Genomic DNA, 72089 nt, shown 5'->3' on the forward strand with positions numbered 1-72089 from the left:
TTTTTTCCAGGCTAAGTGAAGATCTTCTAAATTAGTGAGACGCCATTTCCTCTCCAACTTACGGGTTATCAGCTTTAAGCTACGAGTTTGTGAGTTATACCACGGGAGTCAGACACTTCTGATTTAAAGCTCTCTTTTTCAGAGGAGCTACAGCATCCAAAGTTGTCTTCAATGAGGAGTTTACAGAGTTTAGGTAGCTACTCTGCTCTGTGTTGGTATATGGCATTAGAGAACATAAAGAAGGAATCATATCCTTAAACCTAGTTACAGCGCTTTCTGGAAAGACTTCTAGTGTAATGAAACCTATTCCCCACTGCTGGGTAGTCCATCAGAGTAAATGTAAATGTTATTAAGAAATGATCAGACAGAAGGGAGTTTTCAGGGAATACTGTTAAGTCTTCTATTTCCATACCATAAGTCAGAACAAGATCTAAGATATGATTAAAGTGGTGGGTGGACTCATTTACTTTTGAGCAAAGCCCAATAGAGTCTAATAATAGATTAAATGCAGTGTTGAGGCTGTCATTCTCAGCATCTGTGTGGATGTTAAAATCGCCCACTATAATTATCTTATCTGAGCTAAGCACTAAGTCAGACAAAAGGTCTGAAAATTCACAGAGAAACTCACAGTAACGACCAGGTAGACGATAGATAATAACAAATAAAACTGGTTTTTGGGACTTCCAATTTGGATGGACAAGACTAAGAGACAAGCTTTCAAATGAATTAAAGCTCTGTCTGGGTTTTTGATTAATTAATAAGCTGGAATGGAAGATTGCTGCTAATCCTCCGCCCCGGCCCGTGCTACGAGCATTCTGACAGTTAGTGTGACTCGGGGGTGTTGACTCATTTAAACTAACATATTGCTGTAACTAGCATCCTGCTGTAACCAGGTTTCTGTAAGGCAGAATAAATCAATATGTTGATCAATCATTATATCATTTACCAACAGGGACTTAGAAGAGAGAGACCTAATGTTTAATAGACCACATTTAACTGTTTTAGTCTGTGGTGCAGTTGAAGGTGCTATATATTTTTTTCTTTTTGAATTTTATGCTTAAATAGATTTTTGCTGGTTATTGGTGGTCTGGGAGCAGGCACCGTCTCTACGGGGATGGGGTAATGAGGGGATGGCAGGGGGAGAGAGAAGCTGCAGAGAGGTGTGTAAGACTACAACTCTGCTTCCTGGTCCCAACCCTGGATAGTCACGGTTTGGAGGATTTAAGAAAATTGGCCAGATTTCTAGAAATGAGAGCTGCTCCATCCAAAGTGGGATGGATGCCGTCTCTCCTAACAAGACCAGGTTTTCCCCAGAAGCTTTGCCAATTATCTATGAAGCCCACCTCATTTTTGGACACCACTCAGACAGCCAGCAATTCAAGGAGAACATGCGGCCTAACATGTCACTCCCGGTCTGATTGGGGAGGGGCCCAGAGAAAACTACAGAGTTCCGACATTGTTTTTGCAAAGTTACACACCGATTTAATGTTAATTTTAGTGACCTCCGATTGGCGTAACCGGGTGTCATTACTGCCGACGTGAATTACAATCTTACCAAATTTACGCTTAGCCTTAGCCAGCAGTTTCAAATTTCCTTCAATGTCGCCTGTTGGCCCCCGGAAGACAATTGACTATACCCAGCTTTATCTATCCATGAAGCCAGAGGACACACACCAATTAGCTAAACTGCAGGATTGTCTTACCGGACATAAAGACATGGATGACCTCTAATTTCCTGCTTTAAACTCAGATAAAACTGGAGTTGTTGTGCTTGGCCCCACAAATCTTAGAAACATGGGGTCTAACCAGATCCTTACTCTGGATGGCATTACCCTGACCTCTAGTAATACTGTGAGAAATCTTGGAGTCATTTTGATCAGGATATGTCATTCAAAGTGCATATTAAACAAATATGTAGGACTGCTTTTCTGCATTTCGCCAATATCTCTAAAATCAGAAAGGTCTTGTCTCAGAGTGATGCTGAAAAACAATAATCATGCATTTATTTCCTCTAGGCTGGACTATTGTAATTCATTATTATCAGGTTGTCCTAAAAGTTCCCTAAAAAGCCTTCAGTTAATTCAAAATGCTGCAGCTAGAGTACCTGACGGGGACTAGAAGGAGGAGAGCATATCTCACCCATATTGGCCTCTCTTCATTGGCTTCCTGTTTAATTCTAGAATAGAATTTAAAATTCTTCTTCTTACTTATAAGGTTTTGAATAATCAGGTCCCATCTTATCTTAGGGGACCTCGTAGTACCATATCACCCCCAATAGAGCGCTTCGCTCTCAGACTGCAGGCTTACTTGTAGTTCCTAGGGTTTGTAAGAGTAGAATGGGAGGCAGAGCCTTCACGTTCAGGCTCCTCTCTGTGGAACCAGCTCCAATTCAGATCAGGGAGACAGACACCCTCTCTCTACTTTTAAGATTAGGCTTAAAACTTTCCTTTTTGCTAAAGCTTATAGTTAGGGCTGGATCAGGTGACCCTGAACCATCCCTTAGTTATTGCTGCTATAGACGTAGACTGCTGGGGGGTTCCCATGATGCACTGTTTCTTTCTCTTTTGCTCTGTATGCACCACTCTGCATTTAATCATTAGTGATCGATCTCTGCTCCCCTCCACAGATGTCTTTTTCCTGGTTCTCTCCCTCAGCCCAACCAGTCCCAGCAGAAGACTGCCCCTCCCTGAGCCCGGTTCTGCTGGAGGTTTCTTCCGGTTAAAAGGGAGTTTTCCTTCCACTGTAGCCAAGTGCTTGCTCACAGGGGGTCGTTTGGACCGTTGGGGTTTTACATAATATTGTATGGCCTTGCCTTACAATATAAGCGCCTTGGGCAACTGTTTGTTGTGATTTGGCGCTATATAAAAAAATTGATTGATTGGTTGCTGGTGTCGCTACTTCACATTTCTCAAAACAGAGTCGCCAATAACCAGAGTTTGATCCTCGGCAGGTGTGTGCGTCGAGTGGGAAAAATGGTTAGGGATGTGAACGGGTTGGCGGTGTACACGGGGCTTCTGTTAGGGCTACGCTTCCTCCTCACAGTCACCCAGTCGGCCTGCTTTCCCGGCTGATCGGATCTGCCAGGGGGGAACTAACGGCGGCTTAAGCTACCTTGGTCCGCACCGACTACAGGGGCCTGGCTAGCTGTAGAATTTTCAACGGTGGCGGAGCCGAGTCTCCAATTCGCCCAGCCGTGGCCTCCAAAGCTACGAATAAGCTACACTTATTACAAGTACCGTTACTGCTAAAGGAGCCGAGGAATAACTAAACATTTCACACCCAGAGCAGAAAAGTGCGGGAGAGACAGGAGAAGCCGCCATGCTATATCGGCTAAGAGCTAGTAGCTACGCTAACCTAGGGGATTCCCTAAAAACACGCAAAGTGAATAATGTGTAAATAATTTAGAGGTGATTCAGCAGAAGGAGTGCTTTAGTTAAGGCACGTAAAGATTACACTGGGAAACAAATCGTACTCTAGATAACTAGATCAATCTACTGCGCAGATTTAAACAGCTAACAGATACAGAAAAACACTGCTGTGCTCCGGAACAGGAAGTGATACAATACAGCAGTGAGAGCCAACCACCAGTAGAGGCAAGCAAGAGGATCAATGAAATGAAATTTATCAATGAAATTCTACATTTTATTTCTTAGAGTGTACCATCTCTGGGGATAATAGGTGTGATGTACCAGCTATTAAACTACATAACTCAGTAAAGGTATACAATCCGTTTCTAGGTCTGTTACAATTTCCCCCTATGTTAAAAAACTTTCCATAAATTGTGGTTCAGTTTCTAAAAACTCACCTTCTCCTTCATCTTGGTGCTTCTGTCTTGCAGAGCAAAAAACAAACAACAAAAAACCAAAAACAGTAATAATAATAATAATAATAATAATAATAACGCTATTGATAGCATTTTGTATGTATGTATGTTTTGGCTTCATGTTATTCAAATGCATACAGGTGGCGGTCATGTCAATGGGTTATACATAGGGACAACAAATGAACTCTTGCAGTTTGAACTGCATCAAAGAAAATCCACTATCTAATCTGTTTTTTCCTCACAATTTCTCATTTTATTTTATTGTTATGTGATGATCACAATTTATTTATTTATTTATTTATTATTTATTTATTTATTGATTTACGCTTTACATGAAGCAGGCTGTGATGGACTTAGTAATTGAAATAAACTATGTTATGGATAAACAATGAGTGAAACCAAAAAATGCAGACAACAGCACAAATAACAAGGGGCTGATTGAGAAGTTCTGAGCCTGACCCAGAAAACGTATGGTGTGGTTCTCCATCTTTTGCATTCTAAGGAACCAGCATTTCGCAACATGTCACTCAGTGAGTCAAAACTTCACATATTCTTTAAAAATATGGTTTCTCACAATGTAAAAGATGGAGAACCACGCCCTACGTTTTTGGGTCAAGCTCAAAGCTTTGCAATCACCCCTCGTATTGCAAAATAAGATTGATTTTACTAGGAGTGGTGGATTAAGGCGAAACAGAAGGCTCCTGGGGGGGTGAGGGTGGGGTTGGTCACCATGAGTTTAACTAAAGCAGGAACAAACTAGCAACCCATTAAAGAAAACAAGGAACTTTTCCCTAGTCCACATATATATATATATATAATATATATATATTTTTTTTTTTTTTTTTTCCAGGCTTCTGATTTGCCAACAAGGCTATAATATAAACGCTGCATTCACATGCCGAATGTAGAAAACCGTCATTCCAGTCCTCATAGCAGCATTACCATTATCTGCAGCAGCAGACCAGTTCATGATGTGAGATGGGATCATTTTTCATTCAACAACCTGAACAACTAGGACTGCAAGCAGTCTATACGGGCCATTGTCCGCGCGACCGCCTACCGAGGCCAGTGGGTGCCATTGTGACCACATGTGGGCATGTGCATGCAGGGGTAACCACTCATCACACAGTTAAAATTTTAAACAAATCACACAATGCAAGAGACTTTTTTGTACATCTATGAAAGTCACACATGTGTACCAATTTCATCTCCCTACTCCAAAAAAAAACCCCTATGTGGAGGGTTTTTGAAAGTTTCAAGGGGGCGCTATTGAGGCATTTTGCCCGCCCATGGGCGACGCCCCTATGAATTGTAAGAGGTTGTCATGCTGACCTGTGTATCAATTTTTCATGATGATGTGACAAAATTAAAGCCGACAAAAGGAAGAACGTAATTTCATGGCTAATGGCAATATTCGGTACGCCGCCACACGGACGCCGTTACTCCGTAACTTCACGGCGTCATCGCCTACGTCACCAATTTGTTCTGCATGTTTTACAAGTGGAATGAAGTTGATTGGGTTAAGTATGTGACATCAGGACCTCTTAAAGTAAAAATAGGACGTTTCCCGCCACCACTGGGGGGCGCTATGGCACAGGTGGGAACTTAAGATATGTAGACGTTCAGGGCGGAGCCCTCATCATGTCCAGCAAGTTTGAAGGATCTACGACGATGTATGTGGGCGTGACAGCCGTTCGAAGTGAAATGGCGTGCTCCGAAAAGCTCGCCAAAGTTTGACGACCCCTAGCAGCCACGCCTTCTGACTTAATTAGAATCTTTTGATAACTTTTGATCACCATTGTGTTGTGATGATTTTGACCAAATTTGAAGACGATCGGATAAATCCCTAGGACGAGTTCATTCAAATGTAAGTAGTGGAAATGGCCAAAAATGGCAAAAATTTGCTCAAAATCGAAACTTAAAATCAAAATGGCCGACTTCCTGTCGATATTTCACCATGACAGTAAGAGACTTTTTTGTGCATCCTGGCATGGTAAATATGTGTACCGAATTTCGTGAGGCTATGACGAAAAAAGCCCAATGCGGAGGGGTTTTTGAAAATTTGTAGGGGGCGCTATTTCGCGATTTTTCTGTGACCATTTGCAATGCCCCCAAAATATCGAGTTTCTGATGCGGCGGACAACTTTGGAAAGTTTGGTGAGTTTTTGAGCATGGGAGGAGGCCGAAATTTCGATTTCAAAAGTGGCAATAATAATAATAATAATAACTAGGACTGCAAGCAGTCATATACGGGCCCTCGTTCCGCGCAAACCGCCTACCCAGGCAGTGGGTGCCCTTGTGACCACATGTGGGCATGTGCTATGCAGGGGCAACCACTCATCACACAGTTAAAAGTTTAAAACAAATCACACAATGCATCAAGGAGTTATGACATTGTGATTGTTCATCACTAGGGGGCGCTCAGTGTAGAAACAGAGGGGCTGGGTGTGTTCAGGGGCCAACCGTCATCATACATGTGAAGTTTCAAAGTCAATCAGGCAAAGCATGAAGGAGTTTATCATGACTTGATGTTCCATGGCAAAGGGTCAAAATGGCGGCACCATAGCGGCCACATCCTTCAACACAGAGAAAAGCTTTCGATAACTTTTGGTCAGTATCATCTTTGGATGCTGTCAAAGAAATTTGAAGTGCATTGGACAAAATCCCTGGGAGGAGTTCGTTCAAATACAACATGTGGAAATCACGCCAAACTGAGAAGAAAATTCAAAATGGCCGACTTTTTTGTTTGGAATAGACCCATGGTGCAAGAGACTTTTTTGCATGTCTATGCAAGTCACACGTGTACCAATTTTCATCTCCCTACTCCAAAAAAACCCCTATGGGGAGGGGTTTTTGAAAGTTTCAAGGGAGCGCTATTGAGGCATTTTGCCCCGCCCATGGGCGACGCCCCTATGAATTGTAAGAGGCTGTCGTGCTTGACCTGTGTTTTCAATTTTCATGATGATATGACAAAATTAAAGCCATCAAAAGGAAGAACGTAATTTCATGCGAATGGGCAATATTCGGTACGCCGCCACACGGGATGCCGTTACTCGTAACTTCACGGGCGATCATCCGCCATACATTCACGAAGTTGATCTGCAATGTTTTACAAGTGGAAGGAAGTTGATGGGGTTAAATATGTGACTTCAGTAACCTGTTTAAGTATATGTTCATATGGCGAAGGGTCAAAATGGTGGCACCCATAGTGGCCACACCCCTTCGACATACAGAAAGCTTTCAATAACTTTGGTCAGTAGCATCTCTGGGTGATCTGAAGAAATTTGAAGTGCATTGGACAAAATCCCTAGGAGGAGTTCGTTCAAATACAACGTGGAACTCACGCCAAAATGAGAAGAAAATCAAATGGCCGACTTCCTGTTTGGAGTAGACCCATGGTGCAAAGACTTTTTTGTACGTCTATGCAAGTCACATATGTGTACCAATTTCATCTCCCTACTTCCAAAAAATCCCCTAGGGGGAGGGGTTTTGAAAGTTTCAAGGGGGCGCTATTGAGGCATTTTGCCCCGCCCATGGGCGACGCCCCTATGAATTGTAAGAGGTTGTCATGCTCGACCTGTGGATCAATTTTCATGATGATGTGACAAAATTAAAGCCATCAAAAGGAAGAATGTAATTTCATGGCTAATGGGCAATATTCGGTACGCCGCCACACGGACGCCGTTACTCGTAACTTCACGGCGTTCATTGCCTATGTTCACCAATTTGTTCTGCATGTTTTAAAAGTGGAATGAAGTTGAATGGGTTAAGTATGTGACATCAGGACCTCTTAAGTAAAAATAGGACATTTCCCCCCACCACCGGGGGCGCTATAGCGCAGGTGGGAACTTAAGATATATAGACATTCAGGGCAGAGCCCTCATCATGTCCAGCAAGTTTGAAGGATCTACGATGAAGTATGTGGGCGTGACAGCCGTTCGAAGTGAAATGGCGTGCTCCGAAAAGGTCGCCAAAGTTTGACGACCCCTAGCAGCCACACCTTTTGACTTAATTAGAATCTTTGATAACTTTGATCACCATTGTGGTGTGATGATTTTGACCAAATTTGAAGACGATCAGATAAAATCCCTAGGACGAGTTCATTCAAATTAAGTAGTGGAAATGGCCAAAAATGACCATGTGCGACGCCCCCAAAATATCGAATTTCGGATCCGGCCAGACGACTTTGGAAAGTTTGGTGAGTTTTTGAGCATGGGAAGAGGCTGAAATTTTGATTTCAAGAGTGATAATAATAATAATAATAATAATAATATAATAATAAACAGCACAATTACAATAGGGTCCCGTAGGACGTTGCCTACTCGGGCCCTAATAATAATAATAATAATCATAATAATAATAAATAATAATAAACAGCGCAATTACAATAGGGTCCTCGTAGGACGTTGCCTACTCGGGCCCTAATAATAATAATATAATATAATAATAATAATAATAATAATAACAGCGCAATTACAATAGGGTCCTCGTAGGACGTTGCCTACTCGGGCCCTAATAATTACTCATTGAAAGATACAACGAGTTTCAACATTTTGCACAGTGTTTTATTAAAACATTAAACCCAGGCTCTGATGGTAGCTTAAAAAGTTAACTTTTTGTGAGGTTATGTGAACACAGTATCACCACCTGTTGTTTTGTCGTGCTCTTGACTGCGCTTTACAGTGTGCTTTGTGTTTTCATGTGGGCGGAGAACCTTTATAAAATTGAAAATACCCCTATAGATGTGGCCTAGGCGTTAAATACTGTGAGGTGATGAACAAACTGAAGGCAGGTGACACAATCAACTTAATAAAGGCCAGGTGTGCAACACAACCACCACACAGGGAAAAGTGCAGTCCCACCAATGGCCACCAGAGGGAGGCAGTGAAATCTAACTGAACAAAACAAAGAAGAAACACTCAAAAAGAGGATGACCAGACCAGCGAGCAAACACAAAAACAGCGCTTAGTCACAACTAAAATCTAAAATAAAGGAACAGTGTGCCCCAAAACACAAACTAAATCCACAAACATCTAACAAAAAGAATTCAAGCAGTAAGGACAGAAGGCGAGGAAGCTTTCTGTGTGCCAAAACATCATCGCTGAACTTGAGAATGTTTAAACTAATTTTCTGTCAGTTGGTTCAAAATAAACGACTTCTTTATCACATGTTCAGGAGAAATAAAGCCTTTAACTTTGGTTATGTCATTTGAATGACTCTCATTGATCATAAAGGCCCAAAATCTCATAAATAAGTTGAATTATAGCAGCAAATCTGCAGTAGAAAACTCATAATGGAACATTTTCCATTCACGATTCAGGAACTATAATTAAAGAGCAAACTGCAGGGATTGCATTTATGCATCAAACCTTTTCCTCGACCCATGTTTACCCTCTTATTTAGAGTTAACAGTTAATCTCATCTCTTGTGGAGAGTAATGAACTATTTGTGCATAATAAGGGCTGTCAGGTCCTGAAGGTGATCATGACCCTATAAAGGCGCAGCCAGCCCCACGATCTCAGCCTGCAGGTTTGCCAGAGCAGATCCATCATCATTTACGCCGTGCTGAGCGCTGTTTGTCTCAGCAGCTCACCTCCCACTAAAGGTCAGCACATAAGAGACTGTTTAGTGGCTCTAAGCTTCCTATGAAAGGCCAGCCTATAGAGCCTCGGCGGCAGCGGAGCATTGGTGCAAGAGGAAATGAGCGTGAAATGAATGTCACGTTGAAATCAAAGGCCGGGAAGATACATGATAGAGGTGGCTGCAAATCACCTGGACAGGGAGCGCTAGATGGATGAAAGGAAGAAAGAAGGGAACAGGGGAGGGAGGAGTAATTATTAGTGATTGAGCAGCTTCCCCCTGGTGTGTTTCATTAGGACCGGACTGTTCACACACAGTCCGTCCTCTGTTGGGCCGGCCCCGTGAACTCGGGTTTATTTGACCATCTGAAATCTTAACAGTTAATACCTGTATATTTCCAGCATAATATTGTCTCTGGCAGAGATTGCCAGAAAATGTATCCCCAAGAAAATAAACGAGTGCGTTCACATGCCAGTTAATAGATGGGGTATATGTGCTTTAAGGAGGGGGGGGGGGGGGGGAAGAAGGGGGGGGGGTCAGACAGGTGAGGTTAAAATTAAAAAAAAAAAAAGGAAAAATAATGACAAAGATACAAGCAGGCGCACAGAAGCTGATGTGTGGTGCAAGAACCCAAAAACTAAAAAGTGGAGTATTTATGTACAAAATGTAAAGTATCCAGCAAACAAACGCACTACACAGAGTACCATCTCTCTCTCTCTTTTTACTTTGACCTATGACATGACTTGTGTTGTGAGAGCATTGTCCACTGACTTTATCCATCAAACTTGGATTGAAATTGCTCTTTGCATTTTGAAGAAACACTGCAGAGGGCATGACTGCTGATTTAACTTTGACCTTTGACCTATGACCTTGACATGACCTGTGTTGTAAGATGACAGTCCACTGAGTTTATCTACCAAGTTGGATTGAAATTGCTCTTTGCGTTTTGAAGAAAACACTGCAGACAGCATACAAGTATTATGACTGCTGATTTAACTTTGACCTTTGACCTATGACCTTGACATGACCTGTGTTATAAGATGACAGTCCACTGAGTTTATCCACCAAGTTGGATTGAAATTGTTCTTTGCATTTTCAAGATATCACTGCAGACAGATAGTGACCTCTGATTTTACTTTGATCTTTGACCCACAGGTCATGACCTGTGTTGATAGAGGATGATCCACTGACTTTATCCACCAAAGTTGGATTGAAATTGCTTGTTGCATTTGGAAGATATTACTGTGGACAGCAGATGATAACCTCCGATTTGGCCTTGAACTTTGATCTATGACCTTGACATGACCTGTGATGCGAGAGGATGGTCCAAAGAATTTATCCATCACAGTTAGAATTAAATTGCACCTAGACAGTAGACAATGACCTCTGATTTGACCATAACCTTTGACCTTTGACCTTGCGATCACCACCAATGCAAAAAGACCTCAGCTCCATCCTTTGGTCGAGTAGTGGGACAGCTCTCCAGTCACAGAAACCAGTGTGAACTGGAATGGTGACCATTCAAGGCCCTCGATGTTCACTCAGCACTTTTTGTGACCTGAGCGAAGCGTAGCGGTCTTCTTCACATCTCAGATCTGCTGTGTGCTCCACCCACCTCTCTCTCACTTGACTTTCTGTCAAAGCAGCGAAACACCTGCAGGCGTGTCACAGAGGTTCCTGCCTGCGGCGCCAAAAGACATGGAAGGTCATAGGCTAAAATCATCATCATCATCATCACACGTGCATGTGTGCACATATGTGTTTGCGCATACAGAGTTTATCGGGAGCAGCGTTTGGGCTCGGGCTGGCACAGAGCTAAAAGTCAACATTTCCAGGTTGGACCTAAATGATGGAGCTGCAGCCGCTCCAAACCACAGGCACGCTAAGCAAACACCTGCGGAGAAGGAGCTCATTCTCTCACCATCAACACTCTCAGCACACGGCTGCTCCACTCCGGCTCAGCTTTTCATCTGATTGCCGTCCTTAATCCATCGGTTGTCAAAGTGAGGACAAAATGAGACGTCTCACGAAAGTTCATCATTACAAACTGGCAATGCTAGTTAGATTTTTTTTAAAGCAGAAGTCAATGTGCATTTTTCCTCCACGTGTCAAAAAAAGTCATCAAAATGCAGTATAAATATCTACATGTTTGTTCCCCTCTTATGTGGGTGACGGGTGCCCAGGGATTTGCCCTTGTTACAGCAAAGGTCAAGGTTGTTGAGCCAAAGGTCAAAATTTTGTTTTGTCTTGTGTTTGCACTCCTACTTGCACTTCTCCCAAGTCATTTTGAAGATTTCTTACACATGTGGTATGTGAGGATGAACCCCAAAATTACCCAGAAGGGTGTTTTTGTTTTGTTTTTGCAAAACCCAAGGTCATTGATGTCAAAGGTTATTTTAATTATATATAATTTATAATTATATATAATATTTATATTAATTTATTTATTTATTTATTTATTTTTATTCTGATGTCCACCAAATTTGGCACATATACAGAGGTGGATTCTGGAATTGCCCAGCCAAGATCAAATTGACCAAATGTCAATCACAGGGTCAAGGTCATTGGGATCAAAGGTCAATTTATTATTATTATTGTTGTTGTTGTTTCACTCTGATATCCTCCAAATTTGGCACACATACAGAGGTGGATTCTGTAATTGCCCAGCCAAGATCAAACTGACCAAAGATCAATCATAGAGACCAAGGTCAGTGGGGTCAAAAATCTGAATTTTGGTTTGTTTCTCTGTTTGTTCCCCTACTGCTAGATCCTTTGGTGGATCGCCACTAAATTTAGTATGTGGATTATGGTCAACTCCAAAATTTCTCCGAAATGTTTTTTTTTTTTTTTTATCATAAAGGGGAGTAGCAAATCTCAAGGTAATTGGTGTCAAAGGTCGGCCTTTTAAGTTTCACTCTGATGTCCACCAAATTTTGCACACACACCCAGAGGTGGATTGTGACATTGCTTGGGTAATATCAAATTTAAATTGACAAAAGGTCAAACTTTTGGGTCAATGCCAGCTTGCACTCGACCGAGACGGACGCACTTTTCTCTTCTCCCTCCCTCCTTATCTTTCCTGCTTTTGTGGCGTGTTGTCTGTGAGGCTGCAGCGTTGCTCTTCTGGAAACAACAAAAATGGATCTGTTTAAAGTGGTCTCTGAACGCAATTGACACTATTTTTTTCTACAAGATCTTCGGGAGCGGAGGACCGACCTGTCCTGCTGGGACGCATGTGATGGGTTACGTGATGGACTCGTGGAGGAGATGGCAGGTCATGTGCCTTACATGCTTTCTGTGGAGGGACGTGAAGAGTGTACATATTCGGCTTGGTAGTGACCGGCTTTCTGATGTGTGGAGCGGGGCACTTGCTGGGTTACCGGAAAATCAAGAAAGTGGAAGCAGCTTTGATTGGTCGTTCCAAAGCTGCCCTATATGATTGATTCGATTGGGAAGGCAGTGGCCTGCGCAGTCGGCGGGGGTTAACCGCGCATTGGATGACATCTCTGGAAGATTGCAGCCCTGGAAACCCGCTTTGACCGTCTGTGAAGACCACATTCTACATTTCAGATGCATTGGGAGCCACTCTGTTCTCAGAACTGTGGAATCTTTCAGGCGTCTGTTAATCTGGCTATCATTTGGCTTCCCCATACAGCTGCACTTCAAGGTCGCTGGTGATAAGATACCTCCTCAGAAGAACAACACTCTATGCCTCGCTCCCTGGTCTTCCCCCCTCTCCTCAGCTTCTCCAGCCCTGACGTGAACTGTGGCTGTCCAGGACTTTCCTCAGCCTGCGCAGGGCTGTTCCCTTCCCCCCCCCCAGACTGTCGAACAAGGCCGTCGACGGCGCCGAAACTGGCTGCCTTCCGGAGTGTTCTGATAAACTGGTCCTTTCAAATCTCGGTTGTCGTCCTGTGTCCTTGTTTTGTCTCTGTGATTATGGTTTTTTGTGCTGATGGGATTTTTTTTCCTCATTGCCGCGGTGTGCCAACATCCTCGTGCTAATATCTACTAAACTTGGTATGTCAGTGACAATTGACCCTATAACTGGCCTTAGAGAATTCACTTTGTAAAAGTACAAGCTCAAGGAATTTGATTTTCAACCCAATTGGACCACATATGGCATGCGCACAGGGTGGATTCCAATCTTGCCCTGGCAAGGTCACAGCCAGCCAATCAAGTACTAAAAGACACCTGAATGAGTTAATCAGTTTGTGGCAGAGCAGAGCGAGATGGAAAATGTGTAAGACAGGGCTATAAGACTGCTGGTGTCTACTTGGTGATACCATAAAGAAATAAACTCCCTTTGACACAGTATAACCACACACATATTCCATGAAACAAGTCCAGCACAATGTAAAGAGAACAATAAACAGTCCCTCAGAGTGTCGCAGAAAATCCACTGACGTGAATGCGGTTGTGCTGATTGTACGTTTGTTCCTCCTCCTGTGTTTTAACCCAAACCTCTTTTTTTCCAAGGAGGAGACGAGCTGCTTGAGAAATGACACTGTGCTCGCTCTGAAGATCACCACAGAGGCTTTACAGTTCACCTCCCATGTTCAGGCTGGTCACAGTTTCCATGTAAGACCCACAGTAATTCCCTCTCTGTGTGTCAGAGGAGTCCCTGGCCCTGAAGTACAGTTTCTGCGAGCGATGAAAAAACCCAATAAACAGGCTTCAGCAGTGATCCATGTCACATTGTTTGGTCCACCTGTAACTTGTAAACTCCTCGCTGTGGACTGGATGTTCTCAATTTGTTCCACGAGGAGGCCCTGGCTTATATTAGCCTAAAGGGGGCACTGGAAGAGCATCTTGTCAGAGCAGCACTCGCTCCAGGTTCAGGTTCAAAGCCAGTGGCCGAGTCCAAGAAACCACAAGACCGGGAACAGAATGTGTGTCACAGTCCAGGGCAAATTGGGACAAAAAGCTCATGTCGTATTCCCAAAGTGAGATGTAATAAGTGGAATAAATCAAGTGGAACGCATACGTCTGCTGAAACCATTCTGAATGTTTGTATTCAGATCTGCAGAACTGTTGCATGCTGGGAACTGAGTTTTATGAATGATACAGGAAAGTTGTGAACATCAATTCTTTGCTTGCGCATGTTTCACTGCAACACATCCAAACACTTTACACCAGATTTGTTTTGTCCATTACAAATGGACAAACTGATCAAAAAATAACTGAATGGTAAAATACCATCTGCCGTATGAGCATTTGCTCTTTATAATTTGCAGTTGTTTAATTAATTATTAAGATCCTATTGTCTTATGTACAATTGTACATGTTCAATAAAACCCCTCTATCAATGAGTTTTTGACAACAGCAGAAGTTGTGCAAATCAAAGAATATTTGTAGATCACCCTCTGTACTTTTCCAGGTATTAAGACAAATTTAACCCATAGCAAGTTAGCTTTGAGTTAGCGCGCATGCTAACATCCTCTAAATGTCTTATAAATCACTCCACAGGTGTTATTAGGTTCCAAAAACAGTGTTTTCAGTTTGAGAAGTGTTTATTTCTTGTTAGCTTTTACATAATATAAGGCAAAAGGTTATAGTTTATAGTTTAGCTAGGTTAGCATTTCAACCTAGCTAACAGCCTGTGACATCATCATGCCTTATTTCTTGCTAGCTTTTACATAATATAGGGCAAAAGGTTATCATTTTATAGTTTAGCTAGGTTAGTGTTTCAACCTAGCTAACAGCCTGTGACATCACCACACTTTATTTCTTGCTAGTTTTTACATATATGAGAAAAATGTATATAAACACACAAAATGAAGCGGTTTTGAAGAGACCAGTGACTGACGGTGTAGCTCTACTCTGATTGGCCATATTTGACAGACAGACGAAAAGCCTTCGCAATACCCGAGGCCATCAAATATGGCCTCGGGTATTGCGAAGGCTTTTCGTCTGTCCATCCATCCGTCAGTCTGTGCTCAGCATAAAACCAGGCCTATTACTGCCTGTCTTCAAATTCATAGAGAACAATCTTGGGACATAGAACTTGGACAAGATCAAAGATGGCTAACCTTGACATATTTTAAAATGTCACATTCTGTTCCTATTTTTATGATATGATCTCATGGACGTTAGCATGGTGACATCACTTCCTGGTGTTGCAAGCTGCTAACTTCACTTCGTTTTTAGTTAAATATAATGCCTTTGTCGTATATTATGTAACAGCTAGCGAGAAATAAACACTTCTAAAATTGAAACGATGTTTATGTAACCTGATAACATCTCTGGAATAGGCATGTGCAGATTAACCGATACGAATCGGTATCTAGATACAAACATGCGCGATGCAAGTGTATTGATTTATTCAGTGTGCATCGATTCGATTGAAGGGTGAAACCATGATTGCATCGCTCATTACATGCTTGCATCGATTTTTTTCCGAGGCACATTATATGCATATCCCAGCTTCGTGTTTTGTTTTGAACACGGGTGGAAGCCAGAAAGCACACTTCTACCACAACAAAATGGAAGTCCATGAGTGGTTGGAGATTTTTGATGCACCTAAAACATTTGAATAAGGCGTCTGGAGATACTTTGTCTGTTTTTAAAAAGATGGGGAAACTTCACAAGACGCAGGTCGTTTGTAAAGAATGCCTTGCTGCTAAACCATACGGCCGCCGCTGCACCCCAAACTTGGATATTCCTCTGAGGCAGATCGTAAATCAAGCTCCAGCAAAACTCTGGTGAGAAAAGTATCTCAAATTACTTTTGTCAAGGCGGTACTCTGTCAATGAGTGACTCACTTTAAGTCACTCATTGAGAGTGATGCTGTCTTACTGTTTATTGTACTGTTTAAGTTCTGACAGTGTGATGAAATTGGTTCCAAATTTGATGGAATTGTTCCTTTTCCATAATGTTGAATCTGGTAAATTTGCTACTTATAAGGAGTTAAAACAAATCCTCTGCCCCTAGTAGAATCAGAAGAAGAAGAAGAATACCATAGTAGCATTCTGAATTGCAGCTTCTTATTTTCTATTTAAATTTTTGGTATAATTTCTTTGCATAATTTTGAATCGCATGATATCGCACCAAATCGCATCGTATCGCACTGTGAGGAATTGAATCGCCATCAAATACATATCAAATCGCATGGAATTGGAAACAGGGGTGAATCATATCGTCAGTATCGTCATGTACCGCTAATATGTATCGTATTCCTGGTAGTGGTAGTCTATCGAGGTGTCATTGTCAGTGATGAGATTCACATGCCTACTCTGGAAGGATTTACAAGACATTTTGCTGATGTCAGCATGCACGCTAGCTTCCGCTAACTCAACGCTATCTTCCGTTGTGTACATGAGCTTTTGACAAGCGCACACATGAGCCTGCCCTCCTGCAGAGGCCGTTAAAACGTAAATATTTTTATGACTGATTGATAGAGGGGCTTTATTGAACATGTACAAATTGTATGTAAGACAATAGGATCTTAGTAATTAATTAAATAACTGCAAATTATAAAGAAGACAGTGCTTATACGCCAGATGGTACGTATTTTTGCATTGCATTATTTTTGAGTTATCTTGTCCACACACACCCAAACACAGTCACACCAGTGAAAACAATACCCTGCTACCACCGCTTCACCGACACACAGGGTATTTAGTTACAGAAAACCCAATTTTGTATTCACCTTATTGACGTATCCCAAAATCCCTTGCGCGCCAGAGAGTCGCTGTAGTCAAACAACATAGAGAATCCACATGATGACAATTGTAAATGAATATTATACTACAAAAATGTAATTTTTTTAACAATTATAACAAATAATCCGTCTGCTACGTTTAATCTGCGTGGAATTTAATAAACGTAAACCGAATTTCAGACATATTATATACATTAGTCTGGAATAAAGAGGAAAAACAGTGATGTAAAGAACAATAATCAAGACGTTAAAGAGCAAACTTCACTTCCCCCAGAACGACATGATCAGGAAGCGAGCGTAGCTCACAGCAGCTCCTATTTAAAATAATGGAGAGACAGCCTGTGATTCTCGCATGTTTACATAAAACAAATGCAATAACAACGTCTATAAACCCAGAGAATATATTCGTGAAAGTTTTAGGCAAAATATAAAAAAGTTATATGTTGCGATGTTAAAGTGCACCCCAATCAGAGCGTCTTAATGCAGTTCTCAGTGTTACTGAGAACTGTGGCGACCTCTTCGAAGTTTTGCGGGATTTGAAACGTCAATAGGGCGAATGGCAGCAGAGGAATGGTTCTTGTATGAGGCCCACTGACTTACCCAGGACATACACACTCATCAAAATCTTACAAAACTGTCCTTCACCCAAAGACCTAATGCTCCACCAAATTTCACTGGAATCCGGCTCCCACTGACAACCAGGATGAAACCACTACCTCTTCGATTGGGGAAATTACAAGGAAGATTCAGTTTAGTTACATCTACTTTTAATGGCATTAAACAGCAGAATCTCCATCATTGCGCTAGTGGACAAGGTGATTGACCAATAATACAAAAATAGACATTATCACCTGCCATATACAGCCAAACCATCAATATTCTACATTTATGTCATTTAAACAAACGGTGTGATGTTTTATAAACACAGGAGCAGATTTCCACCCATCCTCAGCAACAACAGGATGTGTCTCCAAGCATTAAGTCAAACCTATGGAAGGAGGGTGACTGGGAACAAATTGACTCTTTATTTTACTGGTCTAACCTCACGGCAGACGCTGTCTCGCTGTGCGGTTTAGCAGCGTCATTCACCCCTGTCCGTCAAAATATGAGCAGTGCAGCAGTTTCCCTCGCTGAGTTATTATTGTCGTTTCACGGTGAAGACGGGGACGGATATGAGAGCACAGGGGTGCATTCAAACAACGGCTGCCTTAATATATGAAAAAAGAAGATTATTTCTAACTGTTCATAGCGAACAAAACTAACTGATGCCTGACCACCAAATCAGAGAACATGACTAATATAAGGCCCAGTAAGCAGATGATTTATAGGACGTTTTAATATTTCTGCCATGAACTGGGAGAAGCACAGCTAGCCTGAACATTTAGCTTCAGTTACTGCTAATCTGCTAACTGAAAGGCTAGCTGTGATAGCACGAAACTGATGAAGAAGAAAACTGATAAAGTCTTTAAAAGTGACCTGAAGCTACTGATAACCCATTATTTTGGCTGTAAAACCCTGAAAAACAGACCTAAAAAGCTGAAATTTTAATATGTTATAGCATAAACATCAAAAAAGAGCATGCTAAGATCAGATGATGATCAAGATGTGTAAGTATTTAAATGATTAAATGAAATCGAACTGTAGTTTCTATTCAACATAGTTTATTCACAGTGCAGACATTATGAAATGAAAAGGAAATATTAAGGAATTTAAAAACCTAGCTTGACCTTCTGTATATGTTGGAGGACAAGCAAATACTCCAACATGGCGGACGATGTAGAAAGAAGCATTGAAGAGAGAGAATATCAAGCAAATTTACGCACGGAGTTGTACCATTTTAATCCAACTTTGCATGTTCCCTGTTGCAGATATAAAATTTACAATTAGTGCCTCACTTTGGGAACTTGATGAGGTTTGTCTCCGATTGTTTTCTCTGGGCCCCTCCCCAATCAGACCGGGAGTGACATGTTTAGCCGCATGTTCTCCTTGAATTGCTGGCTGTCTGAGTGGTGTCCAAAAAATGAGGTGGGCTTCATTGATAATTGGCAAAGCTTCTGGGGAAAACCTGGTCTTGTTAGGAGAGACGGCATCCATCCCACTTTAGAGGGAGCAGCTCTCATTTCTAGAAATCTGGCCAATTTTTTGGGATCCTCCAAACTGTGACTGTCTAGCGTTGGGACCAGGAGGCAGAGCTGTGGTCTTATACACCTCTCTGCAGCTTCTCTCCCCCTGCCATCCCCCTATTACCCCATCCCCGTAGAGACGGTGCCTGCTCCCAGACCACCAATAACTAGCAAAAATCTATTTAAGCATAAAAATTCAAAAAGAAAAAATAATATAGCACCTTCAATTGCACCACAGACTAAAACAGTTAAATGTGGTCTATTAAACATTAGGTCTCTTTCTTCTAAGTCCCTGTTGGTAAATGATATAATAATTGATCAACGTATTGATTTATTCTGCCTAACAGAAACCTGGTTACAGCAGGATGAATATGTTAGTTTAAATGAGTCAATACCCCCGAGCAATCAATTAGCAGCAATCTTCCATTCCAGCTTATTAATTAATCAAAAACCTAGACAGAGCTTTAATTCATTTGAAAGCTTGTCTCTTAGTCTTGTCCATCCAAATTGGAAGTCCCAAAAACCAGTTTTATTTGTTATTATCTATCGTCCACCTGGTCGTTACTGTGAGTTCTCTGTGAATTTTCAGACCTTTTGTCTGACTTAGTGCTTAGCTCAGATAAGATAATTATAGTGGGCGATTTTAACATCCACACAGATGCTGAGAATGACAGCCTCAACACTGCATTTAATCTATTATTAGACTCTATCGGCTTTGCTCAAAAAGTAAATGAGTCCACCCACCACTTTAATCATATTTTAGATCTTGTTCTGACTTATGGTATGGAAATAGAAGACTTAACAGTATTCCCTGAAAACTCCCTTTTGTCTGATCATTTTTTAATAACATTTACATTTACCCTGATGGACTACCCAGCAGTGGGGAATAAGTTTCATTACACTAGAAGTCTTTCAGAAAGCGCTGTAACTAGGTTTAAGGATATGATTCCTTCTTTATGTTCTCTAATGTCATATACCAACACAGAGCAGAGTAGCTACCTAAACTCTGTAAGGGAGTTAGAGTATCTTGTCAATAGTTTTACATCCTCATTGAAGACAACTTTGGATGCAGTAGCTCCTCTGAAAAAGAGAGCTTTAAATCAGAAGTGTCTGACTCCGTGGTATAACTCACAAACTCGTAGCTTAAAGCTGATAACCCGTAAGTTGGAGAGGAAATGGCGTCTCACTAATTTAGAAGATCTTCACTTAGCCTGGAAAAAGAGTTTGTTGCTCTATAAGAAAGCCCTTCGTGAAGCTAGGACATCTTTCTACTCATCACTAATTGAAGAAAATAAGAACAACCCCAGGTTTCTTTTCAGCACTGTAGCCAGGCTGACAAAGAGTCAGAGCTCTATTGAGCTGAGTATTCCATTAACTTTAACTAGTAATGACTTCATGACTTTCTTTGCTAACAAAATTTTGACTATTAGAGAAAAAATTACTCATAACCATCCCAAAGATGTATCGTTATCTTTGGCTGCTTTCAGTGATGCCGGTATTTGGTTAGACTCTTTCTCTCCGATTGTTCTGTCTGAGTTATTTTCATTAGTTACTTCATCCAAACCATCAACATGCTTATTAGACCCCATTCCTGCCAGGCTGCTCAAGGAAGTCCTACCATTATTTAATGCTTCAATCTTAAATATGATCAATCTATCTTTGTTAGTTGGTTATGTACCACAGGCCTTTAAGGTGGCAGTAATTAAACCATTACTTAAAAAGCCATCACTTGACCCAGCTATCTTAGCTAATTATAGGCCAATCTCCAACCTTCCTTTTCTCTCAAAGATTCTTGAGAGGGTAGTTGTAAAACAGCTAACTGATCACCTGCAGAGGAATGGTCTATTTGAAGAGTTTCAGTCAGGTTTTAGAATTCATCATAGTACAGAAACAGCATTAGTGAAGGTTACAAATGATCTTCTTATGGCTTCGGACAGTGGACTTATCTCTGTGCTTGTTCTGTTGGACCTCAGTGCTGCTTTTGATACTGTTGACCATAAAATTTTATTACAGAGATTAGAGCATGTCATAGGTATTAAAGGCATTGCGCTGCGGTGGTTTGAATCATATTTGTCTAATAGATTACAGTTTGTTCATGTAAATGGGGAATCTTCTTCACAGACTAAAGTTAATTATGGAGTTCCACAAGGTTCTGTGCTAGGACCAATTTTATTCACTTTATACATGCTTCCCTTGGGCAGTATTATTAGACGGTATTGCTTAAATTTTCATTGTTACGCAGATGATACCCAGCTTTATCTATCCATGAAGCCAGAGGATACGCACCAATTAGCTAAACTGCAGGATTGTCTTACAGACATAAAGACATGGATGACCTCTAATTACCTGCTTTTAAACTCAGATAAAACTGAAGTTATTGTACTTGGCCCCACAAATCTTAGAAGCATGGTGTCTAACCAGATCGTTACTCTGGATGGCATTTCCCTGATCTCTAGTAATACTGTGAGAAATCTTGGAGTTATTTTTGATCAGGATATGTCATTCAAAGTGCATATTAAACAAATATGTAGGACTGCCTTTTTGCATTTACGCAATATCTCTAAAATCAGAAAGGTCTTGTCTCAGAGTGATGCTGAAAAACTAATTCATGCATTTATTTCCTCTAGGCTGGACTATTGTAATTCATTATTATCAGGTTGTCCTAAAAGTTCCCTAAAAAGCCTTCAGTTGGTTCAGAATGCTGCAGCTAGAGTACTGACGGGGACTAGCAGGAGAGAGCATATCTCACCCGTGTTGGCCTCCCTTCATTGGCTTCCTGTTAATGCTAGAATAGAATTTAAAATTCTTCTTCTTACTTATAAGGTTTTGAATAATCAGGTCCCATCTTATCTTAGGGACCTCGTAGTACCATATTACCCCATTAGAGCGCTTCGCTCTCAGACTGCGGGCTTACTTGTAGTTCCTAGGGTTTGTAAGAGTAGAATGGGAGGCAGAGCCTTCAGCTTTCAGGCTCCTCTCCTGTGGAACCAGCTCCCAATTCAGATCAGGGAGACAGACACCCTCTCTACTTTTAAGATTAGGCTTAAAACTTTCCTTTTCGCTAAGGCTTATAGTTAGGGCTGGATCGGGTGACCCTGGACCATCCCTTGGTTATGTTGCTTTAGACGTAGACTGTGTTTCATAATTATTGTATGGCCTTGCCTTGCAATGTGGAGCGCCTTGGGGCAACTGTTTGTTGTGATTTGGCGCTATACAAGAAAAAAGTTGATTGATTGATTGATTGATTTTTTAGCCCATGCAAGACTTCACTGTCACAACCAAATTTATCCTTAATGCAGAAAATTATTTTAAAGAGATTGCAACTCCAGAAAATGATCAGTATTAAAATATCAACCGATATATTTTATTTAAAGAAACAAGGAGAGTTTTCTAAACTTCCTTTTTTCTTGGTGACATGATTCACACAGTTGCAATCTCTCCAAAAATCTGGCATTTCCCCAAAGTACACCTTGGAGCACCCCAATTCTGGTCGACTGCCTTTTATTTTAAGGACAAGACATCTGCATGACTTGTACAGGGTGTTACACAAGTCATGACAACAAGGTACCTGGATCATGTAGTCCCATTAAATTGAGTCTGTTGTAAAAGGTTTTACACAATGGACACAAGTGAAAGATGCTGGAAAATGGAAGGAAAATATTTTTCATTCATCCAGGACACAAAAGGAGTAGGACACTATTTCTGCAATATTTGAGCAGGACAGAAGGGAATGATTTGGAGAAGGGGAAGCTGATTAATTAGAATTACTGTAATCCAGGTAATATTTGCGGCAGGAAATGTTTGCAGATTTGTGGAAACTGCTTAAAAATTCTTTATTTTGTGCTTTATAATTTCGCAGTTCCAATGTATTTCTTTAGTAAAGTCAATTAAAATTTCATTATTTGCGCAGATTAATTTTACAGATTGTAGACTCCCACAAAATCAGCAAAATTAAAATGCCTGCAAAGATTTCCTGGTTTACAGTACTAGTGTAAAATAATAAAAAATGCATGATTCATTTACAACTTCATTTATTTCACAATTTAATAACTGAACAATAGATGGAGACACATTTGATAATAAACAGACAGCAAACGAGTACAGTTCTGTCAAGAAGAACCAGTCCCTCACTACCTATTTCAAATTGAATCAAACTGAACAACAGATGGAGACAAATTTGTCAGTGCACACTAAACAACTGCAGTTTTGTCAAGAAGGGTCCAATCCTCATTTTCCTCTCTAGTCACCAGATCGATTGCTATAGGACCATTTAGAATAGTATATGAGGTCTGTCCATAAAGTATCATACATTTTTATTTTTTTTTAAACTATATGGATTTGATTCATATGTTTTCACGTCAGACATGCTTGAACCCTTGTGTGCATGCGTGAGTTTTTCCACGCCTGTCGGTGATGTCATTCGCCTGTGAGCACGCCTTGGGAAGGAGTGGTCCCGCCCCGTTGTTGGATTTTCATTGTCTGGAAATGGCGGAATGAAAAGGACTTTTTTTCCATCAGAATTTTTTCAGAAGCTGTTAGAGACTGGCACCTGGAAACTATTCAAAAAATTTATCTGGCTTTCGGTGAAAATTTTACGGGCTTCACAGAGAATAAGGTCTGTTAGTACAGCTTTAAGGACCACTTTAAGGACACTCAGCACGCCGTACTCCGAGCTGCGACGACACGACACAAGCCACCGGACCATTTCTGAGCTGATGGCTCTGTGGATATGAGACCGTCATGTGCCGTTTCTCTGGTTATCACAAGAGCTGGACATCAGCCATTTTCCGGCAGATTTCACTTTTAACAAGAGATTTTGTCATAGAAAGCCGCGTGGAGGCTTTGCGCGTCACGACCGATTCACTTTGGAAGCGAGACAAAGGAACACCTCCGTTTTGGCGTGTCAGAGGACAAGTTTGGACATGTCCAGCTCTCCACAATTTCACTGATACTTACTGGACTGGTAAGCATTGAATCAATCAATAAAATATCAATAAAAACCTCAAAACAGTCTATTATGACTGCCACTTTCTTTCCTAAGTTAACTTGAAAACACATAGGCATGGCTTTTCTCAGTTCCTCTCTTGATGGCCATTTAACACGAAACCAAAGTCTAGCATGCATAACATCAATTACAAATCTGAATGTCCTTGTAAATCTGTAGGCCAGATCTTGAGTGCTCAAATTCAGTCTTAGTCTCATTAATGTGAGCATGACCTGTTGGAATTTTGTCAGAGCACTTCTTCCTGTATAGTTAATGAATGGGCTTACAAAGTTGAAAACATGCATCAATAAAACATAGCTCTGCAAACCAGTGTAAAATGTTACACGATTATCATCAGTTTTAAAGCACTCCTCATTCAGTTCATAACTGTTACATTTTTCTTTTAGACTCTGGTTCTCATCCAAAAGTCGATTTATTTCAGCTTGCATGCCTACAATGGCATCCCCAGACAAGTCTGTTTGGGTTCCCTTTTCACTCAGCAACTGTACTTCATCAATTTCCATCGTGTCTTCGAACAGCTGTAGCTCCAATAGTGCTGAGGCAGCTTCCACTTCACGCTTTTTTTGAGCACGCTCTAGCCTCCTTTCATGACGTGGTGTGGCTCCATTAGTACACTTTATTTTATCGTGGCTGAGATTTAAGGACGGGGCCCAATCTGGGTTGCTTTCATCATACAGCGCTGCTGGCTTTCCTGAAAGGATAAAATGAAAAGAAAAATAACTATTTCTTTTTGGTAGGAGGAAGAGGGACATTCAAGTGGCTCAGGTTCCGCTAGCTGTCTGCCCTGATGATCTTCTTAGTTGCAACCTAAATATAAAAAAAAGAAGGGTTAGGGTCTGGATGAATAGGTGCGGCTAGAGGGACAGGAAATGGGAAAGAAATTACATATAAATATAGCAAGTGTAAAATGAAAAGTGCTTGGAATGTAATTTTACACTGGATTCTTGTACTCACCTAACTTTCAAAATTCATTTACTGATAAGCATGAACTGTGCATGTGCTTGTATGTTTGTGTGTACATGTAGCTACAGCATGTACAGTGCTGTGTGTGTGGTTACTCAACTGCATGTAGATTTTATGACAATTTGACATAATATATGTATACACATTAATAAATGTATACATATTACATTTTATACTGTATATACATACTACTTTGTACATAAAACACACTAGTTAAACAGGGAGACTGACCTTTAATGAAATGATCCGAACAGATCCATAGATTGGCCAAACTGGACTCGGATGTAAGGTCACTTCTAGCTATCCGTGCTAGCCAGATTGCTCGCCTCTTTGAAGACAGTTCTCGCGTATTTTCTCCTTAATGCTCGATAATTGCCGGTAACCTGAAGAAACTGAGTAGTTTCCCTGTTCTTACGATTACTACAGCCGATTATACCACAAAAACTCGGTATTTTATCGCATAAATCTTCAGATTTGCGTCCACTTGTGTGTACACAGCTAGCTGTACTGTGTGCGTCGTTTTGCTTGTCCCCCAACATGGTGGAACGGAAGTTTCGTGATGTCATTTGCACGGACCCTATATGTAGTGTTGCCACCTGTCCCCATTTTTCCTGATTGTCCCGGATTTTCATGGTCTGTCCCAGAAAAAAAAAAAAATCCGTGACACTGAATGTCCCGGATTTTTGTACATGTTGGGCAAAATGTGTATTTCAGTTTAATTGTAGCGTGCCTACGTCCATAAACTTGTACACAGCCTTATTGGCTCTAGAAAAATGACGTAGCATACTGTGTGGTGGGGCTGGTGGGCAGTGGCGGGCTGGCGGCTCATTCGGAATGGTGAGGTGGAGATGGAGAGTGTATGGTACAAGGAGAGACAACGAAAGGAAAGGATCCAGTGACTAAAATCAGTAAAGTTTTAACGTGAAAATGGGTGGAGAGACCGATGACGAGGGTGCTACAGGAGGCAATGGCAGTGACAGGCCAGTAAAGAAAAAATGTAAAAGGTCGACATGATTTAACAGTGAGTGGTTAAAACAGGAGAAATATGCTATGTGGCTAAGACCATGTCCAGGCGATCCATTTTATGCTAGCTGCTCCCTGTGCCCAGCGAAAATTCTCCTGAAACAGTCACATGGAGGACGCTTGGACTGATAAAAGAAACAGACTCTCTGTTGCAGTGGTGAAGGGTGAACTTCAAGTCAGGCTAAACTTTCAGTTGTCCTTACTGAGTTCAAGATATTCATTGAAAATCAGCCAGGACTCATAGCATCAGCAAAGAAAAATACCAAATACAAATGGAAGATTAGGTAAGGTTTTGGTGAATTAAATGAAATCCAAATAGTCTTATCTGCCTACTCCTGTATGTGCCCAGTTATATCAGTTACATGTCCTCCTATGTATTTGTTTAGCCAAGAGCAGCAAGCAGCAGAGGAACAGGCAAGCACAAGCAAAGCACACACCACACTCTAAGCAATCAGGTAAGGTGTTTGACACTACACCTTACATTGCTACATTCAGGTTTTCTTACAGACGGTGAAAAATTACATTATTTGTTTTTATTCCACATAAGCAAACAAACAGAACTTAATTATTTATTCCCCTTTTACCTGTGCCCACTACTGCCCCCAGGTGTCCACAACTAAAAACTGTTGGAAATAAACCAAAATAATAAAGACCTGCTATTATGTAAAGCAATTAACTAAACAAATAACTAGCAAAAGTGTCACTTTTACTAATTAGAGCAATACAATTTCAGCATAGAAGGGCGATTTTTGCCTTGGGTTGGATGTGCGAAGGGCGGCGTTGCTTACAAACAAAAAGGTCGGTTCGATGGTCAAAATGTCCAGGATTTTTGTCAGACACAGGTGACAACCCTACTAATATGCCACTTGTTCTATAGTAGCTATAAGATTTATTTTGATTTGATTTGATCATTTATTTAGTCCCCATGGGGGCAATTCAGGTGCAGTCAGCAGTAAAAATTACATTACATTCATAAAACCACATCATACAAATTCATAAAAAACATAAAAACACAGCAGAATAAATATATAAAACAAGAGCCCAGAAATAAGGTGCGAGTCAGTATAGACTTAAGTGCAACAGTGAGTCCTTAGGTGTTATTTAGGAGAGCAATGGCTGTGGGAATAAAAGAGTTTTTTAGTCTGTTGGTTCTGCATCTGGGCATTACCAGGCGTCTGCCCGAAGGCAGAAACTTAAATTGTGGGTGCAGAGGGTGTGCAGAATCGGCCATAATTTTCCTGGCTTTTGACACAACCCTTGATTTAAAAAGTGTTGTTTTTTTAACCACTGTATCAATCAATCAATTCAATCAATTTTATTTATATAGCGCCAAATCACAACAAACAGTTGCCCCAAGGCGCTTTATATTGTAAGGCAAGGCCATACAATAATTATGTAAAAACCCCAATGGTCAAAACGACCCCCTGTGAGCAAGCACTTGGCGACAGTGGGAAGGAAAAACTCCCTTTTAACAGGAAGAAACCTCCAGCAGAACCAGGCTCAGGGAGGGGCAGTCTTCTGCTGGGACTGGTTGGGGCTGAGGGAGAGAACCAGGAAAAAGACATGCTGTGGAGGGGAGCAGAGATCAATCACTAATGATTAAATGCAGAGTGGTGCATACAGAGCAAAAAGAGAAAGAAACACTCAGTGCATTATGGGAACCCCCCAGCAGTCTAAGTCTATAGCAGCATAACTAAGGGATGGTTCAGGGTCACCTGATCCAGCCCTAACTATAAGCTTTAGCAAAAAGGAAAGTTTTAAGCCTAATTTTAAAAGTAGAGAGGGTGTCTGTCTCCCTGATCCGAATTGGGAGCTGGTTCCACAGGAGAGGAGCCTGAAAGCTGAAGGCTCTGCCTCCCATTCTACTCTTACAAACCCTAGGAACTACAAGTAAGCCTGCAGTCTGAGAGCGAAGCGCTCTATTGGGGTGATATGGTACTACGAGGTCCCTAAGATAAGATGGGACCTGATTATTCAAAACCTTATAAGTAAGAAGAAGAATTTTAAATTCTATTCTAGAATTAACAGGAAGCCAATGAAGAGAGGCCAATATGGGTGAGATATGCTCTCTCCTTGTAGTCCCTGTCAGTACTCTAGCTGCAGCATTTTGAATTAACTGAAGGCTTTTCAGGGAACTTTTAGGACAACCTGATAATAATGAATTACAATAGTCCAGCCTAGAGGAAACAAATGCATGAATTAGTTTTTCAGCATCACTCTGAGACCTTTCTAATTTTAGAGATATTGTGTAAATGCAAAAAAGCAGTCTTACATATTTGTTTAATATGCGCTTTGAATGACATATCCTGATCAAAAATGACTCCAAGATTTCTCACAGTATTACTAGAGGTCAGGGTAATGCCATCCAGAGTAAGGATCTGGTTAGACACCATGTTTCTAAGATTTGTGGGGCCAAGTACAATAACTTCAGTTTTATCTGAGTTTAAAAGCAGGAAATTAGAGGTCATCCATGTCCTTATGTAGACTTTATTACACGATAGAAACATAAATTTAACCATGTCAAAATTATTACCATCTTTCAGAGTTGAAAGAAGGCATTTTAATTTAAGTATTTTTAGTGTCTTTGGTGTTCTCTGGTAAGCGAGGATTATTTGCTTCCCCTCAGCGATCTTTGTGTCACTTTTTGCTGTGGGAACGCATCACATTTTGGCCTGGAATAATCTTCCACAGTCTTAATATCTGATTGTTTGTGGTGGATTGGTCACAGGCTAATGTGTGTAGAGTGGCCGACGTCATGTTGTGTGGGCCGCTGAAGAGGAGGTACTGCTGGCCCACCACCACCAGAGGGCGCCCTGCCTGGAGTGCGGGCTCCAGGCACCAGAGGGCGCTGCCGCCGACGAAGGCTGTCAGGATGACAGCTGGCACCCATTACTGGACACAGCTGACTGCACTCAGGACGGAGTATATCAGCAGGACAGCGTCTCCACCTCAGTGCCGAGATATCGCCTTGAGCCTAAGGTAACCTTCTCTGCAGCTTATTTAAGTAAAATATTATAATACGTGTTAAACCTTTCAGGACAGCTGACTACCGAAAGCCGAGTGATCGGATAAGTACTCACCTTCCTGCTTATTGTGACAAGAGGTGGAGGCGGCTTGCCCCTCTCATCTACTGGGTGCGGTCGCATCCCAACCTGTGTGTTTGTGTTCTTTCCCGCCAGCAGTACCGGATCCGACGAGCGAAGGCAGTGGCCACCTGGGAATTCGGGACTTGGCGGTTCCAGTACTTCTGGGTTTCGGTGGCAGAGGAAATCTGGGTGGTTCCGGTTCGACTAGGACGGACGTCTCCTACCTTCGGGCCTGCCCACAGGACACCAGCAGATTTCGGCTTACACCTCCAAATTGTGAATTATTGTATCAGTTGTGCTGATTTCACAACAGTAAAACTTGTTATTCACCTTTCTCCATTGTCCGTTCATTGCGCCCCCTGTTGTGGGTCCGTGTACCTACACTTTCACAACACGTCAGGCTGTTAGCATGGATTTGTTAAAGGTAGGAGGACTATTACTTTCCAGGTGCAAAACCACACGCTTGAATCTTGATCTTCCACTACAGCGCACCGAGAGCCCATTCAGACTGGGGGTGGTGCTATTCGGATTGGTGGAATGAACCAGATTTGAGCGGGATTCGGCGAGGTCTAGACGCAAATATGGGTGGAATCCGGCAAGCTTGTGGATCACTTTCTCATTACGTACATGTGCCCACAGCGTAGCTGCAACAACAAGGATGACAACCTTCTTTCTCTTCGGCACCTTCTTGCCAATAAAAATATGCAGGATGCGTTCCCTTCCACGAATCACACACACACACACGCACACACGCATGCACTCTGACGTCCAGATCCACAAAAACTAGAAAGCAATCCAGATTGAATTTGGCTCGAGCTGGTTTGCCAACCCCAGTCTGAACAAGGTCTGATATGCAGGTTCCAAGTCCCAGTAGTTGAAACAGGCTGGTGAGAGTTTCAATAGTTGGATTGTCTTCCTCAGTCATGATGCTCTGCCTTTGGGGCCTATTTAGATTCAGCAGAGCCCCTTCCTGTTAGAAGTTTCATTTTCACAGTTCTCACTTGGCCTTCATGGTTACCACAGCAGCCTGGGGTGCAGAAGACCCCTCTGTACTTCACCCAAATCAGCGATCTTCTACTTGGACCACTGCCCAACACCCAATATGAGTAATAAAGGAGAAATAACCTTCCAACTCCAACACTGTGGAGTTTCTGCATTGTTTATTCTTATGTAGAGTTTTGTGAGTTGTTGCCTTTGTTTCCCCCCTTCCATTTTCTTTAAGACAGCCACATTATTTTGTCGATAATTCACACAGTACCACAGGTCAGGCCAGGTTGGGTCTGAGAGCAGGGATTAGTGCCACATGTTGCCACATCCACCACGCCAGGGACCTGCCTGATTTTGTGGGTCCTGGATGTCAACCTCCAAATCAGACAACCACCCCATCTCCACCACTTGGAAGTAACCATCTATCTGCTGCAACCAGGTGAAACCTGGGTGCGTCATTGGTCTTCTCCAGTCCCTGCTGTCCTCAACACTGAGGTACCTCTGTGGTGTGTCATGCATAGAGAAACATACTACATGGACAAAATGTTGTAGATGTTCCCTCACTGTGCAAATAAGCCTCCATATCTTCGTCTCTCTAAGTAATCATTTATTTGACATAACGTCATTCCACCCAAGGATCCTTCAAACAAAACTAGTTCCAAAGACAACTTCCAAGTTCCTTCTTTTCCATGCTGCCTCCTACACTCTGCAGACAAAAATATCAGGAAATTATCTTTCAGGAATAATCCAGAAATATGCAAATGGGAAACGTAGTGTTCCCCGGATCCTGCGTGCCACGGGTGCAAGACGTAGACCACGTTTCCACCCAACAGTTTTTGTTGCTCAGACACCGTGAAAAGTGAGCATACAGACCTAACAATCTGCTGCGTTCATCCTTTTCTATAACTGTGGTGGATCCAGTGTGGGCATCGGCTTGGAGCGTGCACGCCCACGTCTGGAGTGGATATTACACGCTCCCACTCAATCATAACACAAACAAAGACACACTCTGGAAGATCCTGAAATACAGGAAATGTACGGACACCAGCAGAGTGTATTAAAAGTCTTGGATCACCCTTCTGCATTTCTCTATTTTTACCTCAGAGGACCATGATGGATATCATTAGGAACTACGGCTGGCGTTGCACACCATCCCAAATTCTGAAGGTGTCACCAAACCAAAAATACCTTATTCTATACCAGAGTCTACACTTGTCCTCCACCGCATACAACTGATGTACACCAGCAACACATAAGAAAATTAAAATGGACACACAGAATGCCGGGACTTTTATCAAGACATTAGAGAGGGGTTTGAGTTAGTGGTGGCTCCAGGGTTGTTGGATTTTTTTCTTTGTAGTTGGCAGCATGATTGTGGTGACGTGGTGGCCCAATCTGCAGTAAATGGACAAATACGGTAGTTAGTGAACGCAACCTTCAGCCTTGTCCAACTTTCCCAAAGCAATCTTTTTCTTTCTTGTTTTCAAAAACAACAAATACAACAAACACAACAAACAACAAATACAACAGATGTGGCACTGTAACACATCCACAACAAATGGAGAAGAAGATGTGAGCATGCGCAAAATACACGTGTAAGGAGCTAATCAATGTAGCAGCGGGAGGGTAGAATGCTTCAAAGTGGCAGACTGAGTATATATATCGTCTTTCAATCTGACCTGTTGCATCCTTTCAGCCGTAATCAAAATCACATCTGAAAATTGTTCTCCATCCAGAAATACTTCATTGTCGAAATTGCTTTTGAATAAATGCAGCATTTTTAAAGAAGTCCATTGATATTTTTCAGCCTGAGAAAGGCTCCACTTTGTCCTGCTGCCAACAAGAATTATTTTAAAAGCTGAAAGTCCCTTCTGCAACAATTTCATCAGTGTCACAGCACTACGTTTATTCATGATCAGTATTCACCACAGTCATTCTACATCTCCAGCATTCTGGTCGCAATGAAAATAAATCCCATTAATGATCCACCAAGACAAAAAAAAAGTATGTTAAATTACATTGTTAACAACAACAATGTGTCATTCATTAGGAGCAGCTGATCTTAGAAAGGTGATGCTATGGCATCATCATTTAGAAATTTTTTTATTAAAAGTTTTTTTTACCAGATAGAAACCCATTGAGATCTAGACCCCTTTTGCAACGGTGACTTGACTTCAGACTTCAGACACCTTTATTGATCCCTAAAAGGGCAATTACATTTACACTCCAATTACCTCAGACAAGATACAGCAATTAATCCACAATTATTACTGTAATAATGGCACACATCAAAATTAAAGACAACACATATACATTTGACATTGTTTATGTGCTCTAGACTTGAAGCAGTCCGTCATCTGAATTGAGGCAAAGTGGGTGAAGGCCGCAGCAGGAGGGGCCCACGCGGCCTAGCTTGGGAGTTTGAAGGCTGCAGCAGTAAAAAAAAGAAAAAGTGCTGCCTTTGAGGTGGCAGGGAGGAAGCCAGGGTGAGGGGAGTGGAGACAGACGGGGGGTAATAGGGATGGAGGGGGGAGACATGCGTCATGTGCAGATGAGTTGCAGAGATAGAGAAGAAAGGCGGCAGCACACGTCATAACAGACAAGATAAATGACTACAATAACAAGACAACCATTAAAATACACAAAATACAAGCAATTAAGAAGTAAAACACAAAAGTTTCAGTCACAGTAACAATATACGAGTTTTTAAAAACTGACAGTTTATGATTTAAAACACAGGCACTGTTCAAAAGATTTCCATTGTCAGTTTCTTAAAATAGAATGGAACGCTTTCAGTGAAATCAGCCCTGACAGTTTCAGTTCAGATTGGAGGACATTCCAAGCAGAGGGGACAGAAAAACTGAAAGCTGTCTTTTCTGTTTCAGTTCGAGCACGAGGTACAAAAAAATACAACATATCATTTGAGTGTAGAGCATAATGATTTTCAGTTCTCCAAAGAAAACTGGATAAATAAGTAGGAACCAACCCAATAAGAGCCTTGTAAATCAGGATAAATCAGAAATATTTTTGTGTTGTTTGTCCACGCGAAGACGTGAATTCAGCATTTTCAGGTTTATTCACTCTGGGACCTGTTTTCAGCCACTGAAAATGCAGAGTCCATGTGGATGAAATGTCAATATCATACAAAACTTTTGCGGATATCCTTAAACCCATCTCCGTCTGGACATGGCCTTAGAAGGATGCAGCCCCTGAACTTAGTCTTGAGCTGGGATAATTGCAAGCCCAGACACTCCAATTCCTCACTCAGCTTCTCCCGTGCTGCAGAGCATCATGGGAAAAGGACAATGGCGACGCGGACCATGTGAAATCAAAGTGAGTGTAAAATATGTAAGTTCCCTGGTCAAAAGCAGCCAGATATTGTTTATTCCTAATGAGGGGCCAACAGCTCTGGTGCCACCTATGGACAAAACTGCACAACACAAAACGGAAAGAGAACTCCAGAAAACTAATTGAGCTTTGTGTGATTGGGAAAGCACAACAGATTTTAAAGGCTACAAACTTTAAATCAAGTTGTGTATTTAACACTTTGACATCTGCATACAGAGAGAGAGAAAAATGACCCGGGATGATGGTGATTTTACATTCAAGCTAAACATAAAGCAGCACAGAGCTGTTTGGCCGCCCAGCATTACTCACATCCTTTGGCCGTTTAGTCAAATTGACAGGATGAAGTTGATTTTCTGCGTGATCCACGACAGCCTCATATTATCCAATCACTTCTCTTCATCCATCATGCCCTCCTGCTTCCCATCGCAGCCAGCGGCATGGCTCCAGAAAAGAGTGTAAAAAGAGAGAGAGAGAAAAACATGGCACCAGAACACCAGGTCTTATTACAAACCACAGGAGACGCAGCTGCACCACGGCCAAAATCTCCAAATCTCAGTCCGAGCAGGCTGGCTACTAATTATCGCCTGAACATGCTCGAAAGTAAATTTATGACACTAAGCTGGCTCAGCTTGTGGCGTCACAAATTATCCTGGCAAAGCGTTTTAGAATCCAACAGGCCTGCATGTTTTCGAGCCGAAGCAAACGAGGAAATTATAGAGTGATGAGTGCAAACTCATATGTTTTCAGTTTTGACAGCTTTTTTTTAAAGCATGTTTTTATTTACGTATCATTTTGGTGCCTCTTTGTGTTTCAGTTTGTGCAGCTGAAACCTAAATGTTGCCAGTTCAGTTTTCTATCAGCATCGTAAGACCTCTGCCACAAGGAATTTGTAACAAGGTTTTTGTTTGGAAGTCGTCTCGAAAGGACAGAGCTGGAAATTTCTTTGACTCCTTGCAGTTACTGAATGACAGTGAAGCATATCTGACTGATTATAACTGATGTTTGATGTGGGAATCAGCCAATCCGTATGTAGTATTTGCAGAACAGGCCTAATTACTCCAGCAGCGAACACAGAGAAAGTGGTCCGTTGATACCCAAGAGTCTGCTGACACTAGGTGATTATTTGTATTGTGCCTGTGCATAATTAACCCCCAAAATCAAGTTCATTTGACTCATGTGAGTGCTGTGCCCACTTGAAAAGGTGGTCTCTGGCACGGTTCAGTTGTTCAAGGGCATGGGATGTGATCACTAACAGTACAGGAACATGGATTTTGGATACCAATAATGTGACTGTTGTATTTAAGAATTACAACTAATGTTATTATTACTACTTGGATAGTACAGTTTTTGACCTTTTTTAATTTGATAGTAGCTATAGCCATATTAGCAGGGGTGGTGGCCAAGTGGTTAATGCACTTGGGTTCAGTGCAGAAGGTTCTGGGTTCAAATCCCACCCCTGCCACATTTCTCCATGTAATGAGGAGTTGCGTCAGGAAGGGTATCTGGTGTAAAACCTGTGCCAGTTCAACATGCAGATCCACCTTGGATTTGCTGTGGCGAGCACGAGTGCAAACAAGGGAGCAGCCGAAGGGACTTACAGTAGCTATAGCCATATTGATAGTACAAAATGGCCAGCCCGGTCTCACATTCTTTTGTGCCCCTGTCATCAAAAGCGCCCGCATTTTGTGACACAGTTTTTTATTTTGCTATTTATAATCTTCCCCTTCTCCTAACTCTAAACATAACCATAGCATTAGTGTGTACCCACCCCCCAAATGTTAACCATGACCCCCCCAGACCCCCTCCCTTTCACCTCACCTTTGTTGACCCCATCACAAAATGAATTTGTGCCCCTATTACGATAAGCACCCCATTTTCATACCCCTATCATGAACCCATACATGAATGTACTTTTTGTAACCCTGTCCCACGAACTGCAGTGAGACTGGGTTGAAAATGGCATAGATAACTTCCAGCTATGGTGACCCATTGAAGAGCATCTGGTGCAATTGCTAATTTGTTAGACACAGTTAAAGGCCTTGGGTTCAAAACTCAGTCATGTCAAGTATAAAATGCATATATGATAATCATCATAACATAATTTTGAAACCAGAGAAATTTTTAAGATCGTCACCCCAAAATGTAATGTTGGCCCTACCTATGAATAGAAAACAAAAGATACGTAGCCTCATAATCACATGACCTAGACTGACCAATCACAAAATTGCATACAAATATAATTGTGTCTTAACATTATGGCTGTGTATGGATAACCACTGCCTTTCAATTACTCAAAAACATTGGGTTGAAAGTGGGTCAAGTTTGTCATGTTTTTGATCAAGATTAATCATGGTCAGTGTGCCGCCGAATCCTTCCTCATCATCAGCTGCCGCTGTAAAAAATCTTGTCATGCATACATCATGACTGACCATATTGTATAATGTATCAAGCTAGGATGTGAAAGATGGCCCTCCCCAATATTAAAACAATACTTCATGGTGTTGTTTGTATAACTTATACTGAAATGTATTTCCAGCATGAAAACATAAGGTTGAGTGTTCCGTTTAAAATAAGCAGTTGGACATAGGTTGTCAATCGTTTAAATAGTTTGATTGCGATACTGGAACTGTAACATGTATTTTTTTCCTGACTTAAGTGAAATATAGTTTAACAAAGAAAAAGAAAAAATAAGTTAACAATTTGTATGGCTATTTCTGTGTGGAATGGATGTAAATAAAGAAGTTAAAATAACTTAAATGAAGTAATTGGCTACCTAACAAATAACTTTTAATTTAGTTGGTTGAACTTAATTAACCCTATAGAGGACCACGGTGCCTTAGAGGTTAGCAAGTCAAGTATACTTAGTTTATTCGTGAAAAAAGGTTTAGTGTGGACAAGTAGTGGCTGAGTTGAAATGACTTAAAAAGATCAATGCAGAATGTTACCTTCAATTTTTTAATGTATTATTATTTTATTATTTTGTTTTATTTATTTATTGAGCAGTCCATTCGTTTTCAGAGTGTACAGGCTTATTTTAAGTTCATTTACAGGTGCGTTATTGACACAAAATTATTTTCTTTAGAGGAATATTTAGCAAACACTGTTTGTCCCATGTCACAAAGTTTTGCTCTGCCAGGTTTCCTTTGATTGCTTTATGACATCACAATTACCTGATGAGCTCCTCTGGCAAGAGAATGATGAGAGAATGCACCCTCAGGGTGAGTGCTCTTCTAGTTAGAGAGAGAGAGAGAGAGAGAGAGAGAGAGAGGAGAGAGAGGAGAGGAGAGAGAGAGAGAGAGAGGAAGAGAGAGAGAGAAAACCTTCTCACCTTTTGTTTAGCCAAACTTTGAAGAAAGTGGAAGCCTAGAAAAACTGCTCACTTCAAATGACATAATGCTTTTTCCTTTTCTTTTTTTTTAAGGGGGGGGGGGGGTATTTATGCCATTTTATGTTACAGCTCGTGTGAGTCATTGGTGGAAGATTTGAGAAGAAATATTGCTGTTAAATTAGTTTGGACAGCATGACATCACGGGGTAATTAAAACTGCTTTCTGGAATTCCGCTTCCAATTCCTGAGTTCAGGTTTGTTGGAGGATTTTTTTTTTCCTCGAGCACCTGCGGGTTGGTGTGTGAGTGAAATGTTTTCACTGGACGACGTTCAAACTTTGAAGGAAAAAAAACACGGAGGCTGCGGCATTACGCCATTCTTGCCTCTGTTGGAAAAAAGTGGGATTTAAAGAAGTTTCTTACATGATATGCGGCAGAATAGAAGCGCGCGGTGTTTAAAGCGGCTCCACTCTTCCTGCGCGCTCCAGCTGCGTTTTCGTGGATTTCTCTGAGGACGGACCTTTCCAGCACTATGGTTCTTGGAGATGATAAGTGGGAGAAAAGACGTGATTTCTTTTTTAATATCCAGTTATTTGCCGCACTTTGCACGCGTCTGTTGCCCACTTCAGACGGGAGAAGCGCCTTTTATTGATTCCTCCTCCCGCGGAGCGCACAGGATGTCTGCGCAAAACGGACGGCTGCATTTTCTCTCCTTCACCTAAAAGGTCACCTCGCTGTGGGCAGATAGTGATTGATTACAATGACGTCCTGGCCAAAGCTTAAAGGCTTTTAGGATGAAAGTTGTGAAGTGTCTTGCTCTCCTGCTGAGCTGCTGGACTCTCGTTCACTGCGTCCCGTCCTGGTTCGCTCAGCCGGACCAGACCCGCTGAGCTGCACCACCACCGGCTGCGAGAAGCAGGAGCCGGAGGAGGAGGAGATCAGTCCCACGGGGAGACTGCAGGAAGGCAAACGGTGGCCGCTCCGTGGAAATCCTCAGCGGCGACTCCAGCCAGGATCACGCGCATCCGCGCGGGTCCGCCGTTAATCAAGGGCGAGTCGACTGTCGTTAAAAGCACGTCTGCCGCGGCGACGTCTGCGTCCTCATCGCCGGCGCAGAGGGCGCAGCACCTGGACAGAGCGGTGATCTTAGGGCGCAAAGAGGCTGCGCGCTCCTGGCCCCCCGCCGGGGATGCACACGTCAAAGCGCACGCTCCTGCGGCTTTTAACGCGCATGCAGCTGGGAAAGGAGTCGGGGCGTTGCGTTTGGAGGCGGAGGAGGTGCCCTACCAGGGAGGAATCCTGGGAAACCTGCTTCCAGAGCGAACGCGGGGGCTCCCCAAAGAGCCGCCGGTGCGCAAAAGCAGCAGCAGCAGCAGCAGCACGCGGCTCCGGTGGAGCAGCGGGGCGCAAACTCCAAAAACCCGAAGGCGAGCGAGCGGGAGGCGCATCACAAGCAGCCGCTGGTGATTCCGCACGACTACATGCTGTCGCTTTACTGGTCTCTCTCCACCGGGGACGTGAACGGCAGCGCGCTGCAGGAAGCGGGTTTGGCCAACACCATCACAAGCTTCGTGGATAAAGGTCACGGTAAGCGCATCCTGAAGGGCGCACCTTTAACCTTCCTCTCTCCGGGCAGCCTTTCCACCTGTGGCGCAACACTGATCCACTTTCAGTCTCTGAAATCAATTTACTGGCTTACAAGAAGTGTGTATTAAGAATCAAATCCAAGTTGCACACCTCAAGAACTTTAATAACATTTTTAAAAAAAGGGTTTTTAACCTGATTTCTCTTTGAGAAAACAGTTTGCAGAGGTGGAATATATTTGATTCTGCTGTGGATAAATTAATTGAAAAAAGAAGGCAACACATCTAAAAAAAATCTCTTTAAATGTTAATATCAGTTACCACGCGCTCTTTCTAAGGTCTATAATTATATAAAGCTATTTTACACGAGCTTGTACTGCGTTTGAACTCATCAGCAGTAAAGGACAAGTGGACCAGTTTTCCATGTGGCATCCCTTTTATTTAGCCTTTCTTGATGTTTGTAGGCCCTTCATTTCCAGTATTGCAGTATTTGTAGCACTAGTATTAGGAGGTGCTGCATGCACATGAGCAGTGTGTCCTTCATATGGATGAGCTGATGCAGAACATCACTGACTGGAGAAAGAAGCAGTGCTGCAACTAAAATATTCATTGGGTAAAGCTTGGCAAATATTTTTCATTTCCTGGGTCATGTTTCACACAACGTCTTGGTTCCATCGTAAGTCTGTGGGCCTGAGATCATCTTCCGCATGAAAAGGACTCGGAGTCTTGCTGCTGAGTATCCTGTAGCACTTATGAATAATGTGACTATATTGAAAATAGTTGGCTGTGTGTCACTTCAGGCACGTCATTGGACAGCCTGTTCAGATTGGGGCAAAAGCTGCCATTATGACACCAGTAAGGAATAAAGTTAACCTTCTAAAAGCCGCTTCCATCTCAGCCTCCCCGCTCTTTCATATCAGAAGGATGGGAATCTTAATTTTCTCCTTCTGAGACTGCTTTCAATTTATGCATGCCATGGACTGTCACTGGAGTGTATCCAGCGACCTTTGCTATTCATGGGGCGTAATTTGAGGTCCGAGCAGTGTGCCGGGTGCAAAGGGGTTGCGTTTAGTCAATTAAACATGGGTGTGTTTTGGGCATAACATAAACCAATCAGATTGGCATCTGTCATTAGAGGTTTTCTGGTGAGGAAACAGGAAACCCTTCCAAACACGTCCAGCTGGCAGGAGGCCCGGGGAAGACCCAGGATCCACTGGAGGGATTATTCTCCCAGTTGGCTTGGGAATGCCTGGGGATCCCCCAGGAAGACTTCCACGACTTGGCAGAGGATAAGGAAGTGTGAAATGAGTGCTTATGGTAGGCTGCCCTCATAAGCGGCAGAAAATGGATGAATGCCAGAGTTATGAGTGATGTGTTGCCTTCCATAGGGTTGGCATGGCAGCCGAGCCGGCAGCTCTGTCAGTTACTGCTGATAACTCGACAATAACCGGTGAAGGAGGGTGTTGTAACGGGCCTCTCTGTCTGTCAAAAAGATACCTAAAAACATCTCTTCAGATTTTCACCAAACTTGGTGGAAATATTACTTGTGCAGATATCTTGAGATGATTACGTTTTAGAGAGGATTGAACAGAGAAAATACATTTTCTGCTATATCTCCGCATTCAGTAGTGCTAGAGAGATGATGTAAAGTTTATATTGATCAGTAAAATATTTTTGATAGATTGGTAACATGGATATATTGGAGTGTGCAGGGCATGCAGGGTTTGCAGCAGCCCTCTGGATACAAATGGGAACTAGAGCACCGCACTCATAGAGCGCATACCTCCGCCAACACTAGTTTCCAATTCCATAAATCTTTACCTTGGAAAAAATTTTCAAGGTTAAAGTGTTGTTAGAAGTGGCTTTTCAAAGTTAAAATCAAATATCTACTGAATCCAAAATACGGATCAGATGTGGATCAAACTAAGTCTGTTCATTGAGAGTGTCAGTTTGCACCTCAGTGATTGAGTCACTTTGATTGAGATATAATGCAAAATGTACACCAAATGGGCTTTTAATATTACATTCAAACGTCCACAAAATCCCAATTCAGATCAGATCTGGATCAAACATGTCAGGTGTCTGCACCTCACTTTCAAATGTGAGAGTGATTGGGGCACGTTTGATTAAGATAATGTAATATATATTAAATGGGGTTTTCAATGTTAAACTTAAATGGCCACAAAATGTGTAATCTGGATCAGATCTGGATCGATAGAGGACACCATCCTACACAAGGCTGTCAAATATGAAAGAAACTTGATCTTTTTTGACAGTTATGAATTTTTGAAATTCGTTCATTGTTAAAGATAGGATTTTTTTTCAATTTTCCAAGATTTTTCCTCACTTTGCCCTTTGACCTATGACCTTGAAAATGGAATCACTTCTTTCCTAGCAGGATATGACTATTCAGTAAACTTTAATGACGATACATGAAAATTGTGGACTCCAGACTGTTCACAAACAAACAAACAAACAGATTGGGAACATAACATTAAGATTTGTGGGGAAGCCCGTTCGTAACGTGATGGAGATCAAACTGCGGTCTTGAGGTCATCAGACGGCCATGCTGGTATCAGTAATATGGTTTGCATGTGACCGCGGTGACTAAGAGGAGTTAGTGTGGTGAGTGCATGGTGAGGGGAAGGAGAAGGTCATGGTGTCGTATCCGCAGCAGGAATGATGGGAAAACGAGCTGAGACTGTTCGTCCAACTGCTGGCACTGACTTCAAAGCCTGAAGCGTGATCTTAAATGTAACTTTAGTACGTGTTGAGCTCCCAGACTTCATCGTGCACGCACATGTGGATGTGCACGTGTGTTTCTTTAAGTGCTTTCAGCCGTGCGGTCGGTGCTGCCGGTTTTGGGTGATCTACGGCCTCGGGAGGGTAAATAAACACCGGTCGCAGCGCCCGGGCCTCCTGTGAAATGTTACTTTACGGCGGTAAAACTGTTTCAAACATTGTTTTAAACGTCCAGGGTTTAATATTTTCAAACCCGCTAAGGTTTACGTTTCAGCCACTTAATGTACTTTTCATTGGCCTTATTTGTTTAGTGTGTCCCAGCAAATCACCGCTGACCTCTCTGGATGGTCAACAAACGTTCACCTGATGCCTCCTTTCTTCCTTCAATTCTTACCTCCTTCTTTGCTTCCTACCCTCGTGTTGCTTCCTTCTGCCTTTCCTTTTTTGTTCTGTCCTTCGTTTTCTTATTTCCTGCTTCCCCTCCTTTGTCTTTCTCACTTTTCCTAACTGTTTCTACCCCCTTCTTTTTTCATTCCTTAATTGCATTATTTTATCTTCCCTTCATTTTCTCTCTCCCTTGTTTGGTTTCTTTCTTGAGTACTATCATTCCTTCTTGATTTCTTCTGTTTGCTTTCTTATTCCCCTTTATTCCTTTCTTCTTGATTGGTTTCATCATCCTTCATTTTTCCTTTTCCTTTCATTCTTTTTTAATTTCTTCATTCTATTCCTAACTTCTGTTTTCTTTCCTTCCTTTCCTTTCCCACATTTCTTTCTCTTCCTTCCTTCCTTTCATGCTTTATTTATTTTTAATTTCTTAATTCTTTTTCCTGAATTCTGTGTTTTTCTTTCCTTCCTTTCCTTTCCCACATTTTCTTTCTCATCCTTCCTTCCCTCCTTCCTTCCTTCCTTCCTTCCATCTTTTATTTCTTTTTTTTCTTCTTTCTTTTCCTAACTTCTGTTTTTCTTTACTTCATTTCCGTTTTCCCCCACTTTTCTTTCTCTTCCTTCCTTCCTTCCTTCTTTTATTTCTTTTTTAATTTCTTAATTATTTTCCCAACTTCTCTGTTTTTCTTTCCTTCCTTTCCTTTTGCCACTTTTTCTTTCTCTTCCTTCCTTAATTCCTTCCTTCCTTCTTTTACTTCTTTTTTAATTTCTTCATTCCTTTCCTAACTTCTGTTTTTCCTTTCTTCCTCCCTTCCTTCCTTCCTTCCTTCCTTCCTTCCTTCCTGTGTTGTTATATATGTGTATTTATATATGTCACAGATTGGATCTTATTTCACTTCACATTATCTCAGTATAAACACAAATGTTTCATTCATACATGAGTTTTTGAAATTCTTCATCCTGAAGTGTTGCTCAAAGGAAAGAGGCATTCGGTGAAAGGTCAAGGGGTCACCAAATTCTTTAAGACACTTAACAAGTTTAACACAACAGAATGGATATATGACGTGCATGTGAGACACACACTCTCTCACACACTCATGCGTTTCCATCTGTGTGTGTTCCTCTCGTACCTGAAGCTCTGTCTGCTGAAGCCACATACACAGTTTGTTGTATGTGGAGTCTCTTGAATCACAGCCAATTGAACTGTAGCTCTTTCAGGTGATTTGGTGGTTTCCCTCAGTAGATTTAGTGCAGTGAGCCATCCCCTTCACAGCGCAGTGGCTTAGTGGTTAGCACTGCTGCCTCACAGTGCAAAGGTTGCAGGTTCTCTTCCGACATGGTCCTTTTTAGGTGGGCTCCCTCCGGGTGCTCCAGGCCTTCCTCCTGAAACTGAGTGAGTGACAGTGTGAATGTGTTTGTCTGTATGTGTCGGCCCTCTGATAGACTGCTGTCCTGTCCAGGGTCAGCCCCGCCTCTCGTCCAGTGACTGCTGGGATAAGCTCCGCCTCCTCCCCCTGACCCTTAACTGCGATTAGCAGGTTTAGCAATTCAATGGGCGGATGATTGAACTGACATCCGTGGCTTAGTCAGTAATTTGTCACTGTTTTTGTCCCCTGATGTGTCTAAAGTCAACAGGATGTAGAAGTTCTTCTCATTTAGTTGTTGTTCATTGTTGAAATATGGATTAAGGTTAGATCATCTTGTTGAGATCTGTTTTCTGTTTGAGAATAAATAGAATTCTTGTATAAAGAATGTTGTTTGTGTGTGTGTGTGTGTGTGTTGATTTTATGTCATAAACAATAAAACAGCACTTTTTCTTGCTCTATACTGTATAAATGGACTGCATTTATATAGCACTTTTCCATCTGTATCAGACGCTCAAAGTGCTTTACAATAATGCCTCACATTCACCCCGATGTCAGGGTGCTGCCATACAAGGCGCTCACTACACACCGGGAGCAATAGGGGATTAAAGGCCTTGCCCAAGGGCCCTTAGTGATTTTCCAGTCAGGTGGGGATTTGAACCCATGATCTTCTGGACTCAAGCCCAACACCTTAACCACTAGACCATCACCTCCCCCTTCCTGTATAGAAATTGATTTCCTGTATAGATATCGATACCATGGCAGCACAAGAGGTTAGCAACTTTTCTGCCCAACAACAAGGTCGCGGGGTCGAGTCCACACGTGCGTCATTCTTCATGTACATCTGGAGTTGTGTCAGGAAGGGAATCTGCCAAATCAATGTTTGGATCCGTACAGCACTGACCTGAGCACAAAAGCAAAACGGAAAAAAAGGGGGAAGTCAAAATAATTTACAGAATGTCATAAAAATGCTGCAAATGGAGAAAAGTAAAATATTCTTCACAATGGAGTGAAAGTCAGAAGTGTAAAAACTGAATATACTGTATTATGGTACTAATTCTTAAAAGCTGTAATTAAATGCTTTACTTGAAAAACAGTTCTTAAATGCTGAAATTGAACTGTGGTTATTATTACATGACACCTGAATAGATCCTTGTCATTTGATTGGTCGATTTTATGTCACGTGACATCACTCGTATGCATTTTTGGTGCTATCGGTGCATTTTTCTCCTATCTGTTTTTACACGTCTCCACGACTGTAAACTCACATAGACTGCATGTCTCCATTAGCTTCAGTGATACGAGGAAGCTAAATCCAACAGCCTCCGTGTTCGCGGAGACATCTTTAGCAGCTATTGAAGTCCTGTCAGATTAAGAATTGGACAAGTTCTGGTCATGTTGTATTGCTCGATTGAAGACCGCCAGGTGTGTGTTTGTACACACACCACTGACCTGTCAGCTGAAGTCAGCGAGTCCGGCAGGGCAGAGTGAACCGCTGGGTCCCGTTGCCCTCTGCTTTCTAGTCTGAGAAGAAACACCTGTCTTATTTTAATTAAAATACCAAATGGCATGAATGTTTTTAGGTGTCATACAAAACAAATAATGAATGTTTGTGAGTGCAATGGTAAGAATATTTGCATGAGTTGAAAGATGGAATACACCATTCCACTCAGCTGTGTCCTGTGGAATGGTGTATTCCATTTTTCAACTCGTAGAATATTCTTACCACTGCACTCACAGTCATTATTCGTATACTGGAATCACTGCATGGATTTTAATGACTCTGAATTTTATAATGATATTCTCTGAGTGCATTTTGATGACATTATTACATTTGTGTTGCACTGTGCTGAAAGTACAGCCACACCGCTCCGTGTGCACCTGTGACCATCCCGTCAGATCTCAGAAGTTAAGCAGCGTACTGTAGGTCTTGATTAGGACTTGGCTGGGAGACCAGCAGAAAACATCAGGAGCTGCACATGTGACTCTCGAAATAGAACAGGAGTTACGTCAGGAAGGTCATCCAGTGTAAAACCTGCACCAAATGCCCATGTGGATCTCAACCAGCTCCGCTGTGGCAACACCAAGCAACTGGGGGCAGCCAAAAGCAAAAACAAAATACAACAAAATAAAGTTACACTGTGCCGAAACCGAAGACAACAAAGACATGAAGAAGACAACAGCTGCTCCTAACGAGGTAGACTTAAACTCTTGACACCGGCCCATTTTCCAGATTGTCTCATCATCGCTGTGTTAAAATTTATGTGAACTCTTGTAACATCAAATTCCTCTTACTTTGATCCTTAATCAGATTTTCCAAAATAAAATGCCAGGAAATGTGTGCGCTGTGGATGGCTTCATTCCTCCACAGCAGATGCTGATGGAGCGATGAACGGCTGTGAAGAAGTTCAGGCTCATAATAATAGGCCTGTTTACACTCCAATGTGGTCTCCCAGTCTGGTTTTAATGTACTTTTCAATGCATGCTGAAGTCCTGAATGGGTAGGAGGGGGAATGACGTGAGACGGAGAGATCAGAACAAGAGCTTTGCTGGATTCCATTTGGACATGGAAGCTCGCTGGTTTCCTTCACTGACAAGCAAAGAAAACATTGCACACCACAACATCCACTTCATGCCTCCTGATGTTTTTCTGAGTCTGTGTTTGTGTGTCCCCTGCAGACGAACGAGGGGCCCAGCTGAGGCGGCAGCGGTATCACTTTAACATCAGCTCTCTGGAGCGAGATGGGCTACTGGGGGCCGAGCTACGCATCCTGAGGAAACGCCCGTCTGACCCTCGCAAGGCCTCAGCAGCGGCAATGGGATATACGACTGACGGAGGGGGAGGCGTCTTTCCGCCATGTCTGAAGCTGTATACTTGTGCTTCAGGTAAGCAAAAGGCCGTTCTGCTCCAGACGAGGCCCATTGAGGATCTGGTTGGCGGAGGCGGATTTGGAGGCAAATGGGAAGTGTTTGACATATGGAAAGTCTTCAAGAGTTTTCGAAATCAGCCAAACCAGCATTCCCAGCAGCTGTGCTTTGAACTGGAGGCTCTGGAGCACAGAGACGGTCGGTCTATAGATCTGCGAACTCTGGGATTCGCCCGAACTGGGAGAACCAACAAGGAAAAAGCTTTCTTCTTGGCATTTGGCAAAAGCAAGAAGCGTGATCTTTTCTACAATGAGATCAAGGCACGGTCAGGCCATGACAACAAAACTGTCTACGAATATCTCTTCACTCAGCGACGGATGCGGCGAGCCCCTGCTACAAGGGGGTCCAAAAAACCTCAGCTGCAGGCGCTTCCCCAACACCAGGCAGCGAAGACGCAGGCGAGACTGAGGTGTAACCGCAGACGGCTCCATGTGAACTTCAAGGAGATGGGCTGGGATGACTGGATTATTGCGCCGCAGGAGTACGAGGCCTTCCACTGCGGCGGAGTCTGTGACTTCCCCATCCGCTCCCACCTCGAGCCAACCAACCACGCCATCATACAGACCCTCATGAATTCCATGGACCCGGAATCTACGCCACCCACATGCTGCGTCCCGACACAACTCAGCCCGATCAGCATCCTTTATATTGACTCGTCCAATAATGTCGTGTACAAGCAGTACGAGGACATGGTGGTGGAGTCGTGTGGTTGTAGGTAGCAAAGAAAGGCGCGGGAGGGAAAAGATCAAAGCTAAAGATGCACGATAGATGCTGAACCTTTTGTGGACAAACTCTAAGGGATGAATGTTCAGTGTCGTGCAACAGAGCTCAGTCTTCAAACTCAAGTGGACTAAGAAAGACAGACTGTTTAAGACTAAATGCAGAAAGATAAACTCGAAGGTGATCATCTTTAACGCCCGCTCATTAAAACGTCTGTGTAATGTTGATGTTGGTGGTGATGAGCAAGATCCATTGTTCTCTCTTCAACCGCAAGAAGCCAAAAAAACAAAAAACAAAAAAAAAAACAGACTGAAGGATAACAGACACTTTTTAAAAAATAAAAAAAAATCAGATTAACAAAGTCTGCTCTCATGTTAGTATTAAAGTGTTGTTGTTTTTATTAACTGCTTATTATATGTTGCTTTTCCTATTCAGAATTGTATCTATTTCTAGAATGGTGTAAAAAATCTGCATATGATAGAAATGTTGTACTCAAAGATGCCCTTTTTCAGCACTTATTTGCCACATTGTGCCTTTTCCCATTCCGATGGAGGATGAGGAGTCTTTTGTATGCCTTATCCCAGACTGACCTTTTTTTTTTTTTTTTTTTTTTACAAAGCATGTGAAGAATTTCTGATGTATAAATACAAGCCAGTGATGAAGTGCTAATCTGACCTGCTCCAAATGTGGGAAAGTTGCGTAAACGTCTCTTCAATAAAAAATGTCTAATTGACTGAACTCCAAATTCCTATCAGGGCGATCCACTGCACTCTCAATCTCTTCAGACTAAACTATTGGAGGAATCTGAATCATTTTAAGATGCTAAGTCACATTTAACCCAATAGTGTCTGATATGAAACTGTACATCACCTTATGTTATGCCAGGGCCGTCTAAGTGAGGCTGGTCTGCAATTCTAAAAGGCTAATTATAGCTAGTTAGGTTGTACAGTAAGTAAGTAAGTAAGCCCTGTGTGGTTGTCCCCTTATTCTGCTGTGTTAAGTGGATGAGAGTCGACAATTTCCCTTGCACAAGATGCCAGTCCAGTGAAGGTTACTTCTCCAGAAAAAGCTGGTACCTTCAAGGTGACAAAAATAAACCAGAACCCATAAAAATTGTAATAAATCCTACAAAGACCCAGCAAATTTCAGCCAAGACATGTTGGGGAAATCAATCGGAACAATCGTTTTGACCAAGACATGTTGGGGAAAACGATTGTTCCAATTGACTTCCCCAACATGTCTTGGCTGAAATTTGCTGGGTCTGCTTGGGTCTGGGTTTGCTTGGTCAACCAAGGAAAACATATTTTGCCTGGGGGCCTATTTCGCCAACAAATCATAACATTTGGAGCATAATTTCAAAAGAACATGACTGTTATGCAAAGCGACCAAAATAGCTGAAACTTTGGGGAATGATCATACACAGACTGAAGTTTAAGTCCAGCCAATTTCAAGAAATTTGTTGGACCTTTGTAGGATTTATTACAATTTTTATGGGTTTTGGGTTTTTGGGGGGGGGGGGGGTGTCACCCTACTAGGTGGACTGAGACTTTGGAGGTTCCTTGGATACCACTGGAATGACTTTGTGCCACACGAACGGGTGCTTGTTAAGACTAAGATGAGGAGTATCACTTGCATTGTGAGGGAACAACAACTTCCACATTTGGCCATATGGTGTGTTTCTCTATGCATGATCCAGAACATAGGTACCTGAGTGTGACCCAAGTGGCTCGAGAAGGTCAAGGGGACACCTGCTTTTCATCTGGCTGTGGGAGACAGATGGTTATTTTGGAGAGGTGGGGATGTGCTGGTTGTCTGCCAGGGTGGTTGCTATCTTGGACTTAGTGTAGTTTTGTGGTGTCAAGGGTGTAGAAAAGCACGGGACTAGCACATGCTCCCAGACTAGCCTGACTTGCTGGGACATTGAAGATGAAGAGTCATCCTGGACACAGACAAATAATATATTGGTAAAAATGTATATCAGAGGGTGCATGTCCTCTTTGCAATCATCCACTCCACCAGCTGATTCCACTGATTATCTGATTCCATCTGCTCAAAGTGATGTTGATCAGTGAAATCACCTGGTGGAGTGGGTGGTTGCAAAGAAAACCTGCACCCTCTTGGCCCATTCTGGAACAAGTTGAATACCCCTGATCTACATATTGATAGACCAGCTCCAAACCCACTGAGCTACCTGCTGTACAGGTTGTATATTCAGGCCATGTCAAGGCAGCCCAGAGAGACACACCATGAAACACACTACCATGAAACACACCTTAGAACTGGAATATATTATAGAAGACATACCTTACTGAATTTTCATGTGGTCATAATGTCATGGCTGATATCCCCACACATTGATGCTCCTCATCTTAGTCTCCCAATATAACCATTCATTTCATGTAGATTCATTCCAGTGGTATCCAGGCCAGGGAGGGATTGACCACTGCACAGGAGTGCCCAAGTCCAAACAGGAGGTGGCTCATGTAAGACATCTAGAACGTCCTTCTCCTGAGACTGTATGTTGATGATATGAAAATGACCTTAATTTTATTCTACATCTGACAATTGTAATTATACCCAACATGGCTTATATATAATTCCCCATAAATAAATAAATAAAGCTTTTTTATGAAGTCATATTTCAACCCTGCAAGGAGTGAAAGTTTGAAATTCATGATGTAATTCCAGCTTGATTATCTCGTTAAAGCTTCAGAAGGCAGAGCACGAAAGCTTCCAAGCTCTACATGGCAATGACATTTTAAGTGTTTGAAAACTATGTGGACTTGCATAACATGATGTCTGCAAACTATCTGGAGCACGCTCATGTTTACCAACCCAGATGGTGAATGAAGATCAAAAACAATAAGTCTGCAGTGCCTCACCTAACCCCGTCTCTTACATAACTTGTAATTCAAACAGGTACAACATGAAATGAAGTGCAGATTTAAGTGTCTGTCCTCCACAGAGTCTGGAACATTGTGAATGTTTGTGTTGGTTAATAAATACAAGTAGTGAGTCTGATGGCAGGACAAATTACACCTTAACGGGTCATCACACGACTAAAGGCCCCTTCACACAGTGTGAATATGTACAACTCCAGAGCGACAACCATCAGAGCAGCTGGTATGTGTACACCACAAAACATTGCGCCAACGGGCAGGCGTGCACGATGCTGGTGCGACGGTTCAAGCACGCGGGAACACAGTGCCACCAGCTGCACGATGTGGTTACACATGGGATTCGAACCCGCACCTTCCAAAAGCTCTGATTGCAGTCAGAAACTTTACCAAATGAGCTGCCATCGCTGTCCTGTAAAAGGTGCTGAAGACTGTCTTATATCAGGAAGCACATGGATGTATTTAAAACATAAAAATAAAAATGATGCACCATATAAAAACATTGCATTGTATTAAATCTCTCTCATCAAGTGGGCAAAACAAATATGATCCGTCTGTTCCACTGTAGATAATCCATGGTCACTGATGTACAGTCATGAAACCACACGAATGAGAAGCAGTTCACTCATCTCATTCATGTTCACATCTGCTGGCGTGTGTCCTGCTGGCCCGCACGCATCTTGCTATATGTCTTGTGAGTGGCGCGCCGCAGCACACTGCATCATGTGGAACAGCGCTCACATGGGTGATGTGACAGATCGCCCATTGTGTGTTATGATCTGACGGTCCGTTTCAACCTGGGGGCAACCTGTCCATGTACGCGCTTGCTGCAGCCCATCGCCACAGTGTTTTTATTTTTGTCCACTTGATGACAGCAAACAGACACACACGCATCACAGTGGTCAGTTGTTAGTCCATGTCTGTCAGCAGTACTGTCCAGCTGGGATGTCCAGACTGACAGATCTCTGCTTCTGTCATAGCCACACCTCCTGTCAGTTCAGCGCACACACCAAAGCCACACTCGTGGGGCACTTAGACAAATTTCACTGCGAGTACGACAGTGAATGTTTGCAGACAGTTGTTGTGCCAAGAGTGTAACTGGCTACACATTTTCTAAGTGCCATGCGAGCAGTGTTAGATGTTTGTGCATGTCACCTGGAATTTGTCCGACACCTGCCGCGAGAGGGTTCGATGGGTTCGGACAGCGCACACTCTGTCTTTCAGCCGCTGGTGTGCGCAAATAGTTGTAGAAACAGGTGTACAAGGTACTGGAAGCAACCACGAAATTACACGGTTTGCATACGATTCGTTGCACTTAATACACAATTCAACCAAATTCACTCTATGTGTGAAGGGGCCCTAACAAGTGAAGAATACTACATCAAATTATGGTTGTTTCTGAGATTTAGCCTCTGTTTGCTGTTGACTGATTTATTTACTATGAATACAGTGAAACAATCTGAGCAGGTAATCAAGCAAACAAAACAAATAATGATCAGTAATTAGTACCCCCACAAACTAACAGAAGAGGGGTGTTGATCTTGGGTTCTTTGGTTTTAGGTAGCTTGTATTGTAAGTCCCTTCGGCTGCTGCCTTGTTTTTTCACTCGGGGTTGCGTCGCTACAGCAGATCCAAGGTGGATCTGCATGTTGATTTGGCACAAGTTTTACACTGGATGCTCTTCCTGATACAACTTCACATTACACGTAGAAATGTGGCAGGGGTGGGGTTTGAACCGGGAACCTTCCGCACTGAAACCAAGCGCACTAACCACTTTTCTACTAGACCTTTGTGATATCATAAGGCCAGGTCTTCTTCTATTGGAGACAAAAAAAGACTAGCTAAAACCTCAATATTTAATCTACAGAATTTCATCAGATCTCATCCCGAACAATTCTGACCCTCATACCTTTAATTTTACTATTTCTAATCCCCCCTTCTCCTAAAGCTAACCATAACCATAACGTAAATGTCTTCCTTCCCCTAACCATAACCATAACACCCCACCCTGTCACCCTGCATTTCGTGCCCCGTCATGAAATTAATTTGTTCCCCTGCCACAAAAAGTCTATGGGTTTGTGACAATATCAGGAACTCATAGATTAACTGACTTTTTGTAATGCCATTGCGAACTGCCATGAGACTGGTTTGTCTAAAGCATATGGTCAAGCCAGTCTTTCAAAAATGGGCCAATTTTTGTGACATGGGAACGATTTCATTTTGTGACGAGGGCACAAAATCTGGGGTGATGAGGGGTGTGGGGGGGTTATGGTTAGGGCTAGGGGAGGGTATAGACAATAATGCTATGGTTATGGTTAGAGTTAGGAGATGGGGAAGACTATAAATAGCAAAATGAAAAAAACGCTTCATGAAAATCGGGCGCTTTTCGTGGAGGGAGCATGAAAAAAATGTGAGACTGGGTTATCTAAAGCATATAGTACAAGTGCATTTGGGTAGTGCCCAACTCCACTTTACATGGAGTGCATTCTGAGCAGAAAGTAAAGTGCACTGTGCAAAAGGGTTGTGCTTAGTTCATTAATTATGGTTATATTTTGGGGGCATGCTAGCTGCCTGTCAACATCCAATAAACCTTTTGGACTGATAACTAACCTGAAGAAAACAGGAGTGATGCTTCAGCCTGCACCAGGGCTCGTACTACCAGCCCCTCACATTGTGATTCAGGGCACAGAGCTCAACAACATAGAGAGCTTTACCTACCTGGGAAGCACACTGACCTCATCTTGCAGCATGGACAAAGAGGTGTCGAACAGGATTAAAAACACAGGGTCCTCCTTTGGCAGGCTCTAGACATAGTTGAGGGGGGAACGTGGCATCAAACTTAATAAAACTGGCAGTATACAAGGCAGTCATCGTAACGACCCTACTTTACGGCTGTGAAACATGGACACTGTACCAAAAACAGCTAATAGCGTTGGGCCAATTTCACCTCCGTTGCTCTGCGCAAGATCATTGGCATCTCCTGGACAGACAGGGTTCCCAACACAGAAGTGCTCCTACAAGCAAACATGGCCGGCCTTGTAAGCACTCATTGTGAAAGCTCAAACTAAGATGGGCTGGACATGTGGTACGCAGTGGTGTCAAAGTACACACATTTGTTACTTAAGTAGAAGTATAGATACTGCAGTTTAAAATCACTCTGGTAAAAGTTGAAGTATCAACTTGACCTCTTTACTCAAGTAAAAGTGAAAAGTATGTGCTCCAAAACCTACTTAAAGTATAAAAGTATAAAGTAACCTTAAAAAAAAAAAAAAAAAAAAAAAAAGTAGATGCCACTATATGAATTGAAAGCTTAATTTAAAAACCTGATTCGTTCTACATGTGGCCCAAAACCCAAATTACCCCCCAACACCACCTGCACGAAAATGTTTCAATTCTAGAAGCTCTGAAATGCAATCTGGGACTATTCCAGACAATAAACTGGAGTGAGTGCAGCATCCATTTAGTGAAGGAAACAAACAAAACAATTTTCCTTATTCAAATTCATTCAGGAGTATTCTACTAGGATGCAGCAGTTTTCTAGTTTGGCAGATAGTTCTGGAGGAAATAACTAAAGAATTAACACATTGAAAATATGGTTTGACCGAAACAAACTGTCATTAAATAAGACAGGGATGAAGTGGAGGTGTAAGAGTCACTAGGTGTCACAGGAAACATTTATTTATTATGTATGTATTGTTAGTTGCTTTTATATTTTCTGTTGTGTTTCTATTCAGGTTGTTTTTGCCTCTCTCTAAAATTGTATATAATAATCATTAGATTATTAATATATAAACAAAAATAAATTTAACAAATATTACAATTTGAAAACAAATGCACCCGAACGTGACGAGAGCTGCTTAATGCTAACTTTTAACATTGAAAATGCCATAGACATGCTAACGCGTTAGCGTCGCTCCCGTTTTTAAGTTATAAAATACATCTATCAACTGTTTCAGAAGACCATAACAGATCGGTTTAACATAGAAAAGGTAAATAATACTCACAGAAGTAGGCTCTTTAGGGTTTTAGCGGGGGGAAATTAAGCGAAAGAAAGAAAGAATAAACGAAGCAATAGGTCGAAGCATTGCTTCAATCTGCGAACCACTGCTTGGATTGGTTCACGGTTCAAAGCAAAGCCGCGCTGCAGAAAAGTTGATTACAGGCGCACATGACGTGAAATATATATATAAACATTAAACTGAAGCCAAGAGTAACGAGGCTGTTTGTTTTAAAAATGTAAGGAATAGAAAGTACAGATACTTGTGTGAAATGTAATGAGTAGAAGTCAGAAGTAGGCAGAAAATAAGTAAAGGAGTAAAGTATAGATACCTAAAAAGTGTACTAAGTACTTCGTTACTTGACACCTCTGGTGGTACGCATGGACGACACATGACTCCTGAAGACAGTATTCTACTGCAAGCTTGCTACCGGCATGAGGAAGTTTGGACGCCCCTGCAAGCGCTTCAAGGACTCTTTGAAGTCATCCCTTGCTGCATGCAGTATCTCTCATCATGAATGGCAGTCCATTGCCACTGACAGATGTGCCTGGTGCCATGCTGTTGATGAAGGAATAAAAACCTTTGAGGAGAACAGACGAGATGACTTGGATCACAAGTGGCAACCCAGAAAGGAAGAAGACCCCGATCCAGCACTACTGTTGGTATGCCCAGTGTGTGGACACATTTTGCACTTCAGCTTTTGGGCTGCGATCTCATCTAAGACACCACTGACATCATCATTGCCCTATACGATGGACATCCAAAGAAGAGGGGGTTTTGGGGGCACAGCACACATTACACCAGTCAACCGCATGTGTCATTCCCTCTCCTCTTGGTGTCCAATTCAGAAGAAAGAAGTGAAAGGTTTTCTGCAAAGAACAGATCTGTGTGCAAAGTGTCAAAGCACACAAGCAGATCATTTACAGGAGCGCCTCACGCTGGCAATAGTTCATCTTCCTCCATCTCTGTGCACTGTGGTCCCCCATTATAACATGCAGGACATCACCTTGCTGTTCTCTTGGTGCTCCTGGCTTTAGAGGAAGGAAACGGTGTAAAAACATGGTACAAACCAGAGTGTTTGACAGTTTTGTATTTTCTTATGAGATTTTCCTTTTATTTTTGTTTTAGTTCAGTTTGTAGAATGATGATGATGAGCGCTGATGCATTCCATCAGACATGCAGTCTTGAACCGTCATTTGTAAGGCGTATCTGACTAGTGTGTCGTGTACGTAGCTGAAAAACTCCCTTATACTTCATGACTCCATAAGCTCTTCCCAGGAAGACATGAATGTCACTGCGTATTTAAAGACCGTTGTAATGGCAAACAGATAGTAACTGTTCGATTGCAGCTTTTCACCATCAATAAACCTTCTTGGGTGTTGATTGCTGTGATTTACTGTCTGCCTAAGTACAAGGACAATTTTATTTCTGAATTGGGTGACTTTTTATATGCACCATTATGAGAGGATTCTGTTCGTAGGAGATTTTAATCTTCATATCTGTTGTGAGGAGAAGCTGCTGGCTAATTACCTTATAAACATTGTTGAGTCTTTTAACTGTACACAATCTGTGTCCCATCCAACACATCAATGTGGACATCTTGTTTTAGGTTATGGGTTGTCTGTTTCAGTGAGTGATATCAGTTTTAGGCCATTCACTGATTTTATTTGATATTTTAATCCCTAATTTATTAACCTTAGGTAGAGAAACAAGGACAATGAAGCTGTCCCGATATATCAGTCCTGGTGCATTAGAAGTTTTAAATTCGAGGTTGCCAGCCGTACTAAAACCTGTCTTTTGCCAGGAAGTCTCAGCGAGCTGTCTTACTGAGAATTTGCACAGTTCACCAAGGGTTCACTTGATTCAGTGGCCCCTGCAAAACACCATGAAGGGCCCAATAAGAGTCACACCCCCTGGCTAAATGAGGAACTGCCAACCCTCAGGAAAAGTTGAAGGAAACTTGGAAGTCAGTGGCATCACTCCAGGCTTGAGGTTTTCTATCAAGCTTGGAAAGACAGTTTGATTTCTTACCAGACATTGATGTCAACTGTGAAAGCAGTGTATTATTGCAACTTGATTATGAATAATAAGCAAAATTCGAAAATGCTGTTTGACACATTTTCTAGGCTTACACAGTCCAAACAGTCTGTTTGCAACACTGATTTGTCTCCACACAATTGAAGGACATCAGACCTCAAAATTACTGAATCCTCTTGTGTTGAGGTAGAGTATTTTGTTGCTAGGCCGTATATGAAAGGCACACTTTACATGACTTTGAACTTATTTCTCTGGCTGCCCTTACTAAAATCGTCATGGCATCTTATTTATTGGACCCTCTGCCATCTTGGGTTGTAAAAGACATATGGCCAACATTAGGGCCTTATAGACTGAACATTCTACACTCATCACTTTCTTTGGGAGTTTTCCCATGTTAAAGAAGTCAAGTTTTGGATACTGACTTCTTGACAAGCTATAGACCAGTATCAAACCTTACTTTCTTGTCAAAAAATGTTTGAGAAAGTGGTCTTAAATAAACTGGAGAAGTTTTTGTCAAGTAACAAACTTTTTGAACCACTTCAGTCTGCTTTTAGAGCAAGTCATTCCTCTGAAACAACTATAAGTAAGATGGTGAATGAACTCTGGCAGTGGAGTCAGAGTTATCTTCTGTTTTGTTATTATTACACCTTAGCATTGCATTTGATACTGTGGACCAAAAGATTTTGCTGGATAGACTGGAAAACTTCTTTGGCATTTCAGGCCAGGTCCTCGAGTGGTTAACTTCATACTTGTCAGACATCTTACTGTGTTCTGTTTAATAATCCTCTCTGAGTTGTGCATGGTCAAGTATGGGGTTCCACAGGGTTCTGTTTTAAATCCACTGTTGTTTTAATTGTATCTAGCACCACTGGGTCAAGATTCTACTTTCGTTTCAATTGGATTTCAATTGTTATTCTGATCATCGGCAATTGTATATACCGTTGGCTATGAATGATGGTTCTGAAACATATAAATTTGGGGCCAGTCTACTGCTGTTAAGAGCTGGTTATCAGCAAATTTTTCTGCTCCTTAACTCAGCCAAGACAGAAATGCTCATATTGGACCAGCAAGACAGAGTCACTTTTATGATACTTTTACTCTGTCTTTGGATGATTGTGTTAAAGTTAAAATCTTGTTGGTGTTTTTTTGCTAACACACTATCCTTTGATTCTTGTACTAAAGAGGTCACTAGAATCTCTTTTCCATTTGAGAAACATCGCTAAGGACCCCTTCACACACAGTGTGATGTTTGGTCAAATATGGTGAAACAGTTCAAATAGTGCACCACGAACATCGCACTGATGGGCAGGCGTGCACGATCCTGGTGCGAGAGTTCGTGCATCCGACAGTGTATTTTGAGCAGGAACAGTGCAAGGTGCACCACATCGTGCTGCTTATGTAGAATACAACCCCAATTCCAGTGAAGTTGGGACGTTGTGTAAAATGGAAGTAAAAACAGAATAAAATAATTTGCAAATCCTCTTCAACCTATATTCAATTGAATACACCATAAAGACAAATGTTCAAACTGATAAACTTTATTGTTTTTGTGCAAATATTTGCTCATTTTGAAATGGATGCCTGAAACACATTTCAAAAAAGCTGGGACAGTGGTATGTTTACCACTGTGTTACATCACCTTTCCTTCTAACAACACTCAATAAGCGTTTGGGAACTGAGGACACTAATTGTTGAAGCTTTGTAGGTGGAATTCTTTCCCATTCTTGCTTGATGTACACTTCAGTTGTTCAACAGTCTGAGGTCTCCGTTGTTGTATTCTGTGCTTCATAATGCTTCATAACACTTCAGAAAACCATTGTCAGTTAACACAGTTTGTCGCTACATCTACAAGTGCAAGTTAAATCTCTACCATGCAAAGCAAAAGGCAAACATCAACAACACCCAGAAACGCCGCCGCCTTCTCTGGGCCCGAGCTCATTTGAAATGGACAGATGCAAAGTGGAAAAGTGTGCTGTGGTCTGATGAGTCCAGGTTTCAAATAGTTTTTTCGAAATCATGGACGTCATGTTCTCCAGACAAAAGAGGAAAGAAACCATCCAGATTGTTTCCAGCGTAAAGTTCAAAAGCCAGCATCTGTGATGGTATGGGGGTGTGTTAGTGCCCATGGCATGGACAACTTGCACATCTGTGATGGTACCATCAATGCTGAAAGGTACATCCAGGTTTACAATACAATACAATATGATCTGTCTGTTCCTCTGTAGATGACCCATGGTCACAGACATACAGTCATGAAATGGACTGAATGAGAAACAGTGTGCTCTAATCATGTCCACATTACTGGTCCAGTGCGTCCAGTTGCCCCGCGCGCGTTTCTGCCTGACACGCTGACTCTTGACATCAGGCAGGCAGGTTCTGTTGATGTATTTAAGCCAAGTTGATGACCTGCTTATTTACTTCTACATATGAGTCAGGAGTTGTGGTGCTACAACTAAGATTATGCATCTCATTATATCTCTGATGTTTCTGACCTGCATTTTGATCTACTTTGTAATTTCTGTCAGAAATCCGAGCAGTTGTGTTTCTTGTTGAATTTAGCATTTATTACAAATAATGGAATATTATATTGATATTTATAATGAATACCTATGTTGATCCAATGTTGGGATTTTCTATTCTGATCCAATTTTAAATCCATCATATTTTATATGGTTGGTTCAATGCCAGAGTTCAACATGGATCAGTGTTGGATCCGTGTAATTTTGCCCCGCTGGGAAGGCAGCGCTAAATTCACCCAATCACCAACTTCACCAGCGAAAGACATTGCCATTGGAAAGGCTTGTTAGATAATATCTGTGCTAATTCTTTATTTTATGTTAGCTATCAAGTATTTGTGTTATTTGTTTGGAAGTTCTGAGAAATATGTTGTTTCACTTCCATCATATGTCCAAGTTTCAGACACAGTGAGATCTCCCCCTGTTGGTGAGAGCCAGTAACATTAGGAATGTGAGACTAAATTACACCCATTGTTATCACCCACATTGTATAAAAATGTTGTACAAGCTACATCGTGTGCCTTAACAAGATGGACAGTGTCAGTGAGGGACACAGGCCTGGTTTTTGTCATGACCTTTAATAAACTAAAAATGAGGAATACAGTGGTTTGGTTCTTGGTAAGGGGCAGTAAATTACATGAAAGAAGGGGGTAGAAATAACAAAATGGTGCAGCAACCGGCGTACGACGTGCTTTTATTGCAACCAACAAAGGCGTCTTGGTCATTGGGTAAGTAGGAAACCTGTTATAATCGAATTTCTGCAATACTGACTATTATAAAATTGATGTTGGTTGTTTAAATGTGTTGGTTTCCGTCTGAAATTTTTGTAGCTAACTTGAAGAGTTGTTGAAGGTCACGGTAAAAAAAAAAATCAAATAAATATAAATAAAAAATTCCTTTTATTCTAAAAGGTCCATCGAAAAAGTTTAGCATATTTTGATAATTTTCTGAGTTATCCAGAAGTGATGCAGCTGTGCACAGTAGTAAAACTCAGATTTTACAAGCAATCCTGAATGTATTAACTCTGTCAACCAAAAATATTTTGTTATAAATCAGTGTCTTTTAAGCACCTCATCTGTTTATAAATCACAAAACCCTTTAGGTTTTTTCTTTGTGTCAGATCATGTAGCCTGTATATAGATGTAGTTAAACTGAACTGTAAAAACAGTTGTAATAAAACTGGAAAAGTGGTCTACAAGAAAACAGATTTAGTTCTTCTGAAACCAGTGGAATTTTGTCATAAAGTTATGTAGCAGTGGTTCTACGTTAGCAAATCCTGGTTTGTGTTAGTGCCTCAATCCATGCTAGCTTCCCTCCCCTCCTTGCTAGTGTGGATGGTCCTCAGTGCAGGAGAAATATGAGACATGAGATGCTGAAAGTTTTTACATAGCTGTTGTTGAAACTGAGTCAGTAAAAATAATTTCCAAGCATTGTTAGGTGTCATCTGGAAGCAGAACAATTAGATACATTTCGGAAGAAAGTGATGTTTGAAAAACTTGCTTTCACTGTTAACCGTTGCAGAGCAGGTAGCTCAGTGGGGCAGTAGTTGGGTTATACCAATATTTAGACATGGGTTGATTAGTGGTCACACTACCTGTCTGTGTCCTTGGACAAGACACTTCATCTGCAATGTCCAAGTCTTTACAGCTGTAAAGTGGGTTGCCGGTCTTGACCGGGGAAGTAACCTGCGATGGAATGGTGTCTCATTTAAAGGGAAGTCATAGACTAGAGGCTAAAAATAAACACTGTGGGAACAGAATGTGACCAGATGACTCAGTCAACAAAGAAGAATAGTGTAAAGTTCTTTTTTTTTTTTGCACAAATAAAAAAAATGACTATTTTTACAAAAGCACATTTATTTGTAAACACCAACACGTTACATTGATCACTTGTGTTGGTTTTTTACATAGAATGAATGAATCAACCAATCAGTATGAGCGGAGGCTTAGTTACCCATAATCCCCTTTGGGGATCTGTGTGTTAACGTTCAAATCTTCAGAATTAGTGCATTATTTTAAAACTAACAGACATGTGTTATATCACTTTGTACATTTTAAGAGTTTACATTAATGTAGTTATTCTATCCAGAATAATTTTATTTTTAAAGCAAAACCATAATTCAAACCTCCTTTCAATTTCAAGACCTCTGCCTCATCACTGGACCACTGTATCCCGTCAGGGCAAATGATGCTTTCCTACAGCAGGGAGCAGAGCACACAAAGACAGAAGCGCTGGCTTATTGGCTATTTGGGTTATGATCGCCGTTGGTTTCTATCAGAAGCTTTGGTGGTGTTTAAACTCAAAATCAGCTTCTTAATAGCTGAAAGTGTATGGGAGGCAAAAATTTTAAGTTATCGGTTATTCTGTAGCTTCCGATATTTTTTTAGGCAGTTTATCGGTTTAGTGTTAAAAAAGATAACTTTTCAGTTAGGTGATTACAAGTTATCAAAGCTACTCTTTGGTTAGCTGTGCCCACCACTGTATATAGGACATACTGGGGTACGTCTACTGAGTTTGTCATGTTCCAGGGGAATAAGCCACTTCGGCTTCTCCCTTGTTTTCGTTCAGGGGTCGCCACAGCAGACGTTTACAAGGAGGGTGGGGGTGGGTTTGAACCAGGAACCTTCCCCACTGTAATCAAGCATACTAAACCGCTTGTCATCCTTGCCTAACCAGTATCTATGCAGTATTTGTCAAATTATCTTTGCATTCATTATGAGAACTCTACCGTTGCCTGTTGGAATTTTGCCTGAGTCTTGCTGCTGGCTCATGACCGTGCGTCTACTTTAACTGATCACTTTTCCTTTGAGTTATGAAGGACTAGGTTTTGCACACGCTATGATTTATGGTGATGTGGTTTGTGTTTTGGTTAACAATCAGCTCATTCTTTTCAAATGCAGGAAGGAACGTATTCAGCAAGACTTGACAGATGTAAATGCAGCTCTGTGCACCAAATGCCGGTTACATCTAAGTATTCAGAGGGTTATTTTTCCAAACGTGGGGTACATTTGACAAATTTAAACCCTATAACCGAGCTGAATATTTTTGTAAGCAGGGTTTTTCCCCCACTTCCCTGGTTATAGGACGCCTGTGCTCACTGCTCAACAGAAACTCAAGCATTTTCACAGGAGTTCCTAGATTTCCCACCACAAGTGTTCTTCAGTTCCTCTGGTGTCCCTGTATGAAGGAGCCACATTGTGCAAAACGGTCAGACTTTCATGTTCAACATCCTCAAAATCCCACAGTTTCATGTCTGCACACACACAAACTGCCATGCCATTAGCAAGATTTAGGCCTGAAAAAAGGCTTGTTTTATATTTCCATGACATAAAAACAGAAAATGGGCGTGGAGAACAGCAGCTCTTTTTCATTTAAAGCAACAGGCACAAAAAGGGGTTGTTTCTTACATACCTGAGCCCTGTTCTTTGCACGTGGCATAAAAAATCCAAGATACACTGGGGGTGATACAGGATGACATCAGAATGACACATCGGGCCACAGTCAGGAAGTACTGAGGTGCGGTCTGAAGACAAACGGACTGCAGTCTTTGAGCAGTCTATGTAGTTGGTCCCATTTGCTCAGCTGTCCCGAGTGTGTTGCACAGTTCAAAACATTCTGACAGCTGTCTATGAACAGTTTGTGCAGCATCTGATCACAATCTATATATTCTGACGGTGTCATAACAGCATTTTAAATGATCTGATCGTGGTTGATTGAGCTTTGAGATCGACTGGTCAGGACAAAGCCTGCCGGCATGTTGTACCACGTATGTCCATCTCCACTGGACCCTGGCCAGGGAGGGAAAAGGAAATGTTGATATGTAATAACATGTATGTGGCACACATTCATCATATACAGTGAATGTGAACAGTGCACAATCAAACTGAAAGCACATGTACCACTGCAGGTCAATGCGTCGCACAGTGCACGCTGTCGCAGATCTGAACAGGCTGTTATATCCATAACAGACATCACAGTACAGATATATTTCCATTCCATCCCATGGGTGACAGAAATAATGCAAGAGAGAAAACTTCGCACATCAGACTCCTCAAACGGGTGCGTAGGAGATAAGGGACAAGCCCAGCTAAACGTGAAAATGAAAAGGCCCCGCACTCTGTCTTACTTGCTGTAGAAAAATTTATTCAGGACTGTATCACCAACGTTTCGGCACTGTGGCCTTCATCGGGCAAATGAAGACTGAGCTCCAGGTAGCCATCTTAAAAAGGGTGGGGCTAGCACCCAAGGGTGCCAGTTAAATGCACAGTGCACCAAAATACAAATATCCATGAAAAAGTCAAAGTACAGAACAAGTACAGACATAATTATAAAATAAAAGAAAATGTTTGGATACATAATGATACTGTATATAAGTTACCAGGCTATATTTCTGTGTAGGCTCTCAGTTGTCCAGGTGGTTTTCCATAGTAGAGAAGCTTGAATCTTCGACTGGAAGATTCAAGCTTCTCTACTATTTCCAGGCTATAGAGTAAAACTGGTACACAAATATACACATCTCCATATAAATAACATTCAATAATAGCACATCACATCAGGACAAAGTTAATACTTTATTTACAGAAAAATACTCAAATTGAAATCATCATTTAGGCGTTTGGAGTCAAGGTTTGGAGGGTATGAATCCAAAATACCTCCCTCTGTTTGAGCAGTCGATCATGATCTCCTCCTCTTGGTGGAGGGGGCACCTGCTCAATGCCACAGAACCATAGGGCACTTATATCATGCCTGTGGTCACTGAAGTGCACCACTACAGGGTAGTCTCTGTCATTCCACCTGATGGAACTCTTGTGCTCACTGATTCTTTGTTTTAATTTTCTTGTGGTCTTGCCTACATAAGCTAGGCCACAAGGGCATCTAAGCAAGTAAATGACATGAGTAGATGCACATGTAATTATACTTCCAATTGGGAACTTTTTCCAGTGTGAGGATGTAAAAGTGATCAGTTTTGATAGTATTGTTACACTGAGCACAGTTCCCACAACGGTAATTTCCATTTGGAAGAGGATGAAGTAAAGTCTGAGAGGACATTTCAGATTTGGTTGTATAATTGGCTCGTATCAAATAATCTTTAAGATTTTTTCCATGTTTCTAAACAAAGAGTGGATGGTCCTTAAAGACTGATAAGATTTCTGGATCAGATTTTAAAATGTGCCAATGCTTTAAAAAATTGATTTAATAGTGTGTGCATGGGTAGAATATTGTGTGATGCAAGTTACAGAAAAGTTATTTTGTTTCTTGGTGCTTTTCTTTAATAGATCTACACAGGACTTATGTAGAGCCCGCTCATATGCATCATCAACCCAAGACACTGGATATCCACGTTGCAGAAATCTCTCCCTCATGTCAGTAGCTTGTTCAATAAAATCATCAGTGGAGTGACAGATTCTTCTGAGACAGTAGAATTGACTTATAGGTAAGCCTTTCTTAAGGGGAGTAGGGTGAAAACTGGTGGCAAGCACTAATGTATTTTTATCTGTTTCTTTGTGATATAGTGAGGTGATAATTGTATCTTTACCTTTTTTAACCCACATATCCAAAAAAACTTACTTGGTCAGGGCTATATTGTGCTGTAAACTTGAGGTTGGAGCTGAAACTGTTTAACAACTTAATAAAACTGTCCAGCTCCTCCACACTGCCCTGAAAAATACAAAAAATATCATCAATATACCTAAACCATTTGATTACTCTAGAGCCTGGTAACTTATATACAGTATCATTATGTATCCAAACATTTTTCTTTTTATTTTATAATTATGTCTGTACTTGTTCTGTACTTTGACTTTTTCATGGATATTTGTATTTTGGTGCACTGTGCATTTAACTGGCACCCTTGGGTGCTAGCCCCACACTTTTTAAGATGGCTACCTGGAGCTCAGTCTTCATTTGCCTGATGAAGGCCACAGTGCCAAAACGTTGGTGATACAGCCCTGAATAAATTTTTCTACAGCAAGTAAGACGGAGTGCGGGGCCTTTTGATTGACATAAATAATGTGAAATATTGTGCCCATCATACCTGTGATACCACGGGCAGGTACACCTCACCGTTGTCTCTTGCGCAGTAATGCATCAATGCACACGTCAGAGGCTCTGAGCTGAACGGATCTCACCGTTGTAAAATACATATTATTACTTGATCACATCTAACTCTGTAGGAGGTATGACATGGAACTATATCGCCAGGCCACGACAACATGATTAAACAAGAATCTCACCTCCATGCCAGAACCAGCTGTTTCACAGCGCAGGATGGACAAGAGCCAGGACCACAGCCTGTGGTGAAAAGCCAACCAGACATTGAGGTGTACAGAGTTGCGTTGTGCTGCTGAAGTGAGCAGAAAAAAAAAGTTTGCTGGATAGGCTGCGTCTGACGCATGTGTGCATGGGAAAGCTTGGCCCACTGCCAACTCCTTTAGCAGCAAAAGGTGTCCAGTGGCTGACAGCGGTACACATGTCTGCATGTTTTCCCCGAGCACACGCATAGCAGCTCATTCAGCCGTTACGAACACACAAACACACTGAATGATCATTTCAAAATTTCAGCACCTGTTCTATGCACATGAGATCAGTAGTGCTGGGAAGGAGAGGACAAGTGCAGATGTGATAGCATGATTGAGTGAGTGACCGCACCATGCTGGCTTGGCACGTATGGCATGAGTCTGGTCCATACGTTGGTTGTACTCTGATGTCGAATACCGGCAGGGAGTGTGCAAAGGAAGGAACACAGCGCTCCCTCCCATTCTGTCCCGTGTTTTCCATCCAGACGTTTGGACAGTCTTCAGCACCTTTTATGGCCATCTGATACTGGTCTGTGTTGTCTAATTGTTGTCTAAATATGCTATGGATGCAATCGTACAGATGTGGACGAGGTCGTCTGGACAGGATCCGCCCACAGTCTACACACCTCTTTTCCTCCCGACTGCATCCAGATTATGGCCATTTTTGCTGTGTCGGCCTGGTTCCTACACATTCTTGCTATTTGTGACAGGGGCTTAAATCTCAGACAGAATTACTTGAAGAACTCTTCATTTGGCTTCTTTATGTCTTCTTCTTCAGGACACACTTTTGTCCATCCTGTTCTTCAGGACTGCACATGTTCTATTTCTCACTGATCCACCCAGATAGGATTTGTCATGTCAGGTGTGTTCAGCTAATTGTGAGCTGGCTGAACAATGGAACACACCTAAGTTGGCCCATTCTGTGCAATTTAGAGCAATGAAAAGTGAAAAAAATGTGTCTCAAGAATGAAGATTGAGACATGACAGGAAGACTCAGTATTTGCCAGATTGATTTTGTAATGCTTGAAGAGGAACAAAAGGATGTACAGTGTATTTCAGCACTGACTTTTCTCTTTGATTCAATTAATTTCAATTTATTTTAGTTATATAGCCCCAAATCACAACATCAATCAATCAATTCAATCAATTTTATTTATATAGCGCCAAATCACAACAAACAGTTGCCCCAAGGCACTTTATATTGTAAGGCAAGGCCATACAATAATTACGTAAAAACCCTAACGGTCAAAACGACCCCCTGTGAGCAAGTACTTGGCGACAGTGGGAAGGAAAAACTCCCTTTTAACAGGAAGAAACCTCCAGCAGAACCAGGCTCAGGGAGGGGCAGTCTTCTGCTAGGACTGGTTGGGGCTGAGGGAGAGAACCAGGAAAAAGACATGCTGTGGAGGGGAGCAGAGATCAATCACTAATGATTAAATGCAGAGTGGTGCATACAGAGCAAAAAAAGAAAGAAACACTCAGTGCATCATGGGAACCCCCCAGCAGTCTAAGTCTATAGCAGCATAACTAAGGGATGGTTCAGGGTCACCTGATCCAGTCCTAACTATAAGCTTTAGCAAAAAGGAAAGTTTTAAGCCTAATCTTAAAAGTCTTAAAACATAAATCACACCAAGCCACTTCACAAAGGAAGGTCGACCTCACTTAACCCCAAGCACACTGGCATCAGTGCTAAAGAAAAACTTACTCAGGTGTATTTTGATTGTTGGAAGAAACCTCAAGCAGACCAAACTCAGAGGGGTGACCATCTGCTTTGGCCATATTTCCAATGACAAAAATCAAATAAAGTACAACAGATGCCAAACGTGGAACATGATGTGAATTACACCATGACTGCTGAAATGTACAGTGACCCATTTTACAATAAAAAATAGGTCAAAGCCAATGACCTTGAAAAGGCTTTTTCTTCACCCCACAGTGCACCATTGACATATTTCTAATGAACATTCCACAGTTTGATTGAGTGATAATGTGTTTGCATCATTACTGAACAACTTGAGCAATTTTCCCACAGAAAGAGTAAATCAACGTCACCAATCTTCAATAAGCTTCCGGTCCATCCTAAGGTGCATCACTGGTATCAAAATGATAAAGATCCAGTAGTCCATTGAATGAATAATGTGTTTAGGTCATCACAAGGACAAATAGACAGACAGGAGGCTGGACAACAAGAGCATGACAATACCCCCTCAACTGCCAAACAAGGACAAGAAAAACTCAACCCAGAGACACCACATTTGATCAAAGGAGGCAACAACGATATATCCATCTGTCCATTTTTCACAGTTTATCCCACATTAGTTCACACGTTTAGCTTTTTTTGGATGCTTATAGTCTAAGATGGCATCCATAAACCTCTTGAGGTTTACGGATGCCATCTTAGACTATAAGCATGCACTATTGACTACAAAATGGGCCTATTACTCTGATTTGATTAATAAAAATAGTAGTAGTATAGCTCAAAGTTTTTGTTCGACACGGTGGAAATACTTCTTCATGGACAGCCACCTGTAAGTCATTCTCCATTTTCATCACAGGAGTTCTTGGATTACTTGTAGGAGAAAATTGAAGACATTAGGTTAAACATATCCCAGCACGCACTAGTTCACCCACTGCACCCTGCTATTGAGGTGGGTGCCATTGCCGGGGTGCCACCTAGATTTACAGAGTTTGATGGTATCTCGCTAGATGTGCTGACGAAACTTGTAATGTCTACAAAAAGCACAACCTGTTTACTTGACCCCATCCCAACAAAACTGTTTAAGGACCTGTGGCCCACTTTTGGGCCGACTGTGCTGGAAATTGTTAATCTTTCATTAACTTCTGGATCTGTTCCTAAATGTTTTACATCTGTAGTGATTAAACCATTTCTTAAATAACCTAATCTTGACCCTAGTGAACTGAAAAATTATAGGCCGATATCAAATCTATCATTTTGCTCTAAAATTCTGGAAAAAGTGGTTTCACTGCAGCTTGTGGACCACCTTACTGAGAATAATCTTTTTGAGCCACTACATTCTGCTTTTAGAAAATGCCATCCACAGAGACAGCTCTTACTAAAGTGGTGAACGATTTTCTTCTTGCAATGGATTCAGGCACCACTTCAGTTTTGGTGCTGTTAGATCTTAGTGCTGCATTCGATATCGTGGATCATCATGTTTTACTTGACAGGCTGGAGCATTACTTTGGGATTACTGGAAGTGCCCTTGCATGGTTGACGTCATATCTATCCAGTCGCTCTCTTTGTGTTTTATACGATAACCTTAGTGATATGAAGTTTGGGGTTCCACAGGGATCTGTCCTGGGCCCCCTACTTTTCTCCCTTTATGTACCACCCCTTGGGCATATACTGTGGTGTTTTGAGATTGTCTTTCATTGCTATGCTGATGATACTCAATTGTATATGCCGATAACTGCTGGTAATCTCAATTCTACAAAAACACTAGAGGATTGCCTTACATCAGTGAGAGGCTGGATGTCTAATAACTTCCTACTTGTAAATTCTGATAAGACTGAAATTCTGGTTATTGGTCCAGCAAGATATCGGCATCAATTTGATCAGCAAGTGCTTGGCTTAGGTTCGTGTGTTGTGCATCACATGGACAGGGTGAGGAACCTCAGGGAGATTTTGGACCTTTGGTCTACACATTAGGGATGTTATCAGTCAATCAATTTTTTTATATAGTGCCAAATCACAACAAACAGTTGCCCCAAGGCGCTTTATATTGTAAGGCAAGGCCATACAATAATTATGTAAAACCCCAACGGTCAAAATGACCCCCTGTGAGCAAGCACTTGGCGACAGTGGGAAGGAAAAACTCCCTTTTAACAGGAAGAAACCTCCAGCAGAACCAGGCTCAGGGAGGGGCAGTCTTCTGCTGGGACTTGTTGGGGCTGAGGGAGAGAACCAGGAAAAAGACATGCTGTGGAGGGGAGCAGAGATCGATCACTAATGATTAAATGCAGAGTGGTGCATACAGAGCAAAAAGAGAAAGAAACAGTGCATCATGGGAACCCCCCAGCAGTCTACGTCTATAGCAGCATAACTAAGGGATGGTTCAGGGTCACCTGATCCAGCCCTAACTATAAGCTTTAGCAAAAAGGAAAGTTTTAAGCCTAATCTTAAAAGTAGAGAGGGTGTCTGTCTCCCTGATCTGAATTGGGAGCTGGTTCCACAGGAGAGGAGCCTCTGCCATCCAGAGTAAGGATCTGGTTAGACACCATGTTTCTAAGATTTGTGGGGCCAAGTACAATAACTTCAGTTTTATCTGAGTTTAAAAGCAGGAAATTAGAGGTCATCCATGTCTTTATGTCTATAAGACAATCCTGCAGTTTAGCTAATTGGTGTGTGTCCTCTGGCTTCATGGATAGATAAAGCTGGGTATCATCTGCGTAACAATGAAAATTTAAGCAATACCATCTAATAATACTACCTAAGGGAAGCATGTATAAAGTGAATAAAATTGGTCCTAGCACAGAACCTTGTGGAACTCCATAATTAACTTTAGTCTGTGAAGAAGATTCCCCATTTACATGAACAAATTGTAATCTATTAGACAAATATGATTCAAACCACCGCAGCGCAGTGCCTTTAATACCTATGGCATGCTCTAATCTCTGTAATAAAATTTATGGTCAACAGTATCAAAAGCAGCACTGAGGTCTAACAGAACAAGCACAGAGATGAGTCCACTGTCCGAGGCCATAAGAAGATCATTTATAACCTTCACTAATGCTGTTTCTGTACTATGATGAATTCTAAAACCTGACTGAAACTCTTCAAATAGACCATTCCTCTGCAGATGATCAGTTAGCTGTTTTACAACTACCCTTTCAAGAATTTTTGAGAGAAAAGGAAGGTTGGAGATTGGCCTATAATTAGCTAAGATAGCTGGGTCAAGTGATGGCTTTTTAAGTAATGGTTTAATTACTGCCACCTTAAAAGCCTGTGGTACATAGCCAACTAATAAAGATAGATTGATCATATTTAAGATCGAAGCATTAAATAATGGTAGGGCTTCCTTGAGCAGCCTGGTAGGAATGGGATCTAATAAACATGTTGATGATCTGGATGAAGTAACTAATGAAAATAACTCAGACAGAACAATCGGAGAGAAAGAGTCTAACCAAATACCGGCATCACTGAAAGCAGCCAAAGATAACGATACGTCTTTGGGATGGTTATGAGTAATTTTTTCTCTAATAGTTAAAATTTTGTTAGCAAAGAAAGTCATGAAGTCATTACTAGTTAAAGTTAATGGAATACTCAGCTCAATAGAGCTCTGACTCTTTGTCAGCCTGGCTACAGTGCTGAAAAGAAACCTGGGGTTGTTCTTATTTTCTTCAATTAGTGATGAGTAGAAAGATGTCCTAGCTTTACGGAGGGCTTTTTTATAGAGCAACAAACTCTTTTTCCAGGCTAAGTGAAGATCTTCTAAATTAGTGAGACGCCATTTCCTCTCCAACTTACGGGTTATCTGCTTTAAGCTACGAGTTTGTGAGTTATACCACGGAGTCAGGCACTTCTGATTTAAAGCTCTCTTTTTCAGAGGAGCTACAGCATCCAAAGTTGTCTTCAATGAGGATGTAAAACTATTGACGAGATACTCTATCTCACTTACAGAGTTTAGGTAGCTACTCTGCACTGTGTTGGTATATGGCATTAGAGAACATAAAGAAGGAATCATATCCTTAAACCTAGTTACAGTGCTTTCTGAAAGACTTCTAGTGTAATGAAACTTATTCCCCACTGCTGGGTAGTCCATCAGAGTAAATGTAAATGTTATTAAGAAATGATCAGACAGAAGGGAGTTTTCAGGGAATACTGTTAAGTCTTCTATTTCCATACCATAAGTCAGAACAAGATCTAAGATATGATTAAAGTGGTGGGTGGACTCATTTACTTTTTGAGCAAAGCCAATAGAGTCTAATAATAGATTAAATGCAGTGTTGAGGCTGTCATTCTCAGCATCTGTGTGGATGTTAAAATCGCCCACTATAATTATCTTATCTGAGCTAAGCACTAAGTCAGACAAAAGGTCTGAAAATTCACAGAGAAACTCACAGTAACGACCAGGTGGACGATAGATAATAACAAATAAAACTGGTTTTTGGGACTTCCAATTTGGATGGACAAGACTAAGAGTCAAGCTTTCAAATGAATTAAAGCTCTGTCTGGGTTTTTGATTAATTAATAAGCTGGAATGGAAGATTGCTGCTAATCCTCCGCCCCGGCCCGTGCTACGAGCATTCTGGCAGTTAGTGTGACTCGGGGGTGTTGACTCATTTAAACTAACATATTCATCCTGCTGTAACCAGGTTTCTGTAAGGCAGAATAAATCAATATGTTGATCAATTATTATATCATTTACCAACAGGGACTTAGAAGAGAGAGACCTAATGTTTAATAGACCACATTTAACTGTTTGGCCATATTATGTTATGAGAGGTGCTTTCTTCTATTTGCAAAATATAGCGAGGATTCATCCCATTTTGTCCATGGCTCATGCCGAGACCCCGATTCATGCCTTTGTTTCCTCCAAATTGGATAATTGTAATGTCCAATTTTCAGGGTTGCCGCAGTCCAATATCAGGGCTCTGAGTATACGACAGAAGCAGCTCTGGGGATCTGTCATTCTGGACATCCCAGCTGAACAACACCTACCATGTTTGGACAGACATGGACTAACAACTGTCCACTGTGAGGTGCGTGTGTCTGATTGCTGTACTTACGTGGAAATAAATAAAAACATACAACCCCAATTCCAGTGAAGTTGGGACATTGTGTAAAATGTAAATAAAAACAGAATACAATGATTTGCAAATCCTCTTCAACCTATATTCAATTGAATACACCATAAAGACAAGATATTTAATGTTCAAACTGATAATCTTTATTGTTTTTGTGCAAATATTTGCTAGTTTTGAAATAAATGCCTGCAACAATTTTCAAAAAATCTGGGACACTGGTATGTTTATCACTGTGTTACATCACCTTTCCTTCTAACAACACTCAATAAGCGTTTTGGAACTGAGGACGCTAATTGTTGAAGCTCTGTAGGTGGAATTCTCTCCCATTCTTGCTTGATGTACGACTTCAGTTGTTCATCAGTCCGAGTTCTCTGTTGTCATATTTTGCTTGCCAAATGTAACAAGCAAAATACTGTTGCAGGCATGCATTTAGAAATGAGCAAATATTTGCACAAAAACAATAAAGTATATATATATATATATATATATATATATATATATATATATATATATATATATATATATATATATATATATATATATATATATATATATATATATATAGGGCTGTCAATAAAGTATAGGTCCTTTTTATTTTTTTCAAAAACTATATGGATTTCATTCATATGTTTTTACGTCAGACATGCTTGAACCCTCGTGCACATGCGTGAGTTTTTCCACGCCTGTCGGTGACGTCATTCGCCTGTGAGCACTCCTTGTGGGAGGAGTCGTCCAGCCCCTCGTCGGAATTCCTTTGTCTGAGAAGTTGCTGAGAGACTGGCGCTTTGTTTGATCAAAATTCTCTCCAGTGGAACAGTGGAATATCCAGATAAAATGCTGAAACCGACTTCTTCTGAAACTTCTCTGTTCTCTCACGACGTCCTGGATCAATAGAGCCTGAAATGTGGAGGTTTTCAGCTTGAAACAGG

At 41.6% G+C, this 72089-nt stretch overlaps 1 protein-coding gene and 1 long non-coding RNA gene across 2 annotated transcripts; one reads left to right on the forward strand and one right to left on the reverse strand.

Moving 5' to 3' along the window:
* Positions 1–30818: 30818 nt before the first annotated feature.
* Positions 30819–48027, reverse strand: LOC117506405. The gene is made up of 3 exons (XR_004559458.1): positions 47939–48027; positions 47235–47238; positions 30819–30830 (listed from the first exon to the last, which is right to left on the reverse strand). It is a non-coding gene; the product is annotated as an uncharacterized LOC117506405 (long non-coding RNA).
* gdf5 (growth differentiation factor 5) lies at positions 37345–47746 on the forward strand. Its single transcript, XM_034165906.1, is given in 4 exon segments — positions 37345–37786; positions 37788–38179; positions 38182–38514; positions 45680–47746. Coding segments are annotated over 4 exon segments (1758 nt in total). The 5' UTR covers positions 37345–37721; the 3' UTR covers positions 46648–47746.
* Positions 48028–72089: the final 24062 nt, after the last annotated feature.

This window comes from Thalassophryne amazonica, chromosome 3 (genome assembly GCF_902500255.1).
Source record: "Thalassophryne amazonica chromosome 3, fThaAma1.1, whole genome shotgun sequence".
Lineage (NCBI taxonomy): Eukaryota > Metazoa > Chordata > Actinopteri > Batrachoidiformes > Batrachoididae > Thalassophryne > Thalassophryne amazonica.